At 32.2% G+C, this 70,050-nt stretch overlaps 7 protein-coding genes across 19 annotated transcripts in view; 4 read left to right on the forward strand and 3 right to left on the reverse strand.

The window, feature by feature from the left end:
* The first annotated feature begins 3,387 nt into the window (after positions 1-3,387).
* LOC106398322 (probable fructokinase-7) lies at positions 3,388-5,476 on the forward strand. 2 transcript variants are annotated; one of them, XM_013838901.3, is made up of 7 exons: positions 3,388-3,606; positions 3,862-4,067; positions 4,137-4,349; positions 4,427-4,624; positions 4,704-4,844; positions 4,932-5,048; positions 5,129-5,476. In XM_013838901.3, the coding sequence occupies exons 1-7, from the start codon at positions 3,585-3,587 to the stop codon at positions 5,261-5,263; spliced, it is 1,032 nt and encodes a 343-aa protein (XP_013694355.2). In that variant the 5' UTR covers positions 3,388-3,584; the 3' UTR covers positions 5,264-5,476. The 2 variants fall into 2 exon arrangements, with proteins under 2 accessions (XP_013694355.2, XP_013694362.1); XM_013838908.3 differs by having other exon boundaries at positions 3,448-3,588.
* Positions 5,477-5,838: 362 nt separating this feature from the next.
* On the forward strand, positions 5,839-6,815 carry LOC111201545. Its single transcript, XM_022693816.1, has 2 exons — positions 5,839-5,922; positions 6,555-6,815. Exons 1-2 carry the CDS (start codon positions 5,839-5,841, stop codon positions 6,813-6,815), a joined length of 345 nt encoding a protein of 114 aa, XP_022549537.1.
* A 14,976-nt stretch (positions 6,816-21,791) lies between these two features.
* LOC106398309 lies at positions 21,792-24,104 on the forward strand. Of its 2 annotated transcripts, XM_013838893.3 has the most exons (4): positions 21,792-22,130; positions 22,229-22,447; positions 22,546-22,613; positions 22,705-24,104. In XM_013838893.3, the coding sequence occupies exons 2-4, from the start codon at positions 22,285-22,287 to the stop codon at positions 23,665-23,667; spliced, it is 1,194 nt and encodes a 397-aa protein (XP_013694347.2). In that variant the 5' UTR covers positions 21,792-22,130; positions 22,229-22,284; the 3' UTR covers positions 23,668-24,104. The 2 variants fall into 2 exon arrangements, with proteins under 2 accessions (XP_013694347.2, XP_048598697.1); XM_048742740.1 differs by having other exon boundaries at positions 21,814-22,447.
* A 19,493-nt stretch (positions 24,105-43,597) lies between these two features.
* Positions 43,598-46,773, reverse strand: LOC106422933 (MADS-box protein AGL72). 6 transcript variants are annotated; one of them, XM_022720195.2, is made up of 8 exons: positions 46,513-46,773; positions 45,938-46,226; positions 44,879-44,963; positions 44,666-44,727; positions 44,457-44,556; positions 44,297-44,338; positions 44,172-44,213; positions 43,598-43,857 (listed from the first exon to the last, which is right to left on the reverse strand). In XM_022720195.2, exons 2-8 carry the CDS (start codon positions 46,117-46,119, stop codon positions 43,798-43,800), a joined length of 573 nt encoding a protein of 190 aa, XP_022575916.1. In that variant the 5' UTR covers positions 46,120-46,226; positions 46,513-46,773; the 3' UTR covers positions 43,598-43,797. The 6 variants fall into 6 exon arrangements, with proteins under 6 accessions (XP_022575916.1, XP_022575923.1, XP_022575915.1 ...); XM_022720202.2 differs by lacking the exon at positions 46,513-46,773 and having other exon boundaries at positions 43,598-43,864; positions 45,938-46,503; XM_022720194.2 differs by lacking the exon at positions 46,513-46,773 and having other exon boundaries at positions 45,938-46,502.
* Positions 46,774-49,956: 3,183 nt separating this feature from the next.
* LOC106422924 (MADS-box protein AGL71) lies at positions 49,957-55,888 on the reverse strand. Of its 5 annotated transcripts, none has more exons than XM_048742744.1 (8): positions 55,430-55,888; positions 54,875-55,060; positions 51,613-51,697; positions 51,456-51,517; positions 51,267-51,366; positions 51,157-51,198; positions 51,024-51,065; positions 49,957-50,247 (listed from the first exon to the last, which is right to left on the reverse strand). In XM_048742744.1, the coding sequence occupies exons 2-8, from the start codon at positions 55,054-55,056 to the stop codon at positions 50,104-50,106; spliced, it is 657 nt and encodes a 218-aa protein (XP_048598701.1). In that variant the 5' UTR covers positions 55,057-55,060; positions 55,430-55,888; the 3' UTR covers positions 49,957-50,103. The 5 variants fall into 5 exon arrangements, with proteins under 5 accessions (XP_048598701.1, XP_048598700.1, XP_048598702.1 ...); XM_048742743.1 differs by having other exon boundaries at positions 54,875-55,068; positions 55,430-55,886; XM_048742745.1 differs by lacking the exon at positions 55,430-55,888 and adding an exon at positions 55,296-55,426.
* Positions 55,889-67,509: 11,621 nt separating this feature from the next.
* LOC125575155 lies at positions 67,510-68,923 on the forward strand. 2 transcript variants are annotated; one of them, XM_048742747.1, is made up of 5 exons: positions 67,510-67,747; positions 67,967-68,214; positions 68,288-68,519; positions 68,588-68,676; positions 68,791-68,923. In XM_048742747.1, the coding sequence occupies exons 1-5, from the start codon at positions 67,619-67,621 to the stop codon at positions 68,804-68,806; spliced, it is 714 nt and encodes a 237-aa protein (XP_048598704.1). In that variant the 5' UTR covers positions 67,510-67,618; the 3' UTR covers positions 68,807-68,923. The 2 variants fall into 2 exon arrangements, with proteins under 2 accessions (XP_048598704.1, XP_048598703.1); XM_048742746.1 differs by having other exon boundaries at positions 68,588-68,807.
* Positions 68,782-70,050, reverse strand: part of LOC106423697 (peroxidase 66) — a 1,410-nt gene continuing 141 nt past the window's right edge. Inside the window, exons 1-3 of the mRNA XM_013864470.3 lie at positions 69,902-70,050; positions 69,617-69,805; positions 68,782-69,509 (exon numbers count right to left, since the gene is read on the reverse strand). The exon at positions 69,902-70,050 is cut by the window's right edge and continues 141 nt beyond it. Of these exons, the coding sequence (XP_013719924.2) occupies positions 68,943-69,509; positions 69,617-69,805; positions 69,902-70,050 (905 nt within the window). The 3' untranslated portion in view covers positions 68,782-68,942. The remainder of the gene's footprint in view (positions 69,510-69,616; positions 69,806-69,901) is intronic.

Raw genomic sequence — 70,050 nt, forward strand, 5'->3', positions numbered from 1 at the left:
GGGTTGATAATAAGTATTGAATATATACATATATATATATATATATATATATCATTTGTGGTGGTCGAGACATTATATAAATTTATTCGCTTAATCTCGTACTTTCCTAAATCAGTCTTGTTTTTAATTTGTTTCTATAACACTTTCCACTAGTCATGCCAATTCATTTCTAGGTCCAATTCCATGTTTCCACACAGACATATCCATTTTCTCAGGCCATGATCGCACACAATCTTGCAAGAAATATCCTAAGAAAGTTCTTCGACCCTTGAAGATTAACTTCGAATAACAAAGAACAAAATTCCATATATAAAACACATTACTCTTTCACATAATCTCAAATTCGATAACATCCTACAATACTGGATTGTCACGAATCACGTCCTCGCATTGATTGATCTCAAAAGATCGGAAACTTTGAACCTTGATGCAATTTTTGGCGACACCTCTTGTGATCTTTTTTGCTTGATCCTCCCTTGTCGAACCCTCTCTCAACAAACTCATTTATGCTCTAACTTCTTTCTAGAATGTTTATGAACTATGAGAGAAATAAGAACCCAAGGTTCTTTTTATAGGATTCTTAGACTTGCTCACCAAGCCAAGCACTTATTATCTGTTTCCTTACTTGTCTTGTCAAATATCAAAATCAATACCTGACCCCTTCTCATGTAATGTGAGATTGACTCAATAGCGACGCCGTTTTATATTTGTAACCTCTTTCGATTCATAATCAGCCTCGATTAACTTCTAAATAAATGAAATTTCTGACAAGTTTTATCCCTAATTAATTCATTAAATATTTGGTCGCATTTTACTTTTACACTTGCCCCATCTCAAAAACAAATTAGAAATCTCTCTACACAAGAAGTAATTCGACGATGGCTGACCATTTGTGATCAACACCACATAGCGAAGGTGCATCCGCAGCAACAATGAAACTTTCGAGCTCCATCACATGTAGCTCCTTTTTGCTTACATGTCAAAGGCCACCAATGCAGCCCATACCAACATTGGCACAAGAAAGCTCAGTACTCCCGCAACCTAAAAAGGAAAAAAAAATCAACTCAAGCCAAGTTGAACCTCCTCGAGAAACCAAAGTTTCAATCTCTTGTAGCCGTATGTCCAGTCACCAGGAAAAGTCCATATCTAGTAGAGGTTCTACTCCAAATTACAAAATGTGTTACTTTTCTTTTGTAAAAATATATTGAATATTTTATTAAAAAAATTCAAAGCCAAAAAAGACTAAATTTTTTGGGTCCTAAGCAGTGACTTATTCTGCTTGTGCCATGGGCCGGGCCTGCCAGTCACCATCGAGTCCGAAAGAACCCCAGAGCACGCAGATACGTTCCCTCTTTGTTTAATGTGACTGGGGTGATCGTGGGATCAAATTGAGCTTAAGAGTTAGTGGCTTGTCGTTAAGGCCCACATTGATTTTGTGTTGCTGAGTTGGCGCGCTTATAAGACTCACCCTCACCTAGTCTCACCTCTTTTATCCCACTTAGTCACTTTGCAGCAAGTCAACTTTGGCAGGGCATGGCAGGTAGTATAATTAGTTTTTCAATTATTAAAAAATTAGGGTATTGCCTCCATCAATTGCTTTCGTTTCTATTAATTCAATAAACCAACTATCATCATGTAATTGTCTTTTTTTATCGCAACCGGTTAACTACAAGTAGGTAACCCGTATTAGACTGAGATAAACCGGAATCAAGCTTACACGCACCCAGTCACACCTACTTTGCCTCTTTGCAGCAAGTCAACTCTGGCAGGCGTTTTTCAAGTTTTTAAGAAATAAAGGTATTGTCCCTATCAATTGCTCTCGTTGCTATTATTAGTTTAATAAAAGCAACTATCAGCATGTAATTATCTTGCAAAATTGTCCCCTCATTCGATTTCATGAAAATTAATAAAAAGGAATACCCAATTAACACAAAAGACATGACAACAACTACAAAGAGAAATCAGGAACGTAAAGTTTGTATATATCATTCAAAGATCGAGGATTACTCCTTTCTGAACGGAGTTGGCGGGAAAATAGAAAAACATCCAAAACATGTTGCATGCCATATTAAACACGCAATTTTCACCTCTGTATATATAATCATAACTAGGTGTCTTGCCCGCATATGCGGGCTTAATCGTTTAACAAATATTTATTAGTTTATTTTTTATTAATTTAAAAATCATCATAATAACTTATTATTTATGTTTTCAAAAAAATTAAATCAAACATATATATATATATATGACAAAAATCTAATTAAATATATATGTTTAATTAAAATTTATTAAAGATAACATTGACTTTAACCACTGAATTTATTATAATTGTTTTATATTTTATTTTTAAATTTTATAATTAAAAAATATGTTTTAAGATAACAACACAATATATAAGACTTATCTTGTTTTTAAAAAAGTTAATATTATTAATAAAAATTCGTTTTTGGTTATATAATTAATTATATATAAAATTCATTAAGGGTATTATAGATATTAACCGCTCTAACTTTTAACGTGAGAGCTCGATTCCAAAAATTTACTTCGCAAATAATAGTATAATTAATTAAAATTTATTAAAGATAACATTGATTTTAACCACTGAATTTATTATAATTGTTTTATAGTTTATTTTTAAATTTTATAATTGAAAAATATGTTTTAAGATAACAACACAATATATAAGACTTATCTTATTTTCCAAAAAGTTAATATTATTAATTAAAATTCGTTTTTGATTATATAATTAATTATTTAGAAAATTCATTAAGGGTATTATAGATATTAGCCGCTCTAACTTTTAACGTGAGAGCTCGATTCCAAAAATTTACTTCGCAAATAATAGTATAGATTATAGTTATATAATTTAATTATATTAATAACGATTCAAATCAATTAAATCTACTCCATCCATTTAAAAAAAAATTGGTGGTTTGACTATTTCATACCTAGTAAAATATAATAACTATTTTCTTTACTAATTACCTTTAACTTTATTTTTTTTTTATTTCAGTAACATAACATAATTTTCCTTTTCCTTTTTAATATTAATATTTTGCACTTATTATCTGAAAATTTCTTATTATAAAGAGTAAATACATAAATATTAACTAAAATTGAAATATTAATCATTTAAATATAAGAAATCTAAAACAGAAACATTTTATTTTAAATACATATATAAAGAATACCGTATTAGGTTTTTAAGAATTTCACTTGGAGAGCACGTAGCAAAATATTTAACATTTATGTCCTTTCCATTTACCAAAGAGATTTAACCCTTCTAATCTATTTTGTCGGTCCCATATTAAATTTGACACTCACACACACACACACACACACACACACACCGTCGTCACACGAGCTGTAAAGTGTTTATTTTTAATTTTGGGTATTAGACAGGATTAATATTCACAAATGTGGTGACGTCATTATATACTAATACATAACCAACTTCGTCTCTTGATCTCTACTAACAATTACCGAAAACAAAAGCACACGAATTTTCAAATCTTTCTCCTCTGATCTCTCTCTCTCTCTGTTTTCCTCGTAGATCCCTTTCTGTGTGTTCGAATCTGAAGATCATGGGTGAGAAAGCCATCTCAGGTTCGTTAGAGATCTTTTTGTTCACTCTTCGTCTGTTCTTGATCTGACGCCGTTGAATGATCTTTATCGAGCTGGATTCGAACTGGGTTAATGGAATTTTTTAAGTTTCTGGGTTTGATTGTGTCTCTATAAAGCTTTGATCTTTGATGATATATCTCTTCTTGGGTTATGCTTCTATAGATCTCTCTGTCCTTGGGTTATATATGTCTCTGTACCGCGACAAGTGTTTAATCTTTACTTTGTTTCTGATAACAGGTAATCTCAAGAAACTAACGATCGAGACAGGACGTTCAGAGACTCTCGTGGTCTGTTTCGGTGAAATGCTGATCGATTTTGTGCCAACGGTGGGAGGTGTTTCGCTCGCTGAAGCACCAGCTTTCAAGAAAGCTCCAGGAGGTGCACCTGCCAATGTTGCTGTTGGTGTCTCTAGACTCGGTGGCTCCTCTGCTTTCGTTGGAAAGGTTTTTGATGATTTTATCAACCAAATCCAAATCGCTGTTTGAAATCTAATCTTCGTTTTCAAAATCTAGGTTGGTGATGATGAGTTTGGAAAAATGTTAGCTGAGATTCTAAAGCTGAACAATGTGGATAACTCTGGGATGAGATTCGACCACAAAGCACGTACTGCTCTCGCCTTTGTTACGTTAAGAGCTGATGGAGAGAGGGAGTTTCTGTTCTTCAGACACCCGAGTGCTGATATGCTTCTTACCGAGTCTGAGCTTGACAAGAACCTAATCCAAAAGGTAAAGGTTATGGAGTTCCATCCCTCTTTTGATCCATATTTATACCAATGAGGACTAAGTCCAGTGACTTGTTACAGGCCAAGATCTTTCATTACGGATCAATCAGTTTGATCAAGGAACCTTGCCGCTCGACTCATCTTGCAGCTATGAAAATCGCTAAAGCCGCAGGGAGTCTCTTGTCTTATGACCCCAACTTGAGGTTACCATTGTGGCCATCAGAGGAAGCTGCAAGGAAAGAGATCATGAGTATCTGGGATCTAGCTGATGTTATTAAGGTACGATGATGCACTCCCCAGTTCAGATCATTACTAGTACTGAAAATGACATACAAAGTCTTTGTCTGGGAATTTTCAGATCAGTGAGGACGAGATTACATTCCTGACTGGTGGAGATGATCCTTATAGTGATGAAGTTGTGTTGCAAAAGCTCTTTCATCCCAATCTTAAGCTTCTTGTTGTGTCAGAAGGACCTAATGGCTGTAGATACTACACTAAGGTTTGCTTGTCTATATCATTTTACATACACTCAGGCTGTGTATATATTATTAGGTTACTTATTTTTGGTAGCTTTATTATCTTGTAGGAGTTTAAAGGTAGAGTTGGTGGAGTGAAAGTGAAAGCGGTTGATACAACCGGTGCAGGAGATGCATTCGTGAGCGGTCTATTAAACAGCTTAGCTTCTGATCTCACTCTTCTCACTGTACTTACTTATCTCTTTCATTTAAATATCTTCTTCTATGGCTTGTGAACTAAGGTACGTACATTTTGTGAGATGTGCAGGATGAGAAGAAACTAAGAGAGGCGCTTCTATTCGCAAACGCTTGTGGAGCCATCACAGTAACAGAGAGAGGAGCTATTCCAGCGATGCCCACCATGGATGCTGTTCAAGAGCTTCTCAAATCTTCTCGCTCCTGAAAATGCTCATAAAGTCTCTTTTGAGTGAATCACTTCATTACCTTTCTCACTGTATCTTTGTGTTTTTTTTTCAATCTTTTTCCCAGTTTGTAGGAACTCAAGAATGTTGTGTGTGTGTGTGTTTTTAGTTTGTTGATTGATCTTCTGGAGTTTTGATTTGGTTTTAAACTGCTTGTCGTTTCTTGTTGCCGAGGATAATTTTGGTTTTAAACTGCTTGCCGTTTTGTTTGCTGAACAAAACTCGTGGGCGTATATACCGAAGCGAAGTACTAGTTATTAGTCAAACCGGTTTAGGGTTGAACAGAACGTGAGTAGCACGTGACACCTCCGTAAAAATATACCCAAGTCAGATTTTAAATGGGAATGAATAGGAGGTGGGGTATAACCGACATTTCACAGTAATAACGGCGTTAAGAACGGAACGTTGAGTCTTGGGTGGAAATTTAACGAACTTTAAACATTTGTTTCGCGGTCAGAATACGGGACGAGAATTCTCAGGTTCATCCAGTAGCACAGTACTTTCCTGGATCCAGAGTCTGAATAATGTGAAGAAATTTGATTACGAGGAGTAGATGATGGCTTCGGATCCAAAGCTGAAGGCAGAGATAGGTCCGGATGGACTTGCAAAAGAAGCGCCAGTTATTGCCTACACAGAGAAGGTAATCCTAGCAATTACTCTCTCTCTCTCGATCTATGTGTTGTTCTTCAGTGGTTTCTGATTTTCTTTTTCTCTAATATGCTTGATTGATTTGGTTGTCTCTGAAAGGAATGTAGTGTGCATATTGCGAATCTGAGATCTCTCTCTATCAATGTACCATTCTTCTCACTGTGTCGTAGATAATACTGGCAATCTGGATGTACTTGTTTATTGAGAAGATGAAACTTATTGTTAGTGAGCTTTCTTGATACTTCGATACATTGAGGAGAACTATTCAAAAATAAGAGATGGTCGAAAGGGAATTTGGAAACCTCACCATGGAAATGAAACTCACTGCTTGCTGGTCCTAAGAAAGCTGGTAAAGCAAGTTTCACTTCTTAGTGGTTTCCATCATGCAACGGCTGGTTTGATTTACTCTCTTCTTCTTAGTTTACATTCCTTTTGTTTCTCATAATTCAACTTATTCTTAGAATAGAGGAACTGATCAATTCCTGCATGAATATATGTTGCTAACAATGGCTAATTCTTCGCACACGGTGCATGAGTATCAGTTCTATTTGCTTGGCGATAAGTAGATGCATGAAAGATGTTAAATATTTCTGACTGTGTTCCATATTAGCCTAATATTATTAGGTCCATGAACCGGAGACTAAATCTGTACTAGACAGTAGCTCACCAGCAGCAGCCAATGCTAATCAGACTCACCCGGAAAAAACTGAAGGGAAGGAGAAGGGAGGTAAAGAACATGGACAGAGACCAGCCACAGCGGAAGGAGAATCAAAATCGAGAAAGAAACCTCAGATTCAAGGAAGGGGAAGAGGAACTGGAATCATGAACAACAAAGGCAGAGGAGGTTGGACTGGTGCTGGATTCGATGTCGACTGTAGAACTTAAAAATTGAAATATTATATACATGGACATGTAGCTTCCTGTAGCTACTGCGACCTTTCTCATTTACTTACTGAAAAGAAAAATCATTCAATCATATACTTGGCTTCTTTAATCATCATCTTGAGTTTAGGTTCTAATGTTGTGTTATTGATTTGAGAACAGTCTTAAGATGTTTAGACTGGGGTTTGATTGATAATGAACCTAATGGTATGTTTCATATGACTAGTAATCATAATATTTGAATTTAAAAATAAATGAAGTTGTGTAAATATTAATAGAAGCCTGCCAGAGATAACTGGAACTGATGTTAGATTGATGAATAGTATTATTGTAAATGAAAAGGGTCAAAAGAGTAACAGTGGATACTTAAATGCGTTCCTTCTCTTCCTCTGTATATCAAATAATAGTGTTTTCTCTAGGAATAAGTGAACTGTGACCGATCTGTGTCAGGGGAGTCCATAAGTGAGACCCAGTCCACTCAAAAACTTTGTTTTCTAGTATTAACAAGTTTTTGTTTTGTAGTTAAAAAACACAAATGTGTCTTTGTCTCTATTAATTTCTTCTACTCGTGTCTTCATCTCATATGCAATAATGGTTTCATTTATAATATGTCTGATCTTCTCTAACTACTAACTTTTTGATTCCATTGCATGCTGTTTTAATGTCATTTTCTCGTCTCTACTTTAGATTCATCATTTTGAAATCTCATGAGAAAAGTACGATGGATTTTTGTGGATTTGATGCAATGGTTATGAATCCAAACCCAAAAGTAAGCTTGCCGAATGTTGATGTGGCTCACCCAACCGAACTCGTCCAAACTCTAAAATGGTTCGTCTTAAAATTGATCCCCAATCGTCTTAGTCGTTGTAGAAAAAGATAGAAAAGAGTTAAGAAAAGCGTATTTTTAACCTCCAAAAGTTCCAGTGCAAACAACCTAGGTGGCATTAAGGCAGGGCCGGCTTACAAGCGGGACAAGCGGTGCGACCGCCCCGTGTCCCCCGTGTAATGATAAATAAGGGGCTAATTTTTTTATAAATCTATATTTTTATATATAAAAAAAATTATAAATACAATAAATAAAATTGAAAAGGGCTCAAAATTATTTGATATGTATATAGTTTTATTTTCATTACAAAATATACAAAATATTATTAATTAAATTTTAAAAATATTTTAAACATTATCTCTATATAAATTTTAGAGAGTAAAAAAAATTTTTTTTGCCCTAGAACCCCTAGCTGTGTTGAGCCGGCCCTGCATTAAGGGTCTTGAAATCAACTCGTCTAAATATATTCACGTCTTCTTGTGAACCGTATCCTGGATCACCAGTTATTCGCAATCTTTTTTGGGTTTAACTGTCTGTGCAAGTCGTGAGCGTTAGTAATGGATCCGGCCAGACCAGGTTATGTCTCGAATATACAGGTCAAACTGTCGAGTCTCCAATTATTAATCTGCTGTTTTTAAAGAACCTTAAGATACATAACCGGTCATGTGCTAAAAGCCTAAAACCCATAAATCAGAAGTTTTAAAACTCCAAATTTAGCTCCTTTAGTATAGTGGCTTTGAGCTTTTGACTATGCCTCTTAGAGGTAACGAGTTCAAACGTCACCCCCTTCAAATATGAGGTTATTTTCTTAGTTAGCTTTAGATGCCATATGTTTTAGCGCAGGCACTACTTAGATGTATGATTGGTTACCCTTATGTTTTATTTTTCTGACGAGAAATGAAGTATATGGTTCCAAATATCGAATATGCACTAATTAATTAATATTGGGGAGAAAACAAAATAAATAATAATGATGATGTACACCATTCTTTCAATTGTTTTTTTTTTTTGTTTTGTTTTGTTGTAACATAAAACACGAGGAATAGGATCTGTTCAAAAGTTATTGAAACGCGAATATGGCGGGATGAAATATATAGGACCATCGCGAAACCTGCAGTACAGTGACGGAGCTTTTATCTTGATTTGCCCTCGACAATACTCTAAACACTGACTTTCCTACAAAACAACCCTTCTACTATTGGGACACGGTTTGAGCAACGAGACAAATCATGCTTTGCCCCCATGACCTCCCAAACTATATATTATACAATTAATCACTAATTTATTTAAGTTAGAGTGGTCCCATTAATTGTTTAATAACTCATGTGTCTTCACTTATGGGATCTGACCCCAGAAGTACTCTGATGCACATCTCCTTCTCCTCCAAGTTGGATATTTTAATTTGTTTTTTGAAATTTAGCAATGGGCAGCTTCTATCAGTATCGTTTTCAAACCTTTCTTGTTTGAGGTCGATAGATTTGATTTAACCTCAAAACCCTATTTATTAACATAGGGCTCTTACATTACATGTATTTGAGCTTCTCCAACGGAGAGTTCTCTCCTTGGAATTTTGGAATTCTCAAAAAAAAAATATATATATATATATATGTATATATAAATATATAAATATTAATATTTTATTATGAATTTTTAATAATTACGGAAAATTCAACCGAAAGTATTTAAACTTTATATATATTATTTGAGAACTCAAGGAGAGAACTCCTCATTGAGATTGGTCTTATTTAATTTTTATTTTTGAAAAATTATATTCTATATATTAGTTACTGCTTTACGTGGGTTATGGTAAAATATTGACGGATTGTAACAAATAGTGGTGTAACAAATTCGTTATTATAACAGCTCGGAACATATTAAGTATTATAAACATCGTTGCATTTTGCAATATTTTGTGTCATCTCTTTTATAAATTTAACGTTTTTCGTTCTTATCGCCAATGGTCAGCTGTCGATGGTGACTAGTGTTAGTGACATGCTGGTTGGTGGACGTGGAGACAAATATTTTTGTTCAAATAGATTCAACGGTATGATCATTCGCTCAAATAATTCTTCGAGCGCTCTGGATATTCATTCGCTTAACGATATATATATATTTTTTTTTTAACTACGTAGTGGTGGGCTAGTGGTACCCAGTTGAGTTAAGCGTCAAGCTGTTTGGCTGCGCGTCTCTGGGTTCGACTTGTTCCTAAACCTTATATGGACACGGAGTACTTTACGCTACTTAAAGGTATTACCGCAGGTTGGCTCCGGGTTAAGGGTGATTACGGATTGCGGACAGCTCCTTGTGAATGGCTACCGGCTACGGAACATCCCTGTTAAGAAAAAAAAAAGATATTTATTTTTTAAATTTGTTTAGAAAATATTTTGTTAATCAAAGATATAACATGTTTGATGGAAATCATCTTTTAATCAAAATTTACAAAAATAGCACTTCTAATTTCATCAAAATAAAGCATTACGGTTATGGATAAGAAACCGTATACGTTAATGGGTTGTGATTTTGCTAATTATACAGATCATATAACACACATGTCACAAAACTTATCTTTTTCTATTAAGCAAAAAAAAAAAACTTATCTTTGTCTAGATATATAAGCATGGCTAGAACAACAGGTCTCAAACTTATGTTTTTGGCACATGGGATCTGGTTATTAACGCTTCTGATGCTCATTACATGGTCTTTCAAATATGTCGTCAATTAGGTAGAGCAACATTTAATTTGGAATTAAAGAAAAGACAAAGATAGAACGACATTTGACAGTTAATCAGATGCCATTTAATTTTCAGAGAAGAAATGATGAGACGCAGTGAGTGCCTATGTTTTAGAGAATGGCCAGAAACTCAAAATGATGATTTCAGTACATAATATTATTTTTTCAGTATATTTGATTAAATAATTAATATTTAACTAAAATTCTACTTACATATAGACATGTGACTGAAGAGTTTTCAGAAAATTTCACATGTTCAGATGTTCTTATAAAAAAACTTTTTTTTAATGTCTTTTCTACTTTTTATCAGTTTACTGCTGCTATACTTAGTAGAACTCATGCGCTTGAAATGCTTTTAAACTCAGAAAAATAACAACAATAATCCACTTGATAAAAAACTTATAAGACACATTATGTCTCGGAGGAATATCAATTTTACCACAAGTCTAAAAGGATAACCATTTTCATAAATATTTAAATTTGTGATAAAAAATATTAAATTAGATTTTCTAAATCATTTATAAATGTTTAAGAATATTAAAAAAAAACAAAATTATAAAAGTTTATAAACTCAATCCACCTCTTAAATATTAAACTCTAAACAATCCCTTACGTATTAAAAAAGAAACATTTGACATTAATGTGTTCACACTATATTCGTTACGTGTCAGCTTCACAGCGATTTGAAAATGAATACGTATACGTGTCACGTGTAGAGAACTTTTCAACCAAATTCTAAATAAATGTGTTCACACTATAAAGTACTTTACGAGTTTTTAAAATATAAAACTCACATGCAAGGTTCAATGAGTTATACAAAGGTTCCACATATAAATACAATTTGCAAAAAAATCACAAATGTCAAGATCTATTTTATTTTTACTTAATCTTATTTTTAAAATTTTATATTTTATGTGTTATTTTGAACAAAATGTCGTAATTAATTAATGATTTCGTTATATATTTATCAACCACCTTTATATACTTTTACATGCATGCATATCGACATGAACACTTAAATAACTAAATATTCACCACAAGTGAGGATTCTATTCTCTTGGAAGTTGAAATATTTTTTTAATTTTTCTATTCACCATCGACCAAATTGTAATGAAATGATTTATCTTAATAATTTTATTTTTCTTCAACTATTATCTAGATTTGATTTGATTTTTAATGCATTTAGAAATTATAATATGAAACTTTTGGTTTGAAATCAGAACTGTCTAAAATTCATGTAACATGAAACAAAAAAAATAATAGTTTTTGGTTATCACCAGAAAAACTAAAAACTTCAAGCATTTTAACGGAATAAACCAAATAAATATGATTTAAAATGGTAGTTATATTTTAGTAGATTAAAACTGAAAAAACAACCTAAAACGGAATCAATATCCAGATTAGACATACATAATATTTTCTTATCTTAAAAATAACAAAATTAATATTCTCATCTTGGACAAAGCGCGTGTTATTACCAAGTAATCATTAAACACTACCCAAATATTAGAATATTTTTGATTGAATGTATTTTTTTTAAATGGTATCTAACTTAAGTTATTTTAAGCAATTTCTTCTTGTATCTTTGTTGTTAAGTAATACAGAGGTTCAGTGTACGTTTTTTGGAAAGACAATTACGTAATTTACAAATTCATATAAATGTATGCAAATCCATTATGCGCAGCTCTTCGATTATATAGGATAGAAGGTGGCCAACTCTTAATAAAAACCCATAACAAAGTATAATACCAATGGATAAAATTCAAGTACGTAAGTTCGTAGCTAATACCAATGGTTAAGAGTTTAGATTCTTGGCTAAAGCCTCTTGTCCCTTGATCTCTTTGTTTAAGCTCTGTTAGTGGTAGTTTGCTTCCCATCTTTAGGGCCTTTCTTCTTTTCGTATTTGACAGTGGCCGATCTAGAATTTTTTAATCGGGGCACCATATTATTAATATACTAAATAATTTTGATATAATTAGTTTTAATTTTTAATAATATAATATTATATTTAAAGACATTAAAATTGATTTTGGGATATTCAATATGTTATTCAAATTTATATGTAATATATTCTATTGTTTATAATTTTTTTAAAAATTAAAGAATATAATAAAATTTATTTTTTAAAAAATAATTAAAAAAGTTATCCAAATCTGAACTGAATCCTCAAATATCTGAATTAAACACAAAATTCCAAACAGACCCGAAATTGAACCCGAACGTCCATCCTTAATCACTATTATAGATCCTATATGTATCATCATAGGTTACAAAAATATGTGTTATCATATAATTAATCGTATTTTTTATGTACCATCAAATAAGTAATCTTATAATTAATAATATTTTATACGTACAATCATATAAATAATCACATATATTTTTAAATTTTAATGTGAAATATAAAAACCATAATTTAATTTGGTGTTTGAAATTGAGCTTTGTATTGTATTTTTCTTATATATATTGAAATTTTTTTAATAATGGTTATTGGAAAATTTGTGGAAGCCCTCTTAGTCCATTGGTTTGACTAAAAGTTCATTAATGCTTCTACAAGAGGAGGTTTGGGGTTCAAATCCCAGAAAATGCAAGTTATGAAGATTATGGAGAAAAAAAGTTACGAGAGGTCTTCATCATGATGCAATGCGTATCATCGAACATGGATCTCATAGGGCGGCTCGAAGTGATGCAGTCAGACATGCATTTTCATATGATGCAGTCAGGCGTGCATTCTCATATGATGGTGAAATTGCCGACTGTAGAATTTGTAATATTTCTCATGTTGGAATAGCATAATTAATCAGATTTTCTTTAAAAAAATTCTTATTGAAAAATATGTTAGTAAAAATCAAATTTTGAATATATGTATGTTTTTGAATAAATTTATATAAATCAATTTTAAATTCTTATTTTGATTTGAATATGTATATCAAGTAACATAAGCCCAATAATTTTAATATAATGTAATGGACTTCTAATTTTTTTAATAGCATAAGCCCATTATTTTTTTTCCTAACTTACTGTTATCTATGTTTCCAAACATCGCTATATCTTTTTAACTGATATCTATGTTGGCAAACAAAAGCTTAAAGTATTTTTACTCTAATAAGATAGATATTCTCTGACTTCTGCACCACACTTTTTATTATAAATGTGTCATTTTAATTTTTCAAGATTAATCAATGTCTAATACTCATTCACTTTCATATACATAAAACAAAAAATCTTAATACCTGCAAACTCCTAAAACATTATTGTGAAGGGTTTATACAACATGATATATTAGAAAGAATATTTGATTATTTGAATTGTGGCAATCCCCAAGTGGCATATAGTTCGCGGTTTCAAAGTTGATATCTATCTTATTAAAGTATAAGTACTTTAAACTTTTGTTTCGCAACATAGATAGCAATTAAAAAAAATAGTGTTGTTTGGAAACATGTATAGTAGTAAGTTAGAAAAAAAAGCAATGAGCTTATGTTATTAAAAAATTAGAAGTCCATTAGATTATATTAAAAAGTAATAAATTTATGTTACTTGATATACATATTCAAATCAAAATAATAATTTAAAACTGATTTATATAAAAAATATACATATATTCAAAATTTGAATTTTACTAACATATTTACCGATAACCATTATAAAAATGTTTTCAATATATTTAAGAAAAATACAATACTAAGCCCAATTTCAAACACCAACTTAAATTATGGTATTTATATTTCATATTAAAAATTCAAAAATATAATATATGTGATTATTTATAGAACTGTACGATTAAAATATTATTAATTATAAGAAAATTTATTTGATGGTATTCCTAAAATACGATTAATTATATGATAACACATATTTTTGTAACCTATGATGACTCATATAAGATATATAATAATGATTAGGGGTACGCGTTCGGGTTCGTTTCCAGGTATGTTTGGGACTTCGTGTTCGGTTCAGATTTTTGATGATTCGGTTCGGATTTGGATAACCAATTTAAAGAGGTTTGGTTTAAATATTTGGATAGAGAATTAATAATTAATTAACTATTTTTGGAGTTTTGAGTATATTTTAACTATTTTAGATATTTACGTTTGATTATTTGTATATATTTTCAAGTATTTAAACGAAATTAAAAGTATCATATATATTCGGGATGTTTTTATATATATATTAAATATTAAAATAGTTAATATATATATATATATAAGTATATAAATCTATTTTAGATACAAAAAATACTTCGGTTCGGATCGGATTAGGTTTCGGTTCTTCAAATGCCAAAATTTGAATAATTCAGATATTTAATAAATTTCGGTTCGGATTTGGTACTACTTATTTGGATTAGGATCGGTTCGATTCTTTGAATTCGAGTTTTGGCCCAACCCTAAATAGTGACATAAAAAACAAATACCATCATATTGTTTTAAAAAATACATCCGCGCGTCCGCGCAGGTCAAAATCTAGTAAGATTTATGTTCAAAGATGATATAATAGAACTAATCTAAACAGAATTTGAGGATCAATTTCCATTTCCTTTATTTTCCTTCCATTCAATCTTATGAAAACTAAATCGGATATTGACTCGGTGTAATTATAGGGTCAATGATCGAACCGCTCCAACAGAGTTTTAATATATTTAATTTTATTTTTAATATGATAATATATATAACTATATAGTTAGTTTTTAAAAACTTTATTTCATTGTTAGAATTTTAAAATCATATAAAATATTTTAAAACTAGTTTTTTTAAATCATTTTTTAATTTGATTTTTTTTTTTGAAACTAGATTTGAGAAAACTAGATTTTAATATTGAATCGGATGACCATATTTGGTCGATTTTTTTGGGTTATCTCGAATCATGTTATTAACACAATTTCAAACCGATTAAAGAGTAAGTCTTTATCCGGCTGGTCTCCCCGAGTGATCCGGTTTACAATTAGTTATATAGTAAATATTAAAATATATAACATTAATCATAAGAAATAAATATTTATATAAAATTTTGAAGAACAGGCGGGGGTCGAGCTCTAGTTCTTAATTAAAATTGTTTAAACGTTGGTTAAGAATCATTCTCTCATGATATATCTAATTTTTTTACATATATAAATACAAACTTAAATTTCCTCTATTAAACTTTTTGTAAAGCAGAATTCTCAAAATTGCCATTTTTCTAATCATAAAAAGATTAGCAGTTAGAAAAATGAAAGTTATCTTCTTCTTTTACTACATCTAATCTATTAAAAGGAGAGTACAAATTTAAATTACCCTTTAGTTTTGAAAGTTATTTACACTATAATGCTACTGAGGTTATAAATAGTCTTTCCCTAAATTAATATTGTCTTTTCCGATTAATAAATGCATTTTCCTAATTTTAATTTAACCAACAAAAACGGAAACAATGAAAAACAATCGGTAATATTATGGCATCACTTAACTATATAACCTCCAGTTTTCTTTTAATATAACCTATAAAAATATATTTGTTCTTCTTACCTATAGCTAATCCACATTTATACAAAGCAATGAAGAATTACCATTAGTTTTTATTTTATTAATATAGATAGACAAACATGACAAATTAAAAAATGGAGGTTTACGTTTTTTTTTTATTTAACTAAAATTCAAACCAATTATTGATTTAGTATGTTCATAAGTTTGTATTAATTTCATTACTATTTACCAAAAATCAATTTACTATTTACTAAATTATCTACCTTTTATAATCAAACAAAATTATTTGTTTTGTTATTATTATCCTCAAAGATCAATTTATTATTTGTTTTGTTATTATTAGCCTCAATTTGATTGTTCTACCTTTTTAACAAAAATAAATAAATAAATTCAAAATCAGAACAATAATATCTTTATAAGTCTATCATATGTAATCAATGAGAAATATTTGATATCGCTATAAGATATAGAAACTGAATCACCTAATTTGTTTGAATAGAATAATTCTTTCTGCGTTCACTTGCTCTCCAATCTAGAATAATTCTAAGGATTAAATGTAAAATAAATATCCAATTTTTTTGTCCAATTACACCAAATAATTAATTCTCCAAATATCTATATCGAATATTGTGAATCATTAGAATCCAAACTATTGACTAAAATTTTGCTAACCATAATATTTAATACACCCAATATATTGTGCAATTTAATTCACGTGGTTAGCAAATATTACATTGCCCAAGGAGTTTAGTTTGCCATTATCCCCTTATTATTATTTGAGGAGCATTCTAGAGAACTAACATTTACTTCATGTGTTTAGTTCAACAATGTCATTTTTTACGTGGCAGCTCCACAAGTTCTCTCACATGATATATGCAAGAACCCTTAGTTAACTAGATTAATTACGATATTTGTCATTGCTCATTACATTACAAAAACGAGATATACTATAAGATTCGTGACTAACAAAATAAATAACCTTACCACCCTAACATTTAATGCTTAAACGTTGACTAACAAAATGCATACCTACATGGAAACTACATACGCTTTCATTGTTTAAACGTAAGCAGCTTTAACTTCGCTGAGAATATACACAACTATTTCATTACGGAATACACAGAGATTCTTCATAGTTTATTTCATTATCATGCATCATATAGCATTTTCTATATAGTTAGCCCACATATATATATATTTTATTTTTTGAAACAATTTTGACTACATATATATAAATGCAATAGAAATTTCTTAATGCCAAAATCACATTTTTATATGACTAATTTAAGAAGTTTTATATGAGAAAGTTCAAGAACTTTTTTAATACGTCCACATTTTTAATACGTCCAATATATTTTTCCAGAGGTCGATTACAATTTCAAATGTTCGTACACGTTAACCATGATTTATCATTTCCATAATTATAAATGCAATATACCATTAGAGATCGTTTTATTATAGTTTTGTGTCAATACTGAGCATCAAAGGCACGCTACTTAAATACGTTGATACGTTATTTGCCATAATTCCTGAATCAAATGTGAATTGTCGATCACGGATGAAATAAATTATTGCCAATCACCAAGAATTACGTGACAAAACATGGTGGACGTGAAAAGAGGAGCTTTCTATATATGGCCCTTGACAGATATGTTTTCTTTGCTGATTGATACGATATCATCATGACAAATTGAAAACAAATATGTAATAGTCCATATTTGATTCTTACTCTTAATTGGTGTGACCAGATCGAATGTAGCATTCCTATTTTACTTTAGCAAACATATACTGCTATGTAACATGTCAAGTAATATATTTGCGCCTTATTTTGAATACTGAAATATCGTTTCGTAATTAATGATATCGTGCAGATCCTATATCTAGGCGCCTTTCATATATGAATACTAGACGTGTTATTCTACATCTCCTCACCATTGTCTCCTTCTCAAAACACTTTTAGCTTTACATTCTAGCAATCACAAAAACTGTTTTAACTCCGTTGCCGACTTGAAACCCTTTAAGAGTATATGGAGAGTGATGGTGAGTATTGTTCGATTGTGGAAGCAATACTTTATAACATATAGTATTTTTCTATGACTTTTAATTTTATAATATCTACAAATTCAAAGTGATAATATCTTTAAATCTACTCACTCCGTGCAGGGTGCGGATTATCACCTAGTATAGTTTTATTTCCAAAGCCTTTCAATATCACTTTTTATAGCAAAGACAAACCATCATGTCAACAAATAAAAGTTTTACATTACTTTACAAGACTAAACCTTACAAAAACGGATGGCGTGTGCAAGTTAAACTCACTCACTCCCCGAAACAAAACCCCTGTACCCCTGACGAGACACTTGAAATAGTCTTTATGAAGCAGTAAGTTCTACAGCCATTTAATTTTTGTATGCTTTTCATAATTATGGTTTCTAATACGCTTTCAAATTTTTTCAGGATGGTAAAATACATGCATCATGCACAAAAATTCATGTATTTCGGACACAATGTAACCTTCCTATTGAAAAGTTGCTGGAAAAGTAAAGCCCAATATTGACTTTATAATAATTAGTGATTAGATAATTAACGAATTTCATGGTTGTTTCGTGTATTGATTAACATCGACTTCATCGAAAAATATAGAGAGATAGCAAAGGGATTCACCGACATATAAAAAAAGAAAACATAGATAGATGTGGTTGTTAGCACGTTGCCAAGACACGTTTTGTTATTAATAGGTTTTGAACTAATGAGCCATTAACAATGATTGGTTTTACAAAATTGTTAAATGAAGTGTATAGAAACTAAATCCCATCATTAATGTATGTATCAGATAAATTAAATTGATTTTTTCGTATTATTTTCTTTATATTTTAAAATTTTATTGGTTATATGTTACAAATTTGAAATAAGTTGAACAATCAATTTATTTTCATACAAATTTTATAACTAATGTACTAGATCTCGACCCGCGCAACTGCGCGGATGTTTGTTTTCAGTTATTTTTATATGAACATTTTGTTTTCATTTCTTAATTGGTATATATTATAATATATATATATATATATGAGGTGTGTCATCACTTTTAAAACATAATAATTTTACCATATTTTTTATTGAATTGGTTGTTTCAAATTTTCACAAGTTATTAAAAAAATTAAACTTTTAGCTTCATAAATTTATACTATCGAGTATATTAAGGTTGTTCAAACATAATAATATTAGATTATACTTGTTCTCCATCAAATAGATTGTTTCAAACTTTCACATGTTTATTTCTTCTTATATATATATATATTTGTTTGTTGGATTAGTATTTCATTATTGATTAAATAAATAGAAATATAATTTGGAAAATATTAAAATATTATCATCTCCAAAGATAATCAAACATTTCACAAAATAAGAAAGTTAACAAAAACTAAACTTAAAGCTTCATGTGTAAATTTTATAAAGAATTTAATTAAACATTTAATTATATTTTGTAAATGAACTATATACAAAACACAAATCAATGTGAAATCAATTTAGTTTTAAAAATGTACCTGATTAGGTGTAGAAGTCTCGAGAAATATTTCTGCTCCTTGCAGTTTCTTTCAAACACGATGGTACAGGATATGGAAGTAAAAATTGATAACATGGTTTCCAAATCATGTTTGTTTGCTTGAAAATGATTGATAGTTATTTAGTTTCTATAATCTAGAAAGTGAGTTATTTAGACTTATGATACTGATAAGATTAAAGATTAAATTTAAAAGGACTTTCTAGTAATAGGTCCATTTTTATAAAAAATCACACATGAATTTGTTTTTTTGGCAACAAACGGTTATTCTATTACTCAAATTTGAGGTGGTCTGGATAACCAGACCGGAATATAACAACCAATAAAACAAAGAGATCTATGAAAAGAACAGGCATTCCTAGCTAGCGAATCAGCAATCTCATTTTGCGTCCTTGGGAAATAGCTGATCTTAAAGTCCGAAAAACACAGCTGAAGAGTTTGAATGACCTCCAGCTCAGTTGAGAAGTTTGGCCAAGCTTGTGGGTCCGTTATCATTGCAATCATGTCCTTGCAATCTGTTCCAAATCTCTGAAAGGTCGAATGTTGTATCATGCTCTCCATCGCCCATTTTAACGCTTCCAGTTCCGAGTCTAATGCTGTCTCACGCCTCCTCATGTTTCGTGTCCCCATAACTTGTTCCCCATGCTATCTTTCCAAACCAATCCAAATCCACTAAATTGAGCTATGGAGGTCCATGAACCATCCACCATACAAATATTACCCAAGTATAAGGCTTGTGCTTCTTCAACAGTCTGTGCCTATGGAAGAACATGTATGGTATCCTTTGCATTATACCAAGCTTGACATTCACTCTCTACATACCTGACAAGTTCCAAAGGGTCTCTATCTATACTTCTAAATAGCTTATCATTCATAGCCTTCCAAATATACCAGATTATCGAAGGATAAGGATCTCTGTCATCTTCTCGCTTCATAATACTATTCTTCCTCCAAAAGAGATAGTCCATATTGGCGTATATACTCGATATAGGAAAATTCTGAGAGCTTGACGGTGTTGATGATAATACCCATGCTTGAAAAGTCGGTGGGCATTCGAAGATCGCATGAGTGACAGTTTCATCCGGCTCTCCACATTTTGGACAGTAGTTATCGCATCACATATTATGGCGTACCAGATTCCTTGTTACTGCTACCTGTCCTAAGATTAATTGCCATATAAGATGACAAATCTTTTGTGGTGCATTAACTTCCCAAGCAAAGGCTTGAAGTTTGGTCAAACTGGGTTGCAGAACTTCTATTTCCTACTCAGCTTTCATCAAATTTGTAGCAACCCAATGTCCAGACTTGACTGTAAATTGACTATTTTTGGTGTAGCTCCAGCAAAATGTATCTCGTCGATGGGTATGACTTATGGCCAAACTCTGAATCAATTATATGTCCTCCTGATCTACATACTGTTCCAATAATTGAGCATCCCACTCCTTTGATTCAAAATTAATAAACTGCTGACGGTCATCTTTGGATGTACTACTGGAGCTCGGGGTCGAGCTGGCCTTGCTGGCGTTGAGGGAATCCATGGATCCTGCCATACATTAATTTCACATCATGAATGTACTTTGCTCATAATACTCAAAAGTAATAGCTTCCTCGCGGTTATAATACTCGTCCACACATAAGATGGAGTATCCAGTGCGCCAATTCGTAAAGACGAACTCAGACGGTAATATCTTCCCCGAAGATTTCTTGCCACTAACGAATCTGGAAGTTGAACAAGACGCCAAAGCTGCTTCGCTAAAAGAGCTAAGTTAAATTCATGGATCATGCGTAAACCAATCCCTCCTTTCTTTTGAGGTGCATACATTTTCTCCCATTTAACCCTGTGAATTCTTTGTTTAGGTGAATCACACATGAATTAAGATTGTGATTTCTTTTCTAAAAATATTTGTTTAATATTTCTAAAAGCGTGGAAACTAGATTCAAAGGTTAAATATGATTTAGACACAGCTTTGATTATTGTCAACGCTCTCAATTCGATCATTAATAGTTCAATAGTACAGTGGACGAACTGATATCATTTTGATTTTTATATACACCTAGCAAAAGAGCCTAAAAGGCTAAAACACGTATTATATCTAAGTATGTGTAAGAGAACCTTTTCTGGTATGAATATTAAAGAGTAATAGAACTTTTTTTTTTTTAAGAGTAATAGAACTTGTGTTCCAAAGAAAACAAAAGGATCAACCCAAAACACTCAAAATATGGATAATAAAAAAAGACAGAGACTAGAAATTACAAAGTCATCGAAGCTCTACAATAGTTGAAAAATAGTGGTGATGTATTGTACATTAACCTAACTATCTATATCTTGGTACCGCGAAACAAACTGCTTACATATAGTGAGAATATTCTGTTACGTATGCCCAACAAAAATTCTCCAATATACAATGTTAAGAAAGAAAAAGGGTTCACGAGTTTGAAAATCCCAAAGAATAATTAAAAATATTTATTTATTCATTTTTTTTGTCAAAAAGATTTTAAGTTCAAAAATTATAAGAGAGAGATATATGAAATGTGGAAGGATAATGATATTGTAAACACTCAAGCTGTCTGTTCATAGAGAGATGCGTGGCCATCGTTATCTAATAAATACACTAGACTCCTAACTATCTACAGCTTCATTATCAGTAACTATTTGAAATACTAACATTTCTGTCACATTAAATATTCTTCACCACCTTCTTCTATCCGATTCCCAATGTAAGAGAGAGAGAGAGAGAAGGAAGAGGTAGGCTTGCACAAATACAAAAACCACTCTTTGCTCAGGCAGAGCTCTTGATTCTTTTGTAAACTTTTATCTGACAGTCACTTTTCACTGCGTTGAAGGAGGTGAAATAAGGTTAAAGCTTTGAAGGTTGTAGTAAGCTTTTTCTTTACTGCAAATGGGACGAAACTGCGGCCAAGGCGGTGGAGCAATCTTTTCCACTAAGTCAAAGAGAAAAGCAAATGGATGCATGGCTGCTTTTTATCACTTGTTTGATTTCCAACATCTCTACTTCCCTTCTCATCATAATCTCACCATTGATTCTCCTTCCAGGTCAAAAGGTATTTGCTCCTTCTCTCTCAAAACATAAGTTCACTTGGGAGATGATTAGAGCAGAAGATACTAAAGAAAGTAGTTGTTATTGTTGTGAAATTTGTAGGCTTGAAGTTAATAGAAGAGTCTCCACCATTAACAGTCTACAAGGAGAAACAAAGTTTGAACATTCCTGTAAGTCAAACATTTAAAAAAAAATGGATTTAACTTTAGTAATTAGTCTTTATAGAGCTAATGTATCTGATTAGGATCTTGAAAATTGCAGGTAAGCATACGAGTGAGAATAGAGACAGGGACAAGGAGTTCAAGACTCATTGCGACCGATACTTCATCTGAAATGTGCAACTCACCAGGCAGCAAAACACCAAGCTTGGTGGCTAGACTAATGGGTCTTGATCTTCTTCCTGAGAAAACAGACCTTAACAAGTCACTCCCAAGTCGTCTCACAAGCCACACACTTTCCAAGAAAGGCACACGCCTAGGTGGGACCAGATCTTTACCGGAGAGTCCCAGAGTCTCCTCTGCTCGAAAATCTGATTTCGACATCCATCGCCTCTCTCTCCAGCTGAACAAAGAGAGCAAGCGTGAAGAGTTTAGCTGTTCAAGGCTGAAACTAATGAAACAGCAAGATCAAGAGGAGATTCAGAGTCCAAGGCAGATTCTGAAACAAATCAAAGAGAGAATCGTCACCAGAAGAGTCGTGGGTATGGATATTACAAACTCGGTGAAGAACAAAGAAGCAAGACCATTACAAGACATTAACGAGCTTCGAAGAGACACGTCAATTTCTTGCTCACCAAGAACCAGGTTTTCAAATAAAGAAAACAAACCAAGCACCTCATCTTCTTTCAGACCAGAACAAACCACACATAAGCCAAAGACAACGAAGGTGATCCTTGTTCCCGTGTCAGAACCCCCTGGAGAGAAACATAGCAAGAAGAGAGTAACACAGAAGGAGCTAAGACCCATCAAACAATGCAAGAAGGCAAAGAGCGAAACAAGGTTCACTCAACGTCCCTTAAAACCTTCTCAGACACCAGACACTCGAAACAAGGCTTTCTTGTCTGAATCTACAACAGGCTCTAAAGCTACCAATCCCTTACACAAGAAGAAGTTCAAGAAAATACTAAAGTCAAGTGATGTTGACAACAACATCTTTGTCACAAAACCTCCTCAGAAACACGTACATCGTGTACCTTCTCAAGATATAAACGAAAAGCTGGAATAAAAGCGAATGAAACTGAGGAGATTGGTCCAGAAGCTGCAGCGAGGAACTATCATGGATCGGAGGAAAAAGGCAAGCTCTGTTCCGTCGTTAGCAATAAGCGTTGTTGGAATATCCGAGAGATTGCTGCAGTGGATATTGATAGTCTTCTAGAGACAGAGAAGCTCGAAGAAGAAGGAGAAGAGATCGTCGCAGAGTTTGAGCGGGATATTGTTGAAGCGCTCGTGCGAGAAACGGTGTCTGAATTGAATATTCAGCGGAGACGAAGCTAAACGACATCGGAGAAAAGACTTAGTTATTCGGTGGTTTAAAACTTTAAATGTATGGGCTTATAAGGATTATCTGTTTCTTATATGATTCGCCCGTAACTAGCACCCACTCTATTTTTCATTATAAATTAAAGTTTGGAGTAAAAATATTTTATTACTATTTTATTTTCACTTTATAATAGAATAAAAATAGATTTACACTATAAATAGAGTAATTTATTTATTTTTTTGTTCATCGTTCTAGTGTTCACTCTAAAATAGAACATTTTGGAGTAGAATCCAATGCTATTAAGAATTACTCTATTTTGGAAAAATAGAACGAACCATTAGAGATGGTTTTAAGTGGTGTTATTCAATCATGTATTTTAATCTAAACACAATTTATTGTTATTGGAATAATGATTATAAATTCTATTTAAAAATCTACTTTTATTCAATGAATGATTTAAATTCATTTTTTAAAATTCAGTGTAACAACTTTTAAGAATATTTTTTTTTGTATTTTGGATTGATTTCAAATAATTTCTTATGGAGTCTCATGAATAAATGATTGAACTCTAAATCTCATATATACTGCAGAGATTTTAAAATCCATCAACTTAAACTATTTCAAAATTTTAAAATTTGATAGATTACAAAATATTAATAACTGATTTTAAATCATTTAAATCACTAATTGAATAACAGCTTCTAAATTCACTAAGACAAAACCTTTATTTGGACCATTTGTATTAATTTTGTAATTCACTGAGGCCATTAATCATTTATATATTTTTTTTTACAAAATTGAATCAGTATATTTCTCTAGAAAGAAGAAATGAAAGTTAAAAGATACTCTCTCAGTTTCATCAAGATACATGTTTTAGAAAAAAAAATCATTTCAAAAGATAAAATTTTAAATTTATTATTTCAAAAAGATATATTTTATATTTTTAATGTATTTTAATAAAACTAATAATAACTAGTTGTAAAATTCAAAAAATAATATTTACATTTATTTACTTTTATTGGTTTAGATTTATTGAAAATAGATAATCAAACAATTATGCATTTATAGCTACAATTATGCGTTTTTATAAAGATGTACATTTTAGAGAAAAAAGAATTTCAAAAATATATTTTTGTGTGTTTAATGCAGGTTTTGTAAACTTATAATGATATATTGTAAAATTCAAAAACATTAATAACATTTTTGAATTCTTATTTGCTTAGAATTACTGAAAATAGATAATCACAAAAATGCATTTATAACTAAGATTTAATATGTGTGAAAATTCAATAACATGCATTACTTGGAAACAAAGGGATTATGTTTTATTACTTCTTCTGAATAATCTAAAACATGTATCATTTTAAAACATAAAGAGTAAGCGAACATTACAAATCCTTAATTTATAAGAGCCATAATAGCTTTTTTTTTTCGTTTACGTGTTGTTGTGACCTGCGACCTCAATCTGCGACTTGCTACCAGTCGCATGTCGCAGGTTGTTGCCTGTTTGGTTGTCGCGCGATCAAGTTGCATATCACAAGTCACATATTGTTGTTCATTTTGTTGTCGCACAACTGGTCCGCAACCAGTTGCAAGTCGCAATTTCAATTGCTGAAAATAGCGAATAATTTTCTTAAAAAATAGAATCACAAATCACAGGAATCAGCAACAACAAAACAAATAAGGTCGTTGGTCGCAGAAACTTGTGATAACTAAACGAACAACATTTGATCGTATAAGGTTAAAGTCGTAAGTCGTGACATGCAAAATAACATGGCCAATATCCCATATCAAAACGAATACTATTTTCTTAGGCGATATTTGAAATAGTGTAACATGTTTGGTACTTAACGGGTTTATTTATAATGATCAGAAATCACTAAATTCAAATTATCAGCTGGTTAATGATATACAGAAATCACTGAATTCAAATTATCAGTTGGTTAATGATATACCATGGATTTTACTCATTATTAGCTATAGTATATAGGTGTTTTAAGATAGATTTACTACGATATAGAGTCTATTTAGAGTGTTTACAGGTTCAAAGACGATTTGGAGGAAAGTGATGATTTTGGTGTCTTTTGGAACCTTTTGAGTGCAGAGCTGCACATACGCATCAGATATTTATCTATGGATGGAGACCTTTCTACCGTTAGATTGAGCCCATCTTTTGACAAAAGATAGATATTTTAGTTAGCTTTCCAATTCCGCGGGTTTGAGGTCAATCAGCATCATATAGCAGAAGTTATGCTTGTTTTAATGAAGAGTTGTCAGTCTGTCTCGTGAGACGAAGCTGTCGAGGAAATGAAGGACTGTCGATCGACGGTGCACCCTTGGTGTCGATCGACGGTAATGCCAGAACGCGCGCCAAGCATATTTTAAGACCAACATAAGCCCATAAGCCACACAAAGTTACCAAAATACACATGGACGACCAGAAACCCTATTTATTTATTTTTAAGCCATTGTTGACGGCTACAAGCTTTCTATTATCCTATTCTATTGTTTTCTATTAGGTTTGGAGAGAAGATCAATTTTCATTCAGAGATTTAATGGAACTCCATTGGTTTTATCATTGATTTATTTATCTATTATATTATTCAGACTATGATTTGTGTTATTGATTCTATGTCTGAGTAGTCATCTTGTTAGGTTTAGGGATTTCATGAGCTTAATGTCAAACTGATAATCAATTAGGATTGCTAGAATATCTATAGATCTCTATACCAGGATGATTTGTAATACTAGGATCTGGAGTAGTTAGAAAGCACGACAGTATGATTGATTGCTTGAACCTAGAATCATATGACAATTGACATGCAAAAAGTGCAGTCAATTAACGGAACCCGAACTCTGCTGGATTAGATACCTAGGCGCATATGATAGTTGGTCTAGGAATCTAGTTGAACATAATCGATTAGGGGGTTAATGCTTGTCTGAGGAAGCATCGATCGACACTCAGGCCATAGCATCGATTGACGCTCACTCCTTGTTCACATGCGAAAGCTGGAACAAAGACTTAGACATCTGATTAGTAATTGCATGTGAGAGATTGATTAGTTTGTGGGAACCGAAATTCACACTGTCGATTTCCGTTTAAATAAGGAAACTAGGAAAACCCTAATTTCCCAGAGGACCCGGATATCTGCTAATTACCACACGTCAAGCAATCAGAACACGAGAATAACAACGACAAAGTATAATAAATCGAGAAAAAGAGAGCAAAGAAGATCTTATTCCGAATTTGCGTATGAGCGTTTACAACAAGGTATAAGCCTGGGCTCGAGAGCTGTCGGCGATATTCCTAGTTCTAGTAACCCTAAGACGGCTAAACCTAATTGAGTCGCAGCTCGAAATAACAAAAACAGAAAATTGCCTAAATTGCTCTAAGTGCTAAGTTTGCTCTGAAAAAGTTCTCTCCTCATGCTCCTCGCCTAGGACTCCTTATATACTAGCTCCAAGGTCGGTTTACGCTTTTACTCTTCTGCCCTTAAGCCGTCATAGCATAAAAATGGAGATATTCCATTTTCCCGATCTTCACAATTATCTTCAAAACTTCCGTATTTATCCGCGAAAACTTGACATTTATCCTTCCTTGTGGGCCAAGCGTAAACCGTGCTGCGGTTTACGGGCTTTTGGTTAAGAAATCGTAGGGTGGGCCTCGAGTCGTGTTTTAGGTCCCTTTGGGCCGTCTTCCGACTCGACACGTTTACTACGATATCTTTTTGATAAAGGACGAACTTTCCGCGGTTTCTAATCCGCGAAGTTTGATCGATGAATTTTGATAGCGGAAAACATGAACTGAGCTTGCTACGGTCTTCGGGAGATAGCATTCGAAGGTTTAACGAGAATGCATGGATTGATGTCTGTCGATGTTCGGAAGAGTTCAGTCGCTACACAGCGACCGAACTTCGGTTCGAGCCCGGTCGCTACGTAGCGACCGAGCTTTGGCTTGAGCTCGGTCGCTACGTAGCGACCGAGCGGGACGGACGAGCGCTCGGTCGCTACGTAGCGACCGAGCGGGACGGACGTTCGGTCGCTGCGTAACGACATGTTTCGAGCTTTCGTCGAACATCTCGATTCTTTCTTCCGTAAAGCTTTTTCGTAAGGAAGAATCTTTTTCGAAAAGTACTCTTCGGAGAAATTGTTATTTTCTTCCTCGGACGTTTTGAATGTTAAATTTGTCGTAACCGTTTTTGACCCCAACATAGTTACTTATTAAAATCGAGTTCTAGAATTGAATCTATAAACCATTAGCATCCTTGAACTGTAGTTTTGAATCTCTTGATTTATAAATCCCTAGATCTAGCTATTTCCATAATTGCTTACAAACTTTAATTAACCAATCGAACAACTGCGTTGTTCACCTTGCTTTCATTAATTTACTTCTTATTAAACTGTTTGCCTAACTTAACCTTTATTTCTATAGTTTATTGTGTGCATATGCTCCCTGTGGATTCGATCTCTAAGTACTACAATTGAACATCTTATTTGACAGAGTAAAATCACTCCTTCGCGTAATTTGAGTGATATAAGTTAGATAAGTGACCACTAATCTCTTTTAACAAATGGTTACACCACACATAAAAACATATCTTCTTAAGAAAATGGTATGTACTGATGCGACTTGGAATGAATCAGGATTGATTGCAGGGTTGGAATGGGCCTTTTCTGACCAACAAAAACCTTGTTATATCTCAAGACAACAAACTTGAGGAATTCGTTGTTTCACCACTCATGGAAAAAGCACTAGCTTATTATACATGGATTGAGGGTAGCTCGGGACTTGGCATTGCTAACTTTCCCCACAACTCAGACTCTCACACCCTAACCAAAGTCATCCAAAAGAAAGACTTCATCAAGGAACTTGTGGGGATTCTCCAAGACATTTATGAGCCATTTTGTTGTTTTTCTTCTATCTCTTTTATCTTCATACCTCACACAATCAACATTCTAGCTGATACTCTTGCGAAACATGCACTTTATGTCTCCATTGCAGGGTAATTAGACCATTTTTTCAATGAAAATGTTGTTCGAAAAAAACAATCATGGTTTAACAAAAAAGATTCTCTTTTGACTCTTTAAAATAAGTTTAACTGATTAAGAACATCTCAACCAAAACTGTGTAATTTCATTGTTATATTATGAAAGATGTGTTCTCGGCTGGTGCAGTACAGTTATTTTATATTGTACAACAACATTGTTCCACGCCAAAGCAGAAGGATTGAGCTGGGCAATGAAAGAGACGAGACGCATGGCCTTACCAAGGAGTAGGGGTGGGCGTTTGGGTACCCGTTCGGGTTCGGATCGGGTATTTCGGATATTAGGGTATTTCAGTAAAGGGATATAAAACCCGTTCGGGTATTTTCTCATTTCGGGTCGGGTTCGGGTATTTTCACTTCGGGTTCGGATAATTTCGGATATATCCGAATTCCATACATAAAAAAAAAATTTTGAAATGCATATTTTGTTTTTCCTTCAAATCATTCCTGATAATATAAATAGTCTAAAACACACATGAAATGAAAAAAAAAACAACAGTAATACGTCCATAAACATAGTGAAAACATCAAAAAATTCCTAGATTAAGCAAACAAACCAAAACAAGCTAAAAAAGTTCTACTTCCAAGCATAAATGATGATACAAACCAAAAAGCTTCCTTGTATCCTTCACACTGTAAGTGAAAAAAAAAACAGATTTGTCAAATTATAAAACTGAACAATAAGCACAAATTAGTAACAAATTCATGTAACTTTTGTAATACCTTCAAACCCAAGCAATAATTTCTTTGTTCTTCTATTCATCCTGATGTGTTGCAGGTTCATACTCTGCAATATTTTATTAAAACAATAAAAAAGTTGTTAACTTATACAACAAGGAAAAGCAAAGCACAAAATAGTAAATATACAAACCTCTCTGAAGCTTATCTTCTGCTTCAACTTCTGCAAGTATTTGAGCATTTGTTAGAATCTTTGATTCCAGTTTAAGGTCTTGTTTCAGCCACTGCTCTGTACACATCAAAACCTCCACCATGTAGTGAGTCAAACAACTCCTATATGGTTCTATTATTCTGCCACCAGTGCTGAATGCACTTTCAGATACAACTAATGAAACTTGCATAGCGAATACATCTCGAGCAATCTGTGAAAGAATTGGATTCTTGCCACTGTTGACTTTCCACCAAGAAAGCACATCATAATCTGTTCCCAACATCAGGTTAGGTACCTCAACATCAGCTTTAAGATAAACATCTAACTCGTTTAAGTCTCTCACTCTGATCTCCTTTAACATATTGCTGTACCTTTTCTTTATTCTATTATAGCCGATTTCATCTTCAACAATGTGTGCTGACTGCTCTTGAGAAGACTGTGAAGATTGATAAGACTGAGACTGAGAAGGAGATGGTCCCCTTCGGCCTTCTTACTCCTCTCACTATACTCAGAAAATAAGTCACTCATAAGGGTCAGAACTGAATCATGGAGCAGCTTAGCCTCTACAGTATCTTCCCCTTAAAGCTCCTCAAAACACAGCTTTGTAAACTTCATCTTTTTAGAAGGATCAAAGATACTAGCCACGATCAACATCTTGTTTATATTTTTCACCCCATCCCAATACTTCTCAAACTTCTTACTCATCTCTTCAGCTTTGACCTTTAACTGAGCATCATAGCTATTACAAAGCAGCTTCAAACTTGATGTGATGTTAACTATCTCACTATAACACTTGTGGGCATTTAGAGTTGTAGAAGCTGAGACTACTAAGGTGGAGTTGTAGAAAATAATGAGAAACTTCTCTATCATCCATGGTAGGAGGTCCAACTCTCTTTTTGCCTTTATCAAACTCCATGAAATGATCATTGTACGGTTTGTCCTCAAAACCCATCTTATCAAATGCAACCTTAAACTTCAGTGCCCTTTGCATCATCAAGTATGTGGAGTTCCACCTAGTAGGAACATCTAGTGGCAAGCTTCCCCTTTTCATCTTACCAGAGTCCACCTTTACTTCAAAAGTCTGCTGCCTAATTGGCCCTGATCTAACATAGGCAATACCATTGCGAATTGTAGCAATACTTTCATCTACTTCAGTTAATCCATCCTTCACGATCAAATTACTTATGTGACCAGCACACCTCATATGCATAAACTCTCCTTTCATGACCAATGCTTCATCCGAGAGAGAAGAGAAACTATGTTCAAAATGCAACAAACCATTGATGTTGGCTGTAGCATTGTCGACTGTCACACAGAAAACCTTATCTATTCCCCACTCAGCTAGGCATTCTGAAAGAGTAGATGAGATGGTTTTACCTTTGTGATCCGTGACATACTTGAACCCGATGATCAATTTCTTTAAGCGCCAGTAAACATCGATGTAATGGCCTGTTATAACCATATAGTTACAACCTGTAAAACCATTAATAAAAATTAGAAACATATAAAAATTGTTTTTGGTGACTGAGAAACATTACCTGTTACTTTTGCTGTCCAAATGTCTGTGGTCAATGACACTCTTTGCTTGCTAGATTTGAACCATTGTTTAAGAGCAGCCTTTCTCTTACTATACATCTCCACAATTTTTCTTGTCACTGTCCTTTGTGATTGAGGATCATCCAAGTTCATCTAAACACAAAGCACATCAATACTATTAAAAGGGAAGGAGTCCTAAAAAATCTACTTATACAAGGTTGTTGCACCTATTTATTTTTTACTCTAATCTATTGTATACAACTAAATATTAATAACTATCCTCTATTATATAACAACTAAATAATATCTTCTAACATTTAAATAAATCTCACCCACTTTAGTAAGATCATAACAACATATATGGAATGTTTCAAATGGTTATTTTACTTAAATCAACTTCCTTCAATTTAACATATATACATATAAACAGTATCGAAATTTCAATATGTAGGAGTCATTGTCATATATACCATCCTCCTCCATTAGATCAAAATTTTCTTACGAGATCAACTTTTGAAATATAAATGAGCTATGTCCTATTAAACATTATTGATCAAACCTGAAAAGTATTTTTCACCCATAATTTTATAAAACGAATCAATGAATTTTGCTAGGTTTTGGGTTTTTGGACCTAATTAGGTATTTAGAAAAAAAATTATTTGGGTTATCGGTTTTTTTCGGATATGGATGGTTTCGTAACAGGTAACAGGTATGGATCCGTTCAGATATTTAGGACTCAAATAAAACTCGATAAACATAAAAATACGAAAAATACGAAAAATATCCAAAATCTAAACAAAATACCTGAAAAATCAGAAAATACTCAAAAAACCTAAAATTGTACTCGAAATTTGACCGAGGAACCAAAAAAATACCCAAAATTGTATCTGAATGCCCAAAAATTTATTTTTAAAATTTGAATTTTTACTCGAAATCACTATAACCGCAAATTCAAACCAAAAACTCTAAAATATATGTATATCAAAAACATATCCAAAATACACAAATATAAATAATATACACAAACATTTTGGGTACTTTTGCTCACAAACGGGTTTCGGATAGGTCTCAGACGCTAACAGAGACCCGCATTTCCAAAAAAAAATACGTATTTTTCTCTCGACCCGACGTGAACCAGTATTTTTGAGTTGATTTTGGTTTGGTTTTTGGAGTCCATGTAAAATACCCATGCGTACGAGAGAATTACATAAGATGTATACAAAATTTCAAATAAAGTAATTCATGAATTATATAATTTTTTTTTAAAATTAGTTCTTTTATATAATTCGACTTTGTAATATAATAATATAAAACAATAACAAAATACTAATATATATCAAAATTTGTTATAACAAAAGAACCCGCGCTTTCAAGCGCGGGTCAAAATCTAGTATATATATTAATCACACAATGAATCATAAAATGCATTATGATTTTTTCTTGGTAATTTCTTACCTTATCACAGAAGTGTTTCCATCCTACACTCTCTGAAAAAGAGAGTGGCAACTCTGAAAGTACAATCAATTTATTTGTTGTTTCCCAAAAAACAGCCTCTGAAACTTTGGCACTCTTGAGACCACCTTCTTTACTTATAGCTTGTTGGTTTTGCCCATGTTTTTGACCATCTTCCCATGCCTTAAACTGCTTACAACTCTGAAGATGATTGCGCAAGTTTGTTGTTCCAGATTTTGTTGGACATGCGAAAGGCTTCATACAGTAATTGCAGATGCATTTGTCCCTATTGTCTTCTAGTCTTTTGAAATGACTCCACACGTCTGACCTTGTATCTTGCTTATTGTACCTTGTGTCTTCTAGTCCCTATTGTACACGTTTGGCTTTACTTGCTTCTGCTTCACTATTATTTTCATTTAAATCAAATTGCTTCCTTTTCCCTCTATGATCAGTATCTTGAGCCATGAACTCATTTCTATCTTCATCTCCATGTAAGCCTCTGCTATCTTGAAAAAGAGATGATGATGAACACATCTGTTAATATTAAATCACAAAGAAATTAAACACTCCACTCGCTAAAATATTTTTTTTTTGATGAAATTTGAAATTTATTGATCAAAATATGAACTCATTTACAAAAGAATTAAAGAATCATAAAAAATGTCTTAGTTCTTGTCATTACGTGACTATAATCGACTCTAAACTCTCACTACGTCAAACCACCTTCTCATCAATCCTTCTAACTTGTGAGGAAACCTGTATCGGAGCGATGATATTCTGTTCCTGACCATTTTGTCAATGAGCTTAATGAGTTGTTCTACAGTCTGACTACCACTGTGATGCCTCCGAGCATTGCGCTCCCTCCAGACCTGATAAACTGTTGTCTGAAAAGCGAGGCGGAGGAGAATACTATCCAGTTGACAGCGCCCTCCACCTTGAATAGAAGTGAATGTATCCTGCCAGTCTGGATTGATACCTGGTCCGATGAGCACACTAGCGATTCGATCCCAAACTGAATACGAGTAAGGGCAAGCAAAAAACAAATGATCCCTAGTCTCATCCCGCTCTCCACACAAGACACAGTCCTGCCTAATGCCCCACATTCTCATTCTATCTCCAGTTGATAGCCTATTTAGAACAGCTAGCCAAAGTATAAAGGAGTAGCGAGGCACACCCTGTGGAAACCACACACTACTACACCACTCCACTTGTGCCTTCCTACTTCGAATTTGATCCCAAGTTTCCTTTGATGAGAAATGATCTTTGTATGTATCCATGGCGTGGCGCCACAAATACACATCTTCTCCTAGTTCAGCCTGCGGGATAGGTGTAGCTCGAATCTTTGCGTGTAACGCCTGAAAATGTCTACTCCGCTGACCTCTGACCTTCCACTCTCCCTGTGATACCGCCTCATAGACCCGAGCTCCTCTTCTCACTCCAAGATAACGAGTCCCCGTAGCTCCAGTTATGTCGAATAATTTCCCCATCTCCAGCCAGTCATCGAACCAGAAAAAAGCCTTTTCACCATTCCTTACTTCCACTCGAATGAGAGGATAAGCCAACTGTCTCAGTTTGAGAAGCTTTCTCCAAATCCACGAGCCTTTATTATCATCTTTGACATCCCAAAAAGAGTTCTGTTGCAGCAGATAGTGTTGCACCCAAGAAACCCATAGAGAATCTGATTGTGTGAGCAACCTCCATATCAAAGAGAGAGCGAAGACTTTTGATGAATCTTTAAGCCTGCGCAATCCAAGTCCTCCTTCTGTCTTCGGGTAACATACATCTTCCCACTTCACTTTAGCCTTATGGGTCTGATGCGGAGATCCAGACCACAAAAAAGCACTACATAAACTCTCAATTGCTTCAAAGCAACCCATAGGAAGTATAAATGCAGAGCTCCAGAAGTTGACAATGCTAAATATCACAGACTTTATTAACTGCAATCTGCCTGCAAAGGAGAGGCTTTTATTTGTCCAAGACAGCATCCTATTTCTGATCTTGTCTATCAAAGGCTCATAGTCTGATTTAGTAAGTGCTTTGGTTGTAAGGGGAAGACCTAGATACCTGACTGGTAGCGTTCCCACATTAATTCCCTGCCGTGCAGCTTCTTCATACAATCCCACCAGATCAGTTCCAGACGCATATAACGAAGATTTCGAAGCATTAATATGCAAACCTGACAGCTCTGCAAACCCATTCATAGTCTCCATAACACCTCTCAAGGAATGACCAGTACCATCCGTAAACACTAAGATGTCATCAGCAAAACTTAAATGAGTTAACTGGACAGCTCTGCACTGCGGGTGGTAACCAAACCGTCCATCTGAAGCAGCCCGGTTGAGAAGCTTTGAAAGAACATTATTTAGTATCACATACAGATAAGGAGATAACGAGCAGCCCTGTCTGATACCTCTGGCACTGGAGAAAAAACCTTCAAGGCTTCCGTTTACTGAAACAGAGAAAGACGCCGTAGAAATACATACCATGATCCAATGGATAAACTGAGCTGGCAATCCCATTACTCTCAGTACTGAAGATATGAAGGACCACTTGACCGTATCAAAGGCTTTGGAGATATCAAACTTGATAGCGCATCTGTTTGTGTTGGTCTTCTTATGGTATCCATTCACCAGCTCTGAAGCCAGCAAGACGTTCTCCAACAGCAATCTACCTTTAATGAATGCACACTGATTCGCTTCAATAGCTTCAGGCAGGAGTATCTTAAGGCGATTGGCAAGCACTTTGGATATGACCTTATAGAGAAGATTACAGCAAGCGATGGGTCGATAATCTTTCATTGTCTGAGCATTTTCAGATTTGGGGATGAGGGATAGGATCGTTGCATTCACTCCTGTTGGAAGGAACCCAAATAAGAAGAAAGACTGGACAGCTGTAACAAAATCTTTTCCTATAACTGGCCAAGCGGCCACATAGAATTCCTTAGTATATCCGTCTGGACCTGAGACCTTATCATTAGGTAGTAAGTGTAAAGCTGCTTGAATCTCTGCTGCTGAGACTGGTGCGGCCAACTGAGCGGCTGTAGGGGTCGAGCAACGATAGTTTAGAAGGTCGTGGATGATTGGCAAATTTGCGTCCTCACCTCCCGTGTCATGCACTTGGAGAAACCGTTGAAAATGCAACACTGCCTCCTGCTTGATATCAGTAGTAGAGGTGAGAGTCTCTCCAGTTGAGGAAATAAGCACTCTAATTGCATTTTGAGCTGCTCGAGATTGCACAACTCTATGGAAGAAAGCTGTATTATTATCCCCTGCAAACAGCCATCGAATACAAGACTTTTGCCGGTAGAATTTCTCCTCAATTCTAGCCAGCTTATTCCATCTATCAGAGGCTACTGCAGCTGCTGCAAATGTGATGGGATTCGGGTCTTGAAGAACCTGATTTTGGCAAACACATAGTACTTCATACGCTTGCTTCGTGCGACCAGGGAGATCACCATAATGCACTCTGTTCATGGCTCTCATTTCAAACTTCAGAAGCTTCAGCTTCTTTTGGAATAATCCCAAAGAGGCCCTCGAATGATATAGCTCGTTCGTACTAGCCCAGACCTTCGCCACCGTAGGGAGAAACTCCTCATGCTCAGTCAGGTAATTGAAAAAACGAAATGGTTTCCTCATCTCCTCCTGGGTTCCTGAGAGATATACCACACACCTTGCGTGATCAGAGATTCCTCCAGCCTCAAATTTAGCATACGATTGAGGGAAACAACGTAGCCAATCTCCATTAATAAGAGCCCTATCCAACTTCTTTCCAATAGGATCTTCTTCTCTTTTATTCCACCAAGTGAACAAAGCTCCAACATAAGCCAGATCTGTAAGATTGCAATCCTGAACCACCTCTTGAAACTGCCTCATACCAGACTGGTTAGCCAAATAATCTTGTACTCTCGAATGTTCTCCTGATGCCAAAGTAACATTAAAGTCCCCCAACAAGATCCACGGCATATTCAAATGGCTATAAGCAGCTCTTGTGTTCCTCATATCCTCCCATAACTGTCTCCTTTCACTCTCTGTATTTGAAGCATACACAGCAGAACAGATAAACTGTTCCCCCGTTTCAGGTATTTGAATGGCACAAGTGATAACCTGAGAGCTCATATGCAGCCTAGTGACAACCACTCTATCAGACCAACAAAACCAAACTCGCCCCAGTCTGTGATACTCGTAATTAGTAATAGCTTTCCATCCCGGCAAAGCTGCTTTCAAACACTTCTCATGATTCTCCTGCTTCACTCTAGTTTCCAAAAAACATCCAAACAAAGGCTTCTCCGCCTGAACCCAACTTTTTACTGCTCTATGTTTGCGTGACATGTTGAAGCCACGCATATTCCATGTGAAAAATGACTTCATAGCTTCCTTACGGAAGTTTTCTTCTGTGTAGATTGCACCTTCATGAGCTTTAGGTCCCTAGTGTTCACCACTTTCCTCCTTCCATGCTTTGACGTAGCTGTGCCCCCTTGTTTGGTTACCTTCTTAGTACCTTTCAACGGTGCCACTTTAGAGTCATCTTCCGAGACAACCTCCCCCTCTTCTATTTCTGTGTTTTCTTCTCCTCCACCCTCTCCTTCTGTGATCGCAAGGACACTAAATCTGGAGGGAGATATAATGATTGCATCACCTTCCTCCTTATCATTCATCTCTAAACCTGCTCCCTGATTAAATCTTGGGCTTAGAGGCCTCCCATTCACATGTGACCACCCCTGTTGTTCCCCTTCAAACACAAAAGCTTCAATACCACACTCATTGGTCGTCTGCTCCACTAATGATAGTCCCATCGTCCTTACCTCTGCAGCCCTCTCTTCAGTTCCTTCCCCAATCTGTGGTAGTGGAATTGGAAACTCCTCAAGTTCCCTTAGCAACTCATTAACCACATTCAGATTCTTCTCTTTCTCACCACTCACTACTACCATACTTTTCCCCATACTATCTTCAGCGCTCTCCTTCTCCTCATCATTCTTTTTCAAGATCTTGACCTTTGCAGATTTGCACTCTACACCCTTGTGACCCCAAGCGAGACAAACATTGCATTTCGATGGCAGCCAAGGGTAGACTACCTCCACTGAGGCGTCGTTACCTGAGTTATCCAGGAAACTTATCTTCTCCGTAAGGGCCTTATGCAGATTTACCTCCACTAGAACCCTTGCCACATCGAGCCTTGTACACCTCTCTGTATTGGGATGCAACTTCACAAATTTTCCAACAGCCCGAGATAAACACCGCAAGCCTTTCAATGAAAAGAGGTTACTAGGAACTCCTCTTAAATCAATCCACATTGGCATCGCCGATAAATCTGGCTGAGCAGAGGCAGTTTCCGGAGACCAATCATTCACCACCAATGGAATATCAGCGATGTGCCAGTACTTTCGGTAGAGCACACGGCTACGCGTCTGAGCATTCTCAATCCTGAAGAGCACAGTGTTCTTCTCAATGAACTGAACATCAATACGCGGACTTCCTTTCGCTTGCGTCCAAATACGATTGACCGTAGCGTGGATAGATCCAACGTGTGGCGCATCTCCTATGAAATGCCCTACTACATAGCATCGCCAGAGTGGATTAGGATCAGAGAGAATCGCCGCCGGTATCTCGCTAAAATATTTTATAAGTCAAAGAAAACAAATAAGTCATGTAAAACAAAGCAGTCGTGCAAATGATTCTTTCTACTAGGCCTGGGCAAATAAACCGAATCCGATAACCCGAACCGAATCCGATCCGATAAAAATGAATCCGAACCGATCCGAACCCGATGTAAATACCGAATGGATCTTGTTTTGTGGTATTTTGGGTTATGGGTATTATCCGAACCGAACCCGAATCTAAATGGATATCCGATAGAACCCGAAACATTTAAAACCTCGAAAAGATCTTATACCAAACATGATCTCAATTCCTAATATGTATCCAAAATACACTAAGAAATATTGAACATCTAAAATACTTATCTATTACATGAAGGTTGGTGGTTCTATTACATGAATGTTGGTGGTTCTATTGCATGAAGGTTGATGGTTGAAGTTGGCCGTTGAATCTTTAAGTATTTAGATTTAGATTTTGTTTTCGTTAAACAATGTTTCTCATTTCATGAGAACTTAGTTTTCGTTTTATGCTTTTATTTATTTGGTTTTCTTTTTATCAGTAAATATGTTTACTTTTCGTTTGATTTTGAATGATCAAGGTTGATGTTCCTTATTTTTGAATCGATTTTACTTAACTTTTGGTTACAAAATAGGTACAAATCAGATATTTTAAAACTGAAGAACCGATTTTACTCATGTTTTAGTTATAAAATAGGTAAAAATCAGGTACTTTTAAACCGAAAAACCGATTGGGACCCGAACCCGAAAGTATATTGGGTTGTGCCGGTTCTTTGAAGATTTACTAACCCCGACCCGAACCCGATAGAACCCGAACCGGTCCCGAACCGAACTTTCATATAATCCGAATGGGGCTGATTTTGATAAACCCGAAAAACCGAAACCCGAATGGATAAATTAAACCGAAACCCGATTGGGACCCCGAATGCCCAGGCCTACTTTCTACACACAACAAACTGAACAAAACAAGTAGATCAAGTTTAAAACCATTAACTGAAAAATACTAAAATACAAAACAAGAAACAAGTCAAGCTTGAACAGAATCTTACGCACGTGTTCAAAACTGAATCAGACTCTAAGGCTTTAATCATCATAAATAAAAATTCTAAGCAGCAACACAATCAAACAAAATCATACCTCGAATCATCATACATAGAAAATCAAAACAAAATCAATAAAAAAAATTAGAAAACCTCAGATTGTTTTCTCGATGTCGATGTCACCGAGTGAGACGGAGAAGAGGGAAGATTATTAAGGGTTTCCAGTTTGTCAATTTATGAAATTAAATTTAATAGATGAAGGATTTGGGAATCGTTAATTTCGGGAACTCTAAACGACGGAGTAGATTGCTAGACTAGATTTTGGGAAAGGAAATAAAATCATAAAAGGTAAGGACTATGTTAGGGTTATTTAGTTTCGGTTATGTTCGGGTAGGTTCGGGTATCGGGTAATAACCGATCGGGTTCGGTTAACCGAAAAGGGCCAGGATAAAAACCGATCGGGTATTTGGCACTAACCGAACCCGAACCGAACCATTTACTTCGGGTCGGGTTCGGGTATCGGTTATTATGCCCACCCCTACCAAGGAGTGCTTCAAGTCAGACTGTCAACAATTGGTACGCCTTATACAAGATCCAAAGGATTGGCCAGCTCTTGGATCAGAACTCGATGAGATTGACTCTCTTAGCTCAGAATTCATAGCGTTTTCTATTTGTTTTATCCCTCAATCTGATAATGTCTGTGCAGACTGTCTCGCAAAGGCAGGTCGAACACTAGTTCCAAACTTCAGTTTCTTAGATGATAAGGTTCCTGCAAGGCTAGCTCATGAAGCTTGCTTGTTTGAATAGCAAAATTGTTCTTTTATATGATAATCATGTTACTTTATATATAACATATAGGGGAAAACTCAAAACACATACATTAATGGACCATAGTACCATACAAATTTACCAATTTTGTATTAAAAAAATTATTATTTTGATTTATACACAAACTATTGTGTATTGCTAAGATATATACAAAACATTTACACGTTTTATAAATAAATTGAACACCAGAAATCATCTTATTATATAAAGCTTGGTTCTTAAAAGTTGCTAATTAACATGATCGCGACACATAACAATTATATATTTAAGATTGTGACATGTGTTAATCTATCTCATAATTAAAATATGTATACTAAGATATTAACAAAAACAAATTTTATTAAAAATCTTATTATATATATATTATTTAATAGTAATTTTCGTTTTTTAAAATCCTAATCAAAAGATATATCTTAATTATATAAAGCTTGAATCTTTAAAGTTGCTAACTAACATGATCGCGACACATAGCAATTATATATTTAAGATTGTGACATGTATTAATCTATCTCATAATTAAAAATATATACTAAGATATTAACAAAAATAAATTTTATTAAAAATCTTATTATATATGTTATTTAATAGTAATTTTCCTTTTTTTAAAATCCTAATCAAAAGATAATTGCAAAAGATTATTTGATAATAATTTTTCTTCTAATATTGTGACATGTGTTTAAATATATAAAAGATTAAAAATATATATAATGAGATAACAAAAAATAATTTTGAAAAAATTACTTTTAAAAATTATTTAATAGTAAAAATGATTTAAAAAATATTTAGAAGTAATTTTTTAGAAATTTTCCCTTTTCAAAATCCTAAAAAATAGATTTGAAAACAATTTATTTAATATAATTTTTCTTTTCTAAACTCTTAATGAAAACATAATTATAAAAGATTATATTGAGATTGGTTTTTCAAAATTACTAATTAACATTATTGTGACACATGGTAGTTATATATTTAAAAATGTGATATATGTTAAACTATATCACAATCTAAAATATATATACTAGAATAATTATAAATATTATTTAAGAGTCTTATTATTATTATTACTATTATTATTATAATTATTTTTATTATTATTTTTCATTATAACATTTGTTTTAAAAGATATTAAAGATAGAGAATTATAAAATATAAATATTAACTTTCAAGAAAAAATATTAAACGAAAACAAATTCTAAAATCCTACAAGTACAATAAATAATTAACATGAAGAAAAACCACCTTTAAAATAATTAATATCACTTTTTTAAAAGCATAATTAAAAGAAAATCGTAAAAGCACTCTTATTCTTTTCTTATAAGTAAATAAATTTTCTTTTTAATAGATAATAATTGTATTATAAAATATTATGACAAAAACTAGCTACAAATATTTCACATCTATATTTAGGTTTAAGCTTCCACGTATTATTTTTACAAAACACAATAGTATTTACATGAAAAGTATTACCTGGGTATTTTCTTTTAATTTCTTGATACAACTCAACTTTTTATTATCCTTATTACATCTTATGATGCTAGCATAACTTTAAATTTTGATGTTATTGTCGTATGTGTGCGTATGATAAATATGTGTTTGTATGTATAAGATAAAATATATAAATAATTAAACAAAATTTCATTATTAAAAATAAAATAGTTGTATACAAATCTAAAAGAAATAGAATAATTAATTTCCTTTTTAAAAGTCTAAATAAAATAAAAACGTAAAAGTAATCTTATTTTTCTTATAATTAACTAACTTTATTTTTTAATAATTTTGTGTTAAAAAATACAAACCAAAATTAACTTCAAATATTTCACCTGATATGATTGTGATATGTTTCAATTTAAAAATTAGATTGTGAATGTGTCAATAAAACTTCCATTATATGAAAATAACATATTTTTTCCTAAAATCTTAAATAAAAGCGATTTCTAAAAGAAATTTCTTTTCTAATCTTAACCAATTAAAGATTTTTCCTTTTTTTTAAATCGTGACTAGAGATAAATGTAAAGTGTTATTTAATAGTAATTTTTACTTCAAAAATTTAATGATTAACATGATAGTAATAATTATTCAATTTACAAGAAAAATTATAAGAATAATAATGATATTGAAAAAACGAATTTTGAAAATTCCAACTTTTAAAAATCGTTAATATTAACTGGAAATAGTTATTTGATAGAAATTTTATTTTTTTAAATCCTAAACAAAATATAATAGTAAAAGATTATGTAATATTAATTTCCTTTTCTAAAATCCTACAAAACTGTAAAAGAATATTTGATAGTTGTTTTCCTTAAAAAAAAAAAAATCCTAAACAAAAGAAATTTGTATAATATTTTTAAGTCCTAACCCAAAAAGAATTGTAAAACTTTATTTGATATTATTTTTAAGAGAGTGTTTGATGCTGAAAATGATACTAAAAATTATTTAATTAACAAAAAAGTGTAAAATTAGTATTGATACGAACTGTAAAAATAGCAATTTTAAAAATATTTATTAATAACTAAAAATAATTATTTGATAGCAATATTGTTTTTTGAAATTCTAAAGATAAGATAATTGTAATAGGTTATAATACAATAATTTACCTTTTCTAAAATCTTAAACAAAATTGTAAAAGAGTATTTAATATTTTTTTTATTTTTTAATTGTAAATAAAAAGGAGATTTATAAAATAGAATGTTTTTTTTAAAAAAAAAAAATCGTAGCAAAATAAAATTTTAAAGATTTATTTAATAAAACATTAAATTAGTTCATAAGAACATGTATAATGTTGTCATTGATTCGATTGGTGTATTTAACTTTCATTTCTTATTTCAAATTATGTCCAGTTTAAATGTTTATGTACATTATTTTCTCTAATCCTTAGTATAAAGTTTATAACAACTCATATAAGCACTATGATTATAAAAAAAAATATTAACTTAAAATTATGTGTGAAAACGTTTTAATTATAAAATAAATCTCAAACAGCATATGCATATAAAAATCATAATACTATAATAAAATGATTTATTATTTTATAGTTTTTATTAAATTAAAATATCAAATAAAAACCCGGCTCATATCTTGTTATTTATAAAAAAAAAAGGCATATTTAGTCTATTGTTTTTCTACAATAAAAAAGTGTGATATTTAATGATATTGACGTCCATCAATTAATGAGCACTGAGCTGTTATATTGATTCTTCACACAAAGAACAATTTTAAATTGGTGTGTTCCATAAACATCAACTGCTTTACCACCATAAAATCAAACCATCAACAAAAATAAAGAAATAAGTAATTAAACCATACATCCACAAAGAAAAGTATAGTTAGTACACTCTGACACATTATTTTGGGTTTATATATAAATAAATGTGATTGATACATTATTGATTTACAGACATTAATTGAGATAATAAGTAGCTAAAATCATGTTAAACGAACAAGAAAGATGTTACCGTCGGCTCTTCGGAAATCCGATAACTAGGTCCGTTTCCACATCCTCTTTCTCTTTGCTACTTGATGGCGTCCCCATTGGTCTTTCTCCAACATGACATAAGAACAATATAAATTATTATATTGACTTGGGTTAATAAGGAAAGAAAAAGAGAGAAACATAATTACTAATTATCTATTCTCATGTATATATTTAAGTAACTAACCATAAAACAAACATTCTTTGGTGAAAAGATATAGCACATGCATAATATGTCATATTCCACTTAGTCTTCTCAAGTTATATTGATTTTGTAGTGGGTTCAAGTTGCAATGCGTAAATCGAAAAGCTCGTACTGACGACTCTATGTCTATATATGCACATATAGGTAATATAGTGATATGGACCATATGGTACATACCCTTCCACAAAGCCTGACTCTCTCGTCCTTGAGCTCCCTCTCCTAATTTTCAAAGAAGAGAGATCAATAAATATCACACGGCAAAGGACAAAAAGTAAACAAAATCAAATTGTTATTATTATAACCTTAGCTTTTAGTTTCTCTATTTCATCTCCATATAACTTAGCCTACGAATAATCCAGCATAGGATCCAAAAGACAAGTAATTTATCATACAATGAAAAAACATATCAGTCATTTTATATTTGAATATATATTTTTCTTTAATGTATGTTTTGTCTCTTACCTTTCTTGATCTAACAATATGAAGGCTTTTCTCTATCTGTGTGGCTATCTCTTGAAGTTCTTTCACCGAACAAGAAGCCAGGTTTTGCCCCATCAACTTCCTATGAAAGCCAAATTTTCAAAATCAACACAATTCCTTTAGGAACCACTTGAAAATCCATGCCGTTAATAAACAATGTAGAAAACATATATGGCAACTGAGATACAAACCGGTTATGCACTTCAAGCATTTCAATCTTTTCCACCATTGTTACCATTTCTTTCTTTAGTCCCTGTAAACCCAAAGTGGTTGTACCAAGTCCAAGTGTCACAAAAATCAAATGAAATGTGACCGACGCATTTTTCAACTTGAGTTTGACATAATACAAAAGGTTTGTAAATAATGAGACGAAAAATTAGGAGTGTAGGTATACGAAAAGAAACCTGCACGTATTGCTCCATGGGGTGACTTTCTGCAACGAAATACTCTGTCTTATACTCGGCATATCGCTTGATCGTCTTCTGGATACTAAGAGAATTCTCAATAGTCAAGACATTAACGGTTTAATTTGTGAATTTATTTGGAAAATATGTGAAATACTCTCTCCCATAGCTAATCATATTCCATTACGGCTCTTTATAAGTACATACACATGTCTTATATCTTTCTTTAGAAAAACTAGACTTTTGTTGGACAACATATATGTGTATGTATATAATAGAATGCCAGTTCTCAAAAAAAAAATGTATATATATACAAATTTTAGACATAACCTAGCTACAAATGAATCAATTATCCACAATTGATGAAGTGATATATATATATGTTATTCTTAGTATTCTCAACCGACCCCATGCATACATAGTGAGTCGTCCGACTTTAACGAATTAGACCACTGGAAGCATTAAATATCGAACTTGGACTCAGAAACAACGACACACTTCAAAAAAAATCATATAGACAAATTTATAATTTTGGGGAAAAACATTTGGTGTCTTTTTTGTTTTACACCAACACTTGGATTCATATATGTATAATTTGATTTGGTTTGATTTATGTTCTTGATTTTTAAAGTCAAGTCATTTTGGATAAATACAATAATTTTCACTTTTGAGTTCCAACGCAGGTAAAAGGCTCAATATTCAAAAAATCGTATTTAGAAAAACCCTAATTAATTCATAAGATAGCCCTCATGTTGAAGTCGAACTATAGATTGACTTTAAAGAGGCATATTTTGGGAAAATATATCTATCAACTGCAACAAGCTATTAAACAATAAACTTCAGCAAAAAAAAAAGCTATAGACAAAAAAAAGGAGCAAAATCTTTTACCAGTATATTGAGAAATCTCTAGTACTATTTGGTCAGAGAGATATTCAATACACAAGTATACTCCTTTTTGACAAAAAAAATCTTTTTTTTAAGACAACACATTCAACATAAAAATTTACTGAATAGTACATAGACTGGCGTAATTAATCAATCTGAAATTAAGAATCTTACTCGGAGCTGGCGAAATCATATAATCTTCCCTTCTGAGAGAAGATTATTGCTGCGACTTGGGCATCACAAAGAACAGAAAGCTCATGAGCCTTCTTAAAGAGACCTTTCCTTCTCTTAGAGAACGTGACTTGTCTGCTTGTAGTGTTCTCGATCTTCTTGATCTGGATCTTTCCTCTTACCATTTTAATTTGTGCTCACAAAATCGAATCCCACGAATGAGATCTTTCAAGGGATGGAAACCCTAACTAAAGTTTGAAAGTTTGCTTTGTCTACCAAGAAAAACAGATCACTGAAACGAAACCAAAAGTCAAAATCAAGAAATGGTTTCTTGATTTAGAAAACTCACACCGAAATTAGTTCATATGATAACTTTGGGAAAATCTGGTGAACTAAAGATAACTCGCAAAGCCCGTTTGAGAGCTGGCTTTTGTCGAGATTCGCTTGAACCAAAGAAGAAAAGAAAGGATGGATAAGGAATATTTTACACCAGAAGGTAAAGAAAAAGCAATCGGACAAAAGGAGAATAAATGGAAAGTGAAATCTTGAAACAATGAACAAGAAAGCTTCGTGTTTACCTCTCATGGGCTCTTAGCGGAGTCGCAGCCCTAATCTTTAGAAATAATCTTCCTTCTTTTCTTCTTTTCTGTCTATTCTAATTAAAATCAGCTTTTGTTTAGATGAAAATGTATTAAGAGCAACTCCAATGCATTATTCCATTTTCTTAATCTAAAATGGTGCAGCACCAAAATAGAGTAGGATTTTATTTCAATGTATTTACTCTATTTTTTATTCCAAAGAAATTGTTTCTAAAATGATTCCATTTTATTTAATTAATTAGATGATAATCTTCACCCTGCATATGGTGATTTTTTTAAAATTATATTGTACTTAAATATTATAACAATATACATTTTGTTATCAACAACCTTTATACATTTGATTAGAGATGAACATTCGAGTAACATTTGGGTCGATTCAGATCTTTGAGAGTTTGGTTCAGATCTTTGCGGGTTTGGTTCGGATTTGGGTTATGATAACCTATTTAATTTTTTTTTTCAAAAATTAAAGTTCATATATACTTTAAAATTTTCAAAATCTAAAAATAAAAATAATATATGACATATAAATTTGAATAATGTATGCCAAAATATTTAAACTGAACATCAAAATTGGTTCAGCTTAAATGTTTGGATAGAAAATCAATAGATATTTTAAGTATGTTAGGTAGTATAAGTATCGTTTAGCTATTTTAAACATGTAATTATAACTATTTGTATATATTTCAAGTATTTTGGATAACTTAAAAACGTCTTATACGTTTTGTATAGTCTTTTAGATATCAAATTTAAAAATAATTAATATATTTAAGTATATAAATCTTGTTCATATATATTCAGATACCTAAAAGTATTATAGTTTGGATCGGGTTCTGTTCTGGTTCTATAGATAACAAAATTTTGAACCCATTCGAATATCTAACCAATTTTGGTTAATGTTCAGTACTATTCTTTGGATCGGCCTTGGTTCGGTTTTTATGGATTCAGAATTTTTTGTCCAATCCTATATTTTTACTGTGACAAAATTTTAAACGAAAATGATGATGGTTCATATTGATTTTGGGTATGTAACAGTTTTTTAAACCAAAACACATTTTACTATGTACATTGCTCATTTAGTTAATCATTAAAATATATATATATATATATATATATATATATTATTTAATATCTATTAAATTAAAAAATCATATTAATACGATTGTATGATCAATTGTATCTTGTTATAACAAAACGACTAAGCCATTGATCACAAAATTTTCAAAAATAATTTTAATATTATTGTAATTTAAAGTCGTTTTAAAAAATTCAAAATATAATATATAAGAAAAAAAATCAATTTTTTTATTATATGGTTAATGTAATTATTTTTTTAATAATATAATATTAAAAGGAAGGATGTAACTATTGTTATCAAATCTTTATTATTCATAATCATTAATTATCATATATATGTTAATCATATTAGGTAATTTTGTAGTTTTTATTATAAGAAACAATACACGCTTCTTATAGTTTGGGTTAATATAATGTATCATAGTAATTGGATTTTGGACCAATATTTTTTTAATTGATTCTTAAGATGCCACGTAAGCTAAATTGTCATCCTAATTAAGTGACACCTAAGCATGGTTTCTTTTTAATTAGTACAAACCTAAGGTTACAATTTTTTAAATTATTCTAAATTAATATATAGGGGATAATTGTTACTAAAACTTTCTATTTATAAAAAGATTATCAACTAACCCAACTATGTTATGTTTATAAAATATAATTTATCAGACATTTATTATTAAAAAGTACAATAAATCATAAAATTTATATAGTATAGCATATTTTGGCTCAAAATGAAGCATTAAAATATTTTTTCTCACAAATGCTCAACTAATTCATTTCATAATGAATAATGAGCTTCTTTACCATGATTTTCTTAAAGTGAGCAAGAAAAATTTAAAATTGTACATTTTCATCGTTTGTGCAATACTTCATCGATCATGGTGGTTCCAGAAATAATTTATCGAATTATTAAATCAATTATGTTATTTATTATTTATTTTTATTTTTTATTTTCACGTTTAGTTTGGTATTTTTTTTATCAATTTATGCATTTTATGTAAAATTAGTAAATAATCTCTTATGAAATATCATATTTCTTTTCATGTTATTGTATTATTTTTAAATATTATTTAAGTATGAACTAAAATCAGATTTAAAAGAGCATCCTATTAATGAAAAAAAAAGTTTAACTCTAAAATAGAGTAAAGAGTAGGTTTACTCAAAAAATGGAGTAACCCTAGCTATAACGTCATTTTGTAATTGAAAATGGAATGAGGTTATAGCATATTTTACTCTATTTTGATGTTTGGAGTAGAAAATGGAGTTGGTTGTAAATGTCTTCAGTTTATTTATGGTTTTTTTCTTCTTCTTTGAAGATGTAGAAAAATGATTTTGCCTTAAGCTAAGAAGGAATTCAAATATTTTTCTTTCGTTTATTGAATATGTAAATATCTAAGCTATAAGTTATTACTCATTTATGCTCTTTTCTCTTGAAGGGCCTCCTTTTATTTTTTAAACACAAGGGCCTCATTTTCTCTCTCTTTTTTCCGTTTCCTTATGTATTGTGAATCTATTTCTTGTTTTAAGACAAATCAGATTCTGATCTGCGCTTAAAAGCGCATAAATATTTTTTTAAATAAAATCACATTCACAAAATCAATATATTTTGACATTTCTGTGATAATTAATGTTATAACATTTTTATTTTAGTATATTTGAAAACTATATAATTATATTATTTGTATTTATATTAATGAAAATTAAAATATATATTACTTAATTTTGTTTTTAATTATTTTAACCTCTTTTGTTATGAACTTTTAATAAAAGTTTTGTAACTAGTTTGATTAGTTGTGTGATATATACTTATTTGAAAAATTTAAAATTATAAAAATTATTTGACATCAATTTATTGACTCTTAACATTTTATTTTCTTAATACTTATTTGATGTCAACTTTAACACGCATAATCTCGCCAATATAACTATATTCTCTCAATTGGTGACAGTTTGTCCTGTGGAAGAGTTGTTAAAGGGTGAAGTCCTAGGTTCAAAGCGCACCAACAACCTAATTATGGAGTTAGTGAAAACTCATAAGGGAGGAGTTGAGGTCGATGCGCTGCAGTGCTGTGAGCCTGAGGTCTACGGAACGGGTGGTCCACGGGACAGGTTGTCACAGTGTCCTCTTGTTTGGTTGTCTAATTTGGACTCCTGTTAACTAAAAAGTTCATATACTCACTCATGTTTTTGAGCTAAAACGATGCCAGATTGACACAATTTCTAGAGAAATTAGTTTGTGGGCCGAATAATTTTTCCAGCCAATACACATGGACTTACCATCTTAATGGCTCTCGATGGATCTGCATAGAAACAAAATGTATCATTATTTCCAAAAAAACAAACTAAAGTGACAACTTAAAATGTTATACAGGTCAAATTATTTCAAGTTTTATACACAAGAGATGGTGATATCGCTCATAAATTATAGGGTAATTTACAAACAACAAATCGAAGTTATAACACTATAAGCAAACTTAAGGAAAGTGTGAAATATTATGGTCGAGCCACAGGCAATCCAATAAATAGATCGGTTTCGACCTCTGATGAATGTTTGGTTCTGTAACCACCTTCGGGTTCACCTTTCTCTGTATGTAATGTTACTGGCAGCAGTGGTCGTAGCAACCTCTCTCTGATTTCCTGAAAACATAGTATTTTTTCGTAACATGTATGGCTAAAACACTGCTGTACGTTATTAACTCAACCAACACCAAACAAGCGTTTGTGAAACAATCAAATTTTAAGAGAGTAACTAGTATATGTTATGATATAGAGGAAGCATTCCTAACAATGGAACTGCCAAGTGCCAACTGATGCGAGTACTAAAACGAATCATGATTAAATAGGAGAATCAAGAGTGGGAAGTTAGTAAAAAACTAGCTCTTAATGAAATCAAGCCCTTCTCTCTATATATAGAGGGTCATATATGGATTAAACTAGGTTTCAGTTGTTTTTACCGCAATATTTTATAGTTTTTCTAAAACCAAAATATTCTTCAATTTGCAAAAACAGTTCTGAAATATGCGAACTCAAATGTCAAACACCAATGGAAGGTTTTTCCTTCCGTTTGCATACAGTGTTAAGTTTTCAATAAGTTAATTAACCATGAAATTAAACCCAAAAGCAAACTCAAATAAACATTAATCACTGCCTGCATAGTTCTCAAACTCAAACTCAAACCAACCAATCTTTAAGTAAACCATGATTCTGCTCACAAGAAAAAGGTTTAAAAAAAAAAGAAGAAGAAGGTTTAAAAATGAGATGGGACTTTCTACGAAACTAAACTTCTTGCGAAACGTCGAGGTAGAAACTATATAAGTTATATGTGAGTTTATATGTATCTTTTTTTTTGGTGCAAATGTTAAAATTCATACCACTTTTAATATGTATCTTGTGATGAGTGTATGCGTATTTACCTTTTCACGTAGCCTTCTTCTCTCGTCCAAGACTTTTATCTCCTAGAATCAAATAAAGAAAGATCAATAAAAATTGCATACAAACGATCCCATCAATTTAAATCTCTATATATCTTACTAAGTGAAAATTTACCATTTCTTTTAGCTTTCCTAGTTGATCTGCATATAACTCAGCCTACGTACCAAAATGAACCAATGAAGGCATTATTCCAATAGGTGTGTGTGTGTGTTTTGTAATTGTACCTTTCTTGATCTTACAATACGAAGGCTTTTCTCAATCTGAATATCTATCTCTTGAAGTTCTGCCACTGAACACGAACCCAGACCTTGCCCCATTAACTTCCTTCATATATAGTGGCATTCAAATAGATTTTAGGATTCAAACAAAATATTTTTAGCTTAAATAAACCGTAGTAATAGTGAGATACAAACCGTTGCTGAACTTCAAGGAGATCAATCTTCTTAACCATTATATCCATTTCCTTCTTCAGCTCCTTCACATCCCAAAAAATGCGGAGTATTTAGTATATATCAAATTTTGTTTGACTGAAGAAAAAACTTAAATCAAGAATTGGTTTACATAAAGTACCTCCAGGTATGGTTGTACTTGGGGCCTCCCTAGCACAAAGTACTCATTTCTAAAATCTCCATATCTTTCTATCGTTTTCTCCATCCTGAAAGGTAACTCACAGGTGATGCTTTGATTATCGAGTGATGATGATAAAATCATGAGCTGAAGTATTATGGGCATAACTGATATGCTACATGAATAGTATAATGATGTATAGTATAACTGATTATCGAAGTACAGCAAAATCAGTAGAAACTAGACCTGACCCGCGCGGATATGAATTTTTGGTTTTTGGTTATTTATTTAACTAAATGATGTATTTGTAATGTTTGATATATTATATTCACCAACTAAATATTTTTTTGGCATCTTAAACCATCTATTTACGACGAATATTCAAGTAGACGTAATTAGAGTGTAATTAGAGAATTGTAGACGATATATAAAAAAAAGTATGGTTATTAATGTAAGATATGAAGAAATATTATATTATGACTTAGTATGGCATAAAAGATTATAAATCAGTTATACATGTTTAAAAGAAATACAATGATTTTTAAACTTCTATGAAAAATTTAACATATAAAAAGGGCGATGAATTAGTCATCAAATTATAAATAATTTCATAATTTTATTAATAATAAATTGTTTATAGTCTTTGTTTTTCGTCAAGATAATTATTAAATGTCCATAAATTAATATGTTAAAAGACCGTATTATGAAAGCCCATGTTGTAACCATTTTTTTCCGGGAAGTGCAACAAAAAAAAATTACCTTTAACTTTTTGTTTTGTTTAAGTTCTGTGTCGGTAAAAGATTAAAAAAAATCTCTATATATTTTTCAATGTTCAATTTGAAGCTTATTATTCGAAAATCATACGCAAATTTAGGCAATTGGTTGGAATCTCTATATCTTTATATTCTTACAAATTTTAAATTTATTTTTTCCTCTTCTGCAAGCAAATCAATTAACAAAGTAATAGATCAATTGGTTGGAATCAAATCTATTCTTATAATTAGTGTAATTATGGTTACAGTTTCTATATTTAATAGGTACATTAAAGATACGACATTGAAGATATTCTGTTTTGATTAATAAAAGATATTGGATTTCGAGTTTGTATTTATTGATTAGTTTTTTTATAAAGCTTAGAAAATCAATAGAATGATTGGTTGGTTGATACATCCTATAAAGAAAACGAAAACTATAGGTGGTTTTAATATTGTACATCTATAGATGCATGATGTAAGTTGACTATATAAAACTTGAGCATTATCATTTCAAACTAAAGTATAGTTAGGTTATATGCATTTGTTATATTGTAGTTAATATATTTTAAATATTACATATGTCAAGTGATTCACGTTTTCGTAAAAATAAAATTCAAGTTCATTATTGGGCTGAATTCGTCCGTAATAAGCTACGTTAAATATGATGTATTTTTATGTTCATTTAATGACATTAAGTTTAAATTTGATTAAGAAAAACTCATTAATTTAACTGGAAAAGACAAGCATTAAAATAGGTAGGTTCATTTAATGACATTAAGTTTATATTTGAATAAAGAAAACACATTAATCTAACTGAAAAAGACAAGCATTAAAATATGAAATTCAATTTAATTTTTAGTGGCATAGAAGTGTAATTAACTTTAAAAACTAAGGGGTATTTTCTAATGGGTACTTCTCTTTTAATAATAGAGATAGAAAATTCTTAATAAACTAAAAATAGAATTGTGATAAAAATATATTGCTATAACGCAAAAACAAATACTCCCTCTGTTTTTTAAAGATGAATGTTCTAGGATTTTCACACTTATTAAGAAACCATATTAAAACTTAGTTATTAATGCATAGTTTTTTGTAACTTTATATTTCTTATATTTTTAAACCAATAGGATTAAAAGAAATGTAATTAATATTTTTGAAACACACAATTTTTCATTATTAATTGACAAAATATGCTTTGAAAACATAAAAAAATACATCTTTTGGAAACAAAATATTTTCCTAGAACATCCATCTTTAAAAAACAGAGGGAGTATTTATTAGATGACTGAAGTTTATCTAAATTAGTTATGGGTTTGACTGTTAGCTGAAATGAAAATTAGCGGAATAATCGGATGAACAAGGTACAGTTTTCACGTAATAATGATAAAAAAAATTGAAAATTAATTTTAGTATTTGTGATGTTTGCTAATTTTGGTAAAACCGCTGTAAAATATAGTGGAAAAGTGAAAATTGATGGAGATTTTAACTGGTAAATGATAGCATTATTTTCAAACCGTGAGTATGTTAAAAATGGTATACCATTTATCACAATATATATGTGCAATTGGAATAAGAAAAGATCATATATTATTTACTTATTATTACTGCATACAATATACTGTACACCGCATGTATTTGATGGTATCTTGTTTTGATAACGTGAATGTATATGTGAATTTTCTCAAAAGTATATAAATACAGACTACTATGATTGTCAAAGGAGATTAATAAATCTAGATGTTAATTTTGATATCATTATATATATATATATATATATGTATGAATTCCTTTCTCTATTCACCAAATCCAAGTATGCACAAGGGGTTGTTAAGCACGGAATACTAATTAAAACAAAGGGAAATTATAATACGGAAAATGTATCAAATCTAGATGGCTTTGCAAAGTAGGACAAACTTGAATATATAATCGTGAAATAACCCACAGAAAAGTTTTGGATAGCCCAAGAGAAAATTTATGATCTTTTCTCATTCACATATATATACCTATATTATATGATTTTCTGTTTTACAATGTAGTTATACTGTCGGATTTTTTCTCTCTCTAATTGTTCTAACTAAGAAGCCAAGTGGGAATCTGTTTAAGTTCCAAGGTGTACGATGTTCACTGATCAAGAAACCTCTTTTCTAAAAACCCTAATCCACTTGCTCGTGGTTGAAGAACAAACATTTAGTCAAACTTTTCAAGTTGGCAGTTAATTGGTATCCTTATGTTTTAGCTCATTAAATAAAATCCAGAAGTACTAAAAGAAGAACCATCTAGAACTAAAACTTGAGAAATAATGAATTTCTAAGAAAAGTCAGAAACTAGGTAGCAAAAAAGGGCAAATCTTTAACGTGTGTATATTGCAAATCTCTAGGTACGATTTGGACAGAAAGAGAGAGAACTATTCACTACAGAAGTTCTAGGCACTCAATCAATCTTATATGTAGAGAAAGATTTGGAATTAGTACATATGTAAATTATGAAAATAATTAGCAAAGGAATCTTACTCGGAGCTAGAGAATTCATATAATCTTCCGTTCTGAGAGAAGACAATGGCGGCAACTTGAGCATCGCATAGAACTGAAAGCTCATGAGCCTTCTTAAATAGACCACTTCTTCGCTTTGAGAACGTGACTTGTCTGCTTGTCACGTTTTCGATCTTCTTTATCTCGATCTTTCCTCTCACCATCTTCCTACAATACTAATTTCAAGATTGAGATTGAGACTCTTACTAAAGCCAAGAAATGATATTTCTTTCAGACAAACCCAAGAAATGGATTCTTAAGAAAACAAGGAGATTCAAAATCAGAAGTCAATGTGAGGAATATGTAGGAAACTGAGGAGATTCAAGACCAGATTTATCTAGATTCGTATCAGAAACACCAAAGGACACACAAAAATTCAGATGAAAATCAGCCGAAAAATTACCTTTACAGATGAGGAATAATTAGCACAACTAAAATAAAGAACAGAAGAATAAAACTGGTGTGGAAAGTAAAACCCTATAACGAAAATTTCTGAGAAATGCATGAGCTATAGATCTCGTGTTGCTCTGTGTTTACCTCTGTGTTACAAGAGCCACAAGCCCTAAAGTCTAAGTTTGCTTTTTCTTGACAGAAAAAAGGAAAGTAGGAAGATAAGAGATTTTTATTTTCTTCTTTTGGTGGTGCTAGTTGGATTAATAACTAATCAGTCACTAATACAACAGAGATTTAATAATTAATCACCAATAAAACAGAGAAAATAATGTTTAAAAAAATAAAAAGTGAGTCCTAGGTTTTGATTAAAGAAATCTCCATGACTTTATCTGTTTTTGGTAAAATTAAGAATTGATAGCAAAAGGACACATTTTAATTTACTAGAAAAGAAATGTTTCTTCAAATAAATTTGGGAAATACAAGAGACTTTTATTTTTTGAACAAATTTTATAATTGGGATCTCACAAAAGTTCTCAAAATACTATAACTATAAACCTACCTCAAACTATTTAAATTAAATATTTTGAAATAAAAATTTATAATTTTAAAATATTCACAATAAAACATAAATATATTTGAAACACATGTTGAAGACCCTCTTAAAGACGCTCTAAGCAATTAGAAAATGAAAATAATTTACTTTTGTGTGTGAAGGAAGAGTGGGTGGAATAATAATAATAATTATTACATCGACAAAGAATAGTGTTCTTCGATCGGCGTGTCAACATCATCGTACAATGACGTTCACTGCTAACCATTTATTTTACGACAAGTATGCCTTTTCACCTTTCCCAAATCATAGTCAGCTTCTGTGTAATGCGACCTCGTCTTTTAAAGATTACGGAGATTCTTTTTCTCTTCTTTTTTTCCTCTTTTACTCGGTTATTTGAAATCTTTACTAATACTCCTCTTTTCTGTTGAAAGAAAAACTATACAGTATGTGTCGAAACATAATAAAGTGGAATAAAGTAACTTGTATTGTGTCCAAAATCTAAATCCGTGATAAGGGAATATTAATGTCATCTTTTTGTTCTTTTGTTTTTGGTTTTTGTCGTGGGACTCTCTGTTAAAATTGCTTCTCATTCATGTCACTTAATTCATGAATGTAGACACATTTTGATTGCTCTAGGAGAGTCATTTTACTCATTCTTAATTCTGTATTTGAATAGATATAAATTAGTTGTTGGAAGACTACAAGTTAAAACAATAGACTTTTCTCTCACCTTATCTTATTTTTCTCTTGACCACAGCTTTTGAACAAATATTTTTTTTGGCTTATATGGACTTCTCCGCCGTCGCCGGAGGTCCCTTCTTTCCTCATACTCAGTTTTCCCCTTTACTCCTTCTCTGTTGTCCTTTGCTCCCTTTGATATACCCTTTACCCTGGAAGAAGAGCCTCGCTGGCGAAGGAACCGTGGCTGGTTCCGGTGCTCGTCTTGGTTTTCTGGTTTCAGTGTGAGTTTGGAGTGATGGTGACAGTCAAGAAATTGGCTTTTGGGCTTTTGAGTGGGTCTCCATTTTCATCCATAGGGTTTCAACTCACTCGACCAGTGACAACACGTGATGGCGAAGAGACGACTTCGTCTTCAGATCCGATGTCTAGGCGGTTGGATCTGCTCAGTCCCGGTGGGTTTGCGGCGGCTTCGGTTCGTGGATTGTTGACTTTGCCTTAGTGTCTCAGCTTGTATTGTTCACTGTAATCGCCGCCATGAGAGCTTCAGAAGGTCATACTACTTCTAAGGTGAGTTCTGCTTGCGGTATTCTATTGTGTGATGGTGCTTCAAGTTTAGGCGTGTGGCGTCAAGAAGAGTTGCTCTCGGAGTGGTCGTCTACGACCACCTTGTGGCTTCTCCAGCGCTCATCCTCTCTCATGTCGTTTTTACTTCTTGGCTATCATTTCCGGCCTACCTCATAAGCTTTGTCGACTAGTTTTTGGTGTTAGCTCGATTTCAATTGTGTTCATGTTCTGTTGTCATCGGTTCATCTTTGAAACGTTCTAATGGTTACCTACCTTTGGTTTTTGGAGGCGGCGGTTGACGAGATAATCGTGGTGGTTACATGATTCTGTGTTTCACTACTTTACTCAGAGATATCAATCGGAGAGGCCACTACAAGAAATATGTACATTCTTAACTCACGATAAACGCTATCGTTGGGCTTTCATAGCGAAACTGCCAATGTTATGTCATCGGCAGCCATCATAGGTACCCACTTTACGATAGCATTTTTGACGCTACGTTAAGTGTAGATACGATGGCAATAAATGAACGTTGTGATTAATATTATTATAACACGATTTGTTAATTATAAAAATTGATTACGATTCATATTACGTGCTATTATAGGTTATCTACAATAGCTGTTTGTAATTGCTATATTTAATTTTGTAATGAGTTATAATACGTTATGATAATCTAATTCGTAGGCCATTTTAAAAGCTATGCTACTAGAGAATAACATTTTTTTTTGTCGATCGTTGTTTTTTTCTTTTGCTCAATAAGAAAAACCTCAATAAGAACCAACCTTTTTCATAGCAACCAACATTCATAAGTGGAAAATACATAAGTCATAAGTTTGAGCAGAAACAACATATTGAAAACAGAAAGCAAAGTCTTAAGAAACAAGTTCATTAGCCTAGTCTAAAACTAGCTAATTCTGGAACAAAGTTCTTCATTCCCTCCATGCTGCAACAATCAAAAACTCCCATTAGTTTAGCAGTTGCATATGAAAGATTGAAACCAGAAATCAGACACTTACATGTGCATCTTAAAAGATGACCAACTTATCAATTGGCCATGCATTCAGACCCAATCGTACAAAGTGGACCATTTGATCTGGGTCTATTGAATGCACACGTCCTTCGGCAACAACATGTTTCCTTCCACCAATGTCCATCAATTTGCACTTCTGGTTCACTTGTATAGCTTCAGATCCATCATTTTGCTGGAACAGACATATAGCAATGTTACCCATACAAATCCAAATCATACTCAGACAGTAATGGTTACAATATTATTTTAAAGCTAAACAAAAGATGTTACCCGACTTGATGCAGTAGGATACTTCTTAGTAGGAGCTTTATGACCTTTTTGTACACTTGTTGCTGTAGGATACTTAGAACTGAGAGATGAAATTTTTAGAATTGTTTTTATTGCGTTTCCTACTGACGATGCAGTGTTTCGTGTAAGAGATACTTTACTTGTTCCGTCTGGTGCATTTTTGAAGACAACTTTGCTAGCAGGCCATGATATAAACGTCATTAAGCAGTCCTCAAGGTATGCCAACTCCGAAGTAGGCCTCCATAAAAATATTTCAGGTATCACATCCATAAAGACTTTAACTGCTTTGGGTCCGTGTGGAATTCCATTAACCAATGCTTTTGGTTCAGTAGTTTGCTAACGTCCTTCACCAACAACCACACTATCATCGGATAAATCCAGTAGTTGGCATTTGTTGAGAGAATTTGCTCTTGAACCCTGTCACAGACATATAATCATATTGCCAAATCAGTATACTTTGGTCTAACCTTATACTACTAAGACAGCAGAAAAAACTTTACCATTGGTGCAATGTCTTCTGGTTGGAGGCCCTGACCAAGTTCAACACATTTATTCTTAGGCCATGCAATAATATGGCCAACAGCTTCCTTAATGGTGAACATGTTTCTCGCAGGTCTCCAGAGGTAAGCTTCTGGTTCAGTAGCAGAATCAACCAAGACTTTAACATCCATAGGGCCCAATCGACTGTCATTAACTATATCACTTGGGTCGGAAGAGAGAATACACCCCTCACCAACGTTTCCATCTTCATGAGCCCAATCAATAATAAGACACCTCTTCAGTGATTTTTTATTCACACTCTTTTACGTAGTGTCATGAGTTAAAATGTGACATAGCAATATTGTAAAAAAATCATTGATGTAATATTAATGACTTACTCTAGCAGCTGAGTTTTCACCCACTTCATTTTCTTCTCCCATCTGGTTTTTCACTTTGGCAAATTCAACTTTTAACTGATACACCGTTTCATGTAGTTCAATTTGTTTCTCTTGCATTTCAGACATAGTCTTGTTCTTCACTTGGAAGCAAGCTAATTTTGTCTTACTCATATTTTTGTCCATTACTCTCAAGCGACCATGATTATCAGGTCCTAACTGTTGGACTAGTGTATCCTCATCTCTTTCTTTAGCACATGGTGGATTAGCACCATTAACAAGCTCAGCTGCCTTTTCCTTCACATCAGAAGATAAACCAATAACAAAAGCATCTTCAGTTATAGAAAACTCTCAACCAAAATCACGACAAGTAAATATTTGTTTTAAACTCACAATCTTCTCAGCCGCATTTGTGTTGATAGGAGTTCCATCTTATCTGGTACGTGACTTGACCCAAATTTTAAGCCTTGTCACTCCAGATGGGTTTTCAGAACTTTTTTTTTTCTAAGAAACAACCGGAACAAATATTGTATGTCTTAACATCCTTAACTAACCACTTAAAAGGAAACAGCAGGAAGAATGTATACTGACCATTTCTTCTGCAAGTCTAACCATTCCCTTCCAACTGCAAGTGTGAGGAATTTGTATGCGTCTTCTCTCCTTGTAGCTATCACTCACAACCTATCATATGATTGTTAATACATAATCCACTCGACTGCAAATATCTTACTCAAGTCAACAACCATACCTTGAATTATTGGCTAGTTTTCAACTTAACAAATTTGCGCCACTCAACTGGAGTAACATTCTTAGGTCTGAGCTTCATCTTTTGTTGGTTATTTTCCGCTTCACTAATTTGAGTGACTAGGCGTGACTTGGATGATCCACAAGGCTCCCATGTGCTTAAGCAATGCATCCCTTTGGTAGTCATCATCTATTTCAAACCTCGCCTGCAATCACATATAAGACAAATTAAATATCTATTATTTGATTCTTGTCATTTATTCGTGCTCGGTGTATAGAAATTGTCACCTGGATCGATTTCCAGAGCACTGTCTTGACTTCTTCTATTAGTTTTTTCCAATTTTCAAGTGTCACATGAACGTGTTCCCTTACCAACATACCTAGATATGAAAACAACTTCATTGAACCATCACCATAAGGTTCTCCCAATAAATTGAAATCAACATAAATTCTGGTGTTTGGATCTTTTGCTAGGGCTTTCATTCTTGTTGGTCCACGCTTTCTCTTACGGGATCTTCCAACTACAAGCTCTTGATCTGTACATAGTTCGACTTCACCTTCAGGCTCTTCGGCATTATGCTGCTCTCCTGGCACATTATTTGGTTGTGCTTGTTCTGGTACTTCATGTGCCTGGATAGGTTCTTCTATGTATACTACATTTTCTTCAACTGCAAGTGGTTATAAAGTACACACGAATTCAACCTTTTCATCTGCCTGGATTACTTTCTTTGGTGATTTCTTCCTTCCTTTCTTTGGATATCCCATCTCAATTCACCATAAACAAATTATGAAAAGAAAAACTAATTCTATTCCAAATAACTCAAGAGCAGACAACAAGTTAAACATAATAACAACCAAACACACATCACAGACTGAGGACATAACAACTAAACACACATAACATACAAATGATACAACAACTAAACACACATCGACAAAGGACACAACAAGCAGACAACAAGTTAAACAATGACCAATCACAAACAAAGGACACAACAACTAAAAATCAAACAAATACTGAAAATTATCAAAAAGCATATGCTTCACACATATATTCCTTCACAATCAGTTCAGGCATGTCAGCATCATCATTGTAAAACACTTATAAACCATGGGTAAAAGTGGGTCAAATCCATGGTCTATCGGCGGGTTCGGTTCAGATTCGAATAACCCATTTAGATTATTTTTATTTTTTAAAATTCATTATATACTTTAAATTTCTCAAAATCTATAACTAAAATAATATATTACATATCAATTTGAATAACATATGTTAGAGTACCTAAATTTAACATATAAATTGATTTGTTTTAACTATTGGATAGAAAATCAATTACTATGTTAAGCATTTTTGGTGTTTTGAGTACTTTAACTATTTTAGATATTTACTTTTAACTATCTTATTATATAAAACTTGGTTCTTCCAAGTTACTAATTAACATGATCGTGACATGTGTCAATAAACTTTTTAAGATTGTGACATGTGTCAAAAAAATATGATCTATTTTCTTAGGATTTAAAAGGGATTTAAAGTTTGGTTCTTCAAAGTTGCTAATTAACATGATCGCGACATGTGTCAAAAAATATCTTTTTACGATTCTTTTAAAGATTTTGGAAAATAACAATTACTATTACATAGTCTTTTACAATTATATATTGTAAATTTTATTTGATAGTAATTTTTTTTCTTAAATCCTAAACAAGTAAATAATTGTAAAAAGTTATTTGAAAGTAATTTTTTTCTTTAAAAAAATATAATTTTAGTTTTTAAAGATAATAAAGAAAGAAAAATATTAAAAAATCTTTAAAAAAACGAATTATAAAATCCTACAAGTACAAGAAATTATTTAATAAAAATCATAAATTAAAACTAACTATAAAATAAGTAATATTTATTTTTAAGAGCCTAAACAAAAGAAAATTGTAAAAGTATTACTATTATTTTACTATAAATAAAACCTTTATAGATAATTTTATGTTAAAAATTTATAAACCAAAAAATAGCTACAAATATTTCACAAACATTTTACGTTTAAGCTTCCACATATTATTTTCACAAAAAAAATATTATTTACGAAAAAAAATATTACATAAGTATTTTTTTTTAATTTCTTGATACAACTCCATTTTATTTTATAATCTTATTACATTTTATGATGCTAACGCAATTGTTTTTCAATCATGATGTGTTTTCGTACATGAGTATATATGAATATGAAAAAATGTGTTTGTTAAAAATATTTAATTAACAAAAATAAAAAATTAGGATGTCTTCATGATTGCTATTTATATGTGTTTGGTCATACGAAAATCATACACATGTTTTTTTTGTGTAAACTCAAATCATACACATGTTTGATATATATTTTCATGTTTGGTCATAAGAAATATATTATTATTATTATTGTCACCGAAGTGATTTTTATATGTATTTTGTCAAAAAATAAAATTTCATCGCCATCTTATTACATTTTTTTTTGTTTTTACTATGTAATATTTATCTACTTCATTTTTAATTAAAATGTTTTTATGAAAATATATCATAAGAAATAATGAATTAAGAAAATTATTAAGCATCAAATAAATTTAATAAAATATTAAATTATTACATAAGAAAGTGTATGATGTTGTCATTGACTCGATTGGCCGTATTTAACTTTTAATTTTTTTTCCATTCTAATTCTTAATTCGGGTTGGTTTGGGTTTAAATTAATAGGTATGAGTGTTTTTTCTAGCTCTAAGTAGAAAGTTGATAAAAATTCACATATGCACCATGATTATAAAATACAAATATTAACTGGAATTTATGTGCAAAAACGAGTTCTTAATTATAAAATAAGTCTCATACAACATATGCAAAAACAATCCTAAAGGTATAATAAAATGATTTATTACTTTTATTTCTTTATTAAATTAAAACATCGGGAAAATCGCATAAAAAACCTTGAAAGTGTCACTTACTAGCACTTTAAACCTTGAAGTTTTTTCACTAACACTTTTAACCTTCAAAGTGACATTTTTATCATAAAAAACCTCTAAAGAAGAAAAATGACCTGCTGAACAGGTTAAAAACAGTTTTTTTTTCAAAAAATAATTATTTAATTAATAAATAAACAAAAATTATAATAAAATCGAAAAATTTAACAAAAAACTCATAAATTAAAAAATAAATAAGATCAAATTAAAATACAGAAAAAATAATAATAAATTTCAAAAAATTGAAAATTCAAAAAGTTTTTTTTTTCATTTTCAAATATAATGTCGGAAATTATCATTGGAGATATGTGTTGATAAAAAAAAAATACTAAGATAACACCAAACCAAGTTTTTGTTCTCAAACTAGTATTCAAGGTTCAAAGTCACAAAAATAAGTTTCATTAAAGAGGTAAATATACACTTATACCCCTTGGGTTAATTAATCCAAACTTTAGGGTTTAGAGTTAAGGGGTGAGGTTTTGGAATTAGGGTTTAAAATTTTATAAAATAAAAAATAAATACTAAAAAATTAAAAATAAAAATTAAAAAAAACAGTTTCAAAAAATTTCACTTTTTTTTTTAAATTTATGTTTTTTTTTATTTTTCTCCATTTTAATTTGATCTTATTTATTTTTTGAATTTTTTGTTATTTTTTATTTTAATTTTTAAATATTTATTTATTTTTCTCATTTTTTAATTTGTGAGTTTTTTGTCAAATTTTTCGATTTTTAGTAATTTTTTTGTTTATTTTATTAATTAAATAATTATTTTTTGAAAAACAAAACTGTTTTTAACCTGTTCAACAGGTCATTTTTCTTGTTTGAAGGTTTTTTATGATAAAAATGTCACTTTGAAGGTTAAAAGTGCTAGCGAAAAAAACTTCAAAGTTTAAAGTGCTAGTAAGTGACACTTTCAAGGTTTTTTATGCGATTTTCCCTTAAAACATCAAACAAAACTGTTGCAACGCACGGGCTTATATCTAGTTTGTATATATTTTCAAGTACTTAAAGCAACTTAAAAGGATCATATATATTCTTGATGTTTTTATATACATTAAATTTAAAAATAATTAATATATATAGTATATAAATCTATTTCGGTTACATTCGGATACCTAAAATACTTCGGTTTAGATTGGATTAGATTTCACTTCTCTAAATAACAATATTTTGAATAATTCGAATATTTAATCTATTTTGGTTTGAGTTTGGTACTACTTTTTCGGATTGGGATCTGTTTGGCTTTTCGAATTCGGATATTTTGTCTAATCCTAAATAGTAACAAGAAAAGTATATTAACATTTTTTCAAAAAAATACATCCGTGCGGGTGTGCATGTCAAAATCTAGTTTTGATTAAAATTGAATCAAATTGAGAAAAATAAAAATAAAATGAATTTGATAGCTTTTAGTAACTAGTAAAAGATATAAACTGATTAACAAACCGGATTCTATGTTCCCGAGATATTTAATTGGGCTTTTAACATTTTGAATGGGCCTGCTCATTAAGCTTCTATGTGTCTGGAAAAAAATGAATAACATTATTTTCATTAAAATTGAATGAAATTGAGAAAAATAAAAACAAAATGAATTTGATACATATAAACTAGTTGATGTTCCGCACCTTGTGCGGATTAATATATTTAACAATTTTTAATTCTAACTTTTATTTTTATATAATAATAATAATTCAATTAGATAAAAATTTAAATTATTATAAAGTATAAAATTTTAATATTCATATTGGTAATAAATGTATTAAATTATGCTCTTTTGTTTCATATTTTTATTTATAAGAAGTAGATTTTAGATCAAAATCTTTTCTATAGTAATAATTAAATTACGAAATTTGTATTGAAATTAACATATATTGTATTTTGACTGAAATGAAATCATGTGGTACTGAAAGGATGATAGTAAAACCGAACTATTTAAAACCAAACCAAACCGAAATAGAGAAAATAATTTGGATTTAGTTCTACTGAATAAATCAAATGGATGTTATTTTAAGAAAGTGCAGTATATGAATATGGTTCAATATATTAAGCAATCAAACCGAATAAACCAATTAATTCAGATATATTAGTATACTTATTTATAAATATTTTAATAATCTGTATTTGCTCAATAAATCTAATAAAAATCAGAGAAATTGACTATAATATTAGTCATTAAACTCATAAAATTAATATAAGATAAAAGTAATGATGATATTATCGTTAGATATTGTTAATATCTATTCATAATAATTATATATTAAATATACATTTAAAAAAATTGTATATATATATATATCGTTTGAATAGTTAAATATTTATTAATTAATTAAATATCATGATAAATATATAGATATCAAAATAAAAATTAAATAATAATATTAATTAAACTAATGACGTATCCTAAAATTATGGAAAAAAATACAAGTAAATAAATAAACTAAAATCTTGGAGAATATGATAAATCAGCAAAATATCCTAAAATTATAGAAAATATGACAAATAATCAAATTAACTAAAATCAAATATGACAAAGGGCAATTGTCAATAATAGCACCTTTGAAGTTTATGTCTCAAAAATAGCACTAGAAGGAGAAAGTCACAAAAATGACATTCATTAAAGGGTAAAATATCCCTAATACCATTGGTTTAAAATTAAATAAACAAACAAAAATAAATAAAAATAAATAAAATAAAAATAAATAAAATGAAAAAAAGAATTTTTTTTTATAGTTTCAGATTATATGTTTTCAGATTCGAAATTTTTATAATTTTTTTTTCGATTTTTTTTTTTTATTTTTTTTTCAAATTTTCTTTTTATAATTTAAAAATACTTTTTGAAACTGTTTTTAAAATTTTTATTTTTTATTTTAGTATTTTTTTTTATAAAATTTTAAACCCTAATTCCAAAACCCCACCCCTTAACTCTAAACCCTAAGGTTTGGATTAATTAACCCAAGGGGTATAAGTGTATATTTACCTCTTTAATGAAACCTATTTTTGTGACTTTGAGCCTTGAGTGCTACTTTGGGAACATAAACTTGGTTTAGTGCTATTCTAGTCTTTTTCTCTAGAGCTATTTAGCTTAATATACATAGAATGGAAAATAATTAGGTAAGTAGCAAAAATTTATTATATTTGCATGCCTAGTAACGGAAGGACGGTGAAAATTACGAGTGTCTCCCTTTCGTCTTGTATAATCCCTCTTTTAAAAACAGCAGCTGTCAGATGTGGTGTCAGATTTTAATTCACCTAAATCTTCGTCTGTCATACCAAAAATATTTTAACAGAATATGGTTCTTTTGATCTAACTTTAGCATCAATTGGATAAAATGTTGACATCCAGATATATTTAGTACTAACCTATGATAAAAAAAATTACAACACTATATATACTTATGACATAATTCTTCAACTTTACGAAGATAAGATTTTTTAACTTTTTTTTTTCAAATAAATTCATTAAACTTCTCAACTGGGCAAATCGGAATAGTATAACGGTGTCGGTGTGGCGGTGAAACAGTAAAGGCTATGTTACAACAAGAAGGACAAAGAAATCTACAAGCATAAAACATCAGCAGCAAGAAGATAGGTCATGGGAAAGAAGGCTCCGGAAGCTAGCTTCCCCTCCGGTGAACACAGTGGTTTTTCAATCGGGTTCTCAGAGCTTCATGGGGTGCCCAAGCCCAATCCGCCTCAGTCCCCGCAAAGAGACCCCACCCCGAAGGTGCCCCATGACCACAAACGCAGGCGTCACCACCGCATCTACGCAAGATCCTCGCCGTCTCAGAGGTCCGAGCTTCCACGTTCGACCTCATCCGTCACAGCGGAGTAGAAAGGATCAAGACTGACGAGAAACAATCTAAGGGAACCGCCATTCCTTTCAACAGATCCGCCGATACCAAAGCCTCTCTACAATCAGAGACGTCTCTGCGTCCTCAAACTAAAGAGAGCACGCCTTACTCCCATTGAGACACTAGAACTACGGAGCTCTCTTAGGGTCTTCGAAACAGAGACCATCAGATTCGCTGAAAGAGAGAAGAAGTGCCTCCAGTACACGCAGCCGGTGTTATTCCATCATGTGGCTCGAGATCCGGAAGGGGGGAGGGGGGGGGGAGCACGCTCCAGCTCAGGCGAAGGCGCCGTACACCGAAACGTTTCCGAATTCTAGAAGATGCAGAGATGAAAAGTTGTGAAAGTAGAGAGACGTGCATGAAACTAGAGTTGAAGAGAAAGATTACAAAGAGATGAATCTGGGAAAAATGAGAGATCTTGAAAGATGATTCTCTGGAAAAAATCAAAGAAAGTGAGAACAATAATAATCGTAAGAAAGAAAATCTGGAGGAAGATGACTCTTGAAAACGAAAAGCAAAACAATGTAAACACGTGTTGGCTTAATACATATCTTATGTCTGAGAAAAGAAATACAATATTATTTATGTCATATAGCTGTAGTAGGCTGGATGCATAGATATAAGGGTATGGCAGGTATATTTTAAAAAGAAACAGTACACATACTACATAACTAAATATACTTTATTCTGTGTATATGGAATGCAATTGCTCTTTTCTCTATGACAAATCAGCAAATTCATTTCTCAAATAAATAATAATATAGATGCTCTGATGTTACATCCTCCCCAAATCGCGAAGATGGGAGACAAAGCAGAATTGTCTGCAACAATAAAGTGGCCGAAGATCAAAGCCAAACCCAATCTCAGTGTCTCGTATCTCAAGAATCTTGATCTCTTCACGGTAAATGAACAATCAATTAGCTGTTAACTTTGTTCGATTCAGTCTTAGGTTAAGCCCATGAGGTATGAATTGCAGAGCGATTTTGATTCAGTTTATTCCATGTTATGTTACTAGTAAGCCAACCAGAAAAAAGATGTTTAGTTCATGTAAAAACCAAAGCTTTGTCCGAATCTTTGACTGTTGAAGTGGTTCTGTTAATAGATTTATGATTGATTTCAGGTGGAGAATTGTCTCACTAGTGATGAATCAAAGGGCTTTGTTAAAATCGCAGAGTCTCTTGGTTTCACTCACCAAGGAAGCCGTGGCCCTGCTTATGGTGAAGCGTTTAGAGATAACCATCGGATCTCTGTGAACGATCCTGTCCTTGCCGATACGTTGTGGCAATCCGGGCTTTCTAATTTGTTTACTGATATCAAGATTCGGAGAAAAGTAGCTGTTGGCTTGAATCCAAACATTCGTTTTTACAGGTTTTGAATCTCATTCATAAACGTTTCTTACTTTTTAAAATTTTCATTCTTTGTTTCTTTGTTGATTTTTCAGGTATAGTGCTGGTCAGCATTTTGGTCGTCACATTGATGAAAGTGTTGATCTTGAAGATGGGAAGCGGACCTATTACACATTGTTGATATATCTAAGCGGCAACAACAACGCAAAATCAAAATCAAAATCCAAGAGTAGTTCTTCAAGCAAGACAAATGATTCTGCTTCAGCTGAGCCTTTAGTTGGTGGAGAAACTGTCTTTTATGGTTCAAGGAACAGTATCGTAGCTGAGGTAACAACGCCCAAATAGTTTTTCTTTGACCTTTCAGTTTCGGTGTAAAACTTGTTTTGTCGTTGCAGGTAGCTCCAATGGAAGGTATGGCTCTCTTTCATATCCATGGAGACAAGTGTATGTTGCACGAAGGAAGAAATGTCTCCAAGGGAGTCAAGTATGTGTTCCGTTCTGATGTTGTTTTTGCATAAATAAACATTATTCAAATTCTATGTGTTTTGTGTTTCTTAAACTGATTACTTTCATTCAACATTTTGAACCATCGATTAAGCTGGTGCATTCACTGAAGCAGAACAAGTTTACATGTCGAGCAAACGCTGCAACTCATAGGGAACTATAATGCTATTAATAATACATTATTATATGAAATCAAACTTTCAGAAATGAAAACTCTCTGTTGCATATATTTTCTGTATACTTTTTTTAATTGACGAATCGAGGGTTGACTCTCACTTCTCCTGTCTCCTTGACACCAAAGTTCCCAAGTTTCACCATGGAAGTTGCAAACTCTCTGAAGAAGGCCTTCTGGTCTCGAGCATACGTCTCAACGATCCACCTAGTCCGGTAATCTCCTAGAAGCGCCTGATCAGACCCAAACACACCTTTTCTTGACAGTATCTGCTTGTAGTAATCGTTATCAAAAACGGAGGTCGTAGAGTCCAAGAAAGTCCCTGCGTTCTTGCCTCGGTTGTTAGATATCGGGCATTTCTTCTTCAGGCTTTGCGCAAATGCAAAGTTCATTGAAGGATCAATGTCATGGAACTTGCTGAAGTTATGAAGACGTGCCTCAAAAGAAGAACAATGAGAGAATCCTATTGTGTGGCCGCCAGAGAGTGTAACCATGTCTTTCACTGACAAGCCTCTTGCTGCAAAGCTCTGGATCAGTTGAGACACGTTGAATGTTGGTCCTGGGAGATTGATTGTCTCGTTGGCTCGCGACATTCTCCCATCTTTTCGCCCTTTTAGTACGCTCCAGTAAGGACCACCGGACTATGAAATAAGAAATATTGCATATAGGTTGTAAGTGGTGTTGACAAATCAAACCGAACCAAATGTTTTTAAACCATAAAAAGGATCACTATATTACGAAGACTTACCAAGGTGACTACATCTCTAGCTGCGATGGCGATCACGTCGGCGCAAGACACGGTACGTGGACAAACCTTTTCAAGCTTTGTCTTAGCATTATCAATCACGTAAAATGATCGTACCGAAATGTTTGGTGGGCCGTCCTTCTCAGCTTGGTTTGACTTGGTCGAATCTAGTAGAATAGACGCATCACACCCCTACAACAATCCAACCAAATCATTTACAAACGATCTTCATAAACTTCGTGTCTAGTTGAATTAAATATCAACTATCAAAGAAAGAAAGATGCACACCCTGATGAAGCAGTCGTGGAAGAACATTCTGAGGAGACGAGCATGCACTTTGGGATCATGCAAGATAGCCTTCTTAACCGTTTCAAGTATGACTTTCTCGGCCGCAGGGCACGATCGGTCATAGTAATGAGCATTAAGAGCAGCTTCTG

This window comes from Brassica napus, chromosome A10 (assembly GCF_020379485.1).
Source record: "Brassica napus cultivar Da-Ae chromosome A10, Da-Ae, whole genome shotgun sequence".
Lineage (NCBI taxonomy): Eukaryota > Viridiplantae > Streptophyta > Magnoliopsida > Brassicales > Brassicaceae > Brassica > Brassica napus.

Coding starts and splice junctions, on each gene's coding strand:
- LOC106398322 (XM_013838901.3), top strand. CDS start 3,585: ATGGGTGAGAAAGCCATCTCAG. Junction 4,625..4,703: donor ATCTAGCTGATGTTATTAAG/GTACGATGATGC, acceptor GGGAATTTTCAG/ATCAGTGAGGACGAGATTAC. Junction 5,049..5,128: donor CTGATCTCACTCTTCTCACT/GTACTTACTTAT, acceptor TGAGATGTGCAG/GATGAGAAGAAACTAAGAGA.
- LOC111201545 (XM_022693816.1), top strand. CDS start 5,839: ATGGCTTCGGATCCAAAGCTGAAGGCAGAGATAGGTCCGGATGGACTT. Junction 5,923..6,554: donor TTATTGCCTACACAGAGAAG/GTAATCCTAGCA, acceptor TAATATTATTAG/GTCCATGAACCGGAGACTAA.
- LOC106398309 (XM_013838893.3), top strand. CDS start 22,285: ATGGGACGAAACTGCGGCCAAGGCGGTGGAGCAATCTTTTCCACTAAG. Junction 22,448..22,545: donor TTCTCCTTCCAGGTCAAAAG/GTATTTGCTCCT, acceptor TGAAATTTGTAG/GCTTGAAGTTAATAGAAGAG. Junction 22,614..22,704: donor AACAAAGTTTGAACATTCCT/GTAAGTCAAACA, acceptor TGAAAATTGCAG/GTAAGCATACGAGTGAGAAT.
- LOC106422933 (XM_022720202.2), bottom strand. CDS start 46,119: ATGGTAAGAGGAAAGATCCAGATCAAGAAGATCGAGAACACTACAAGC. Junction 44,964..45,937: donor TATGATTTCGCCAGCTCCGA/GTAAGATTCTTA, acceptor GAATTCTCTTAG/TATCCAGAAGACGATCAAGC. Junction 43,865..44,171: donor GAGTCAGGCTTTGTGGAAGG/GTATGTACCATA, acceptor TTCTTATGTCAT/GTTGGAGAAAGACCAATGGG.
- LOC106422924 (XM_048742741.1), bottom strand. CDS start 55,397: ATGCATTTCTCAGAAATTTTCGTTATAGGGTTTTACTTTCCACACCAG. Junction 55,069..55,295: donor ATTATTCCTCATCTGTAAAG/GTAATTTTTCGG, acceptor TCTTGAAATTAG/TATTGTAGGAAGATGGTGAG. Junction 51,199..51,266: donor GTATTGTAAGATCAAGAAAG/GTACAATTACAA, acceptor TTTGGTACGTAG/GCTGAGTTATATGCAGATCA.
- LOC125575155 (XM_048742746.1), top strand. CDS start 67,619: ATGTTACATCCTCCCCAAATCGCGAAGATGGGAGACAAAGCAGAATTG. Junction 67,748..67,966: donor AGAATCTTGATCTCTTCACG/GTAAATGAACAA, acceptor GATTGATTTCAG/GTGGAGAATTGTCTCACTAG. Junction 68,520..68,587: donor GGAACAGTATCGTAGCTGAG/GTAACAACGCCC, acceptor TTGTCGTTGCAG/GTAGCTCCAATGGAAGGTAT.